General features: G+C 54.4%; 3 protein-coding genes across 7 annotated transcripts in view; all 3 read right to left on the bottom strand.

The window, feature by feature from the left end:
• Positions 1-12,872: 12,872 nt before the first annotated feature.
• On the bottom strand, positions 12,873-22,807 carry LOC149872450 (uncharacterized). The gene is given in 4 exon segments (XM_090020409.1): positions 12,873-14,234; positions 14,236-16,387; positions 21,481-21,595; positions 21,975-22,807. Coding segments are annotated over 2 exon segments (2,313 nt in total). The 5' UTR covers positions 16,290-16,387; positions 21,481-21,595; positions 21,975-22,807; the 3' UTR covers positions 12,873-13,975.
• Positions 22,808-27,032: 4,225 nt separating this feature from the next.
• On the bottom strand, positions 27,033-57,948 carry LOC149872451 (uncharacterized). 4 transcript variants are annotated; one of them, XM_090065096.1, is made up of 5 exons: positions 57,512-57,869; positions 55,095-55,267; positions 54,536-54,662; positions 52,979-53,095; positions 27,034-50,351 (listed from the first exon to the last, which is right to left on the bottom strand). In XM_090065096.1, the coding sequence occupies exons 1-5, from the start codon at positions 57,606-57,608 to the stop codon at positions 48,112-48,114; spliced, it is 2,754 nt and encodes a 917-aa protein (XP_089921222.1). In that variant the 5' UTR covers positions 57,609-57,869; the 3' UTR covers positions 27,034-48,111. The 4 variants fall into 4 exon arrangements, with proteins under 4 accessions (XP_089921142.1, XP_089921389.1, XP_089921222.1 ...); XM_090065016.1 differs by lacking the exon at positions 52,979-53,095 and having other exon boundaries at positions 27,033-50,351; positions 57,512-57,756; XM_090065176.1 differs by lacking the exon at positions 55,095-55,267 and having other exon boundaries at positions 57,512-57,948.
• Positions 57,949-66,441: 8,493 nt separating this feature from the next.
• LOC149872452 (uncharacterized) overlaps positions 66,442-69,688 on the bottom strand; it is a 9,240-nt gene continuing 5,993 nt past the window's right edge. For both annotated transcript variants that reach the window (XM_090020600.1, XM_090020517.1), the window contains exon 2: positions 66,442-69,688. This exon is cut by the window's right edge. In XM_090020600.1, the coding sequence (XP_089876726.1) occupies positions 68,577-69,641 (1,065 nt within the window). In that variant the 5' untranslated portion in view covers positions 69,642-69,688 and the 3' untranslated portion in view covers positions 66,442-68,576.

The following is a 69,688-nucleotide window of genomic DNA, read 5'->3' on the forward strand; positions in this document are numbered from 1 at the left end:
GAGTCAGATGGTGTTGGTAGACTCGCTCTGCCCCAAAGCACAAATCTGTGGGTAACTGGGGCTCCCTCCCGAACATGGGTAAGTACGGTCTGACCCGTGGCATCATTTCTAGTGGGGCTGTAGGCACGCACCACGTATGTGATATGCTGGCTCCACGCGGCCTTCTGTTCCTGCGGGAGGGTACCCAGCACGTTCAAGAGAGTGCGATTGAAGCACTCGGGTTGGGCATCCCCTTGGGGGTGGTCCTCGATTGCTGTATGCCAGGCACCGTCAGTGCTTCGCGCCACAACCGGCTCTCAACATCTCGCCCTTGATCGGAGTGGATTCTTGCGGGCAGCCCAAACACGGAGAAGTACTTTTCCCACCGTACGTTGGCAACTTCTTGCTGTTTGATCTCGCGTAGGGAAGGCCTGGGCATATCGGGTGAAGCGGTCTGTCACAACCAGCACATTCCCCTTTCGGTGCCCCCCTCTTCTGTGGCTAGGAAATCCACGCACACGAGCTCCATGGGTTTTGAGCTCTGGATGGTGTGTAGATAGGCAGTTCAAGCAGGCAGGGTCTTGCTCTGTACACACCGATCACAGTTTGAGCATTTAGTCCTTATGTCTTCAGCCATTTTGGGCCAAAAGAACCGTTCACAGGCTAGCGCCAGGGTGCGCTCCACCCCCATGTGCCCGAAGTCATCATGCACGGCCTGTAGCGCAAGGGCCTTATACTTCCAAGGGAGGACCAGCTGCCAGTATTTCCGTCCTTCTGGGTCCTGCACCTCCCGATGTAGTTTCATAGTATCATAGTTTCTAGGGTCGGAAGGGACCTGAGCAGATCATCGAGTCCGACCCCCTGCCCTGGCAGGAAAGAGTACTGGGGTCAAACGACCCCAGCAAGGTGGTCATCCAGCCTCCTCTTAAACCCCACCAGGGTAGGGGCCAGCACCACTTCTCTTGGGAGCTGGTTCCAGACCCTAGCCGCCCTGACCGTGAAGTCGCGCCTCCTGATATCTAGCCTAAACCTCCCCTCTGCCAGCTTGTGACCGTTATTCCTGGTCACTCCTGGCGGTGCTCGGAGGAACAGGGACCCCCCCAGTGCCTGCTGGTCCCCCCTGACTAGTTTGTAACAGGCCACCAGATCCCCCCTCAGCCTTCTCTTGTGGAGGCTGAGCAGGTTCAGGTCCCGTCGCCTCTCCTCGTAGGGCCTGCCCTGCAGCCCCTGACCATGCGAGTGGCCTCCTCTGGACCCTCTCCATGCTGTCCACATCCCTCCTGCAGCGCGGTGCCCAGAGCTGGACTCGGTACTCCAGCTGCGGCCTGACCAGTGCCGCACAGAGGGGGAGGATCACCTCCCTGGCCCTGCTCGAGATGCATCTGTGGATGCAGGACAAGGTGCGGGTGGCCTTCCTGACCGCGGCCCCACACTGCCGGCCCATGTTCATCTTGGAGTCAGTGATGACCCCCAGATCCCTTTCCGCCTCCGTGCTGACAAGAGGGAAGTTCCCCAGCCTGTAGGTATGGTGCCGGTTGTTCCTCCCCAGGTGCATCACCTTGCACTTGTCTGTGTTGAAGCCCATCCTATCCTCGTCCGCCCACCCTTGTAACCTGTCTAGGTCTGATTGTAGCCTGTTGCATCCTTCCAGTGTGCCCACGTCCCCCCACATCTTAGTGTCATCAGCAAATTTGAACAGGTGCTTTGTACCCCCTCGTCCAAGTCACTGATGAAGATGTTGAACAGTGCGGGCCCGAGGACTGAGCCCTGGGGGACCCCACTGCCCACATCCCTCCAGGTTGAGAAGGACACATCCACCACTGCTCTCTGGGTGCGGCCCTCCGGCCAGTTGGTGACCCATGTGACTGTGTGGGTGTCGACACCACAGCCCCCCAGTTTCTTAATGAGAACGGGGGGAGAGACAGTGTCAAAAGCCTTCCGGAAGTCCAGGAAGACGATGTCCACTGCTACCCCTGCCTCTAATGGTCTGGTGATCTGATCGTAAAAGGCCACCAGGTGGGTCTGACAGGACCTGCCACTGATGAACCCGTGCTGGTTGCCCCTAAGCATGCAGTCCCCTGCTGGCCCCCCCTGGATGTGTGCCAGCATAATTTTCTCAAACAGCTTGCCTAGGATCGAGGTGAGACTAACTGGCCTATAGTTTCCCGGGTCCTCCTTCCTGCCTTTTTTGAAGATGGGGACCACGCTGGCCCTCTTCCAGTCCTCCGGTACCTCACCAGAGCACCACGAGTGCTCGTAAAGCCGTGCCAGGGGACTTGCAATGACCTCGGCCAGTTCCTTTAGGACTCTAGGGTGGAGATCGTCCGGGCCGGCTGACTTGAATACGTCCAACCCCTCCAGAAGCTCCCTAACTAAATCCTCGCTAACCCGTGGCCCAGGTGTGCCTCCCCCGGGACCCGAGGGGGCCCAGCAGGGAGGTGGCTCTTCTGGTCCCTACTTAGGAAGACGGAGGCAAAGAAATCATTAAACATGTTAGCTTTGCCGTCTGGTGTGACGACCAAGTTCCCCATGGCGTCCTGCAAGGGCCCCACATTACCCAGGACCTTCTTTTTACCCCCTACATATTTAAAAAAGGACTTCTTGTTGTCCTTAATCTGGGAAGCTAGTCCCAGTTCCATCTCCACCTTGGCCTTCCTGACTGCCCCCCTACATCCCCGAGCACCTGCAGAATAGCCCTCCCTGGTGATGACCCCTTCTTTCCATTGGGTGTGCGCCTCCTTTTTAGCAAGGAGACATTCCCAGGTGCTTTTGGTGAGCCACAGAGGCTTGTGTGCTCTCCTGCTCCCTTTGATCCTCGTGGGGATTACCTTCCTTTGGGCTTGGAGGATCGTCTCCTTAAGGAGTGACCACTCTCCTTGGACACCCGGCTCCCCTCCCCCCCGGGACCTCAGCGCTTCTCCAACTATCCTCCTTAGCTCGTTGAAGTCTGCCCTCCTAAAATCTAGGGCCGCCGCCTTACTGCAGGCCTTTGCCACCTTGCGCTGGATGGTGAATCCCAGCGGGCGATGATCGCTGTCGCCCAGGGGGTCGAGCACCCTCAGCCCCCGCACCAGGTCATCACCCGTGGCCAGCACCAGGTCCAACAAGGCGTCCCCCGGTGGGGCTGTGCACCCCCTGGGTTAGATGGAGGTCCTGCACTCTGGCCAAGAACCGACGTGAGCGGTCAGACCTGGCTGACTGCTCCTCCCAGCAGATGTCCGGGAAGTTCAGGTCCCCCACGACTACAACATCCTTAGCCTTCACCACCTCTGTGAGTTGACCCAAGAAATCCTGGTCAAGCTCCTCTCCCTGGTTGGGAGGTCTGTAGTAGACCCCCACCGTTAAGTCCCTTTCCCCTCGACTGCCTTGTACCCTAACCCAAAGCACTTCAGAGTGCCCCTCCCCTGGCTCCTTGCCCCTTGCCCCCAGTAGCACTGCATCAAACAAGCGAAGCCTTTCCTACTCCTTCAACAGGAGGTGGCTGCTGGGGTAGCATTATGAAGGGTCGTGGGGCAGGTATTACCTGATCTCCGGGCACGCAGCACCTCTCGCACATCTGGGTCCTGTTCTTGCGCCGTCCGCCATTCTGTGGCCATGACTTGGGGCAACAAAGAGGGAGTCAGCGTGGTGTACTGAACCCAGGTCTGTGGGATCCCCTCAGGGGGCAACCCCAACACCTCAGCCATGCCACCAGTACTTCCCCTCGTCCCCACAGGGCCTTGCAGCTGCAGGTCGCAAGTGGTCTTCACTGCCTCGGGGCTCCAAACACTCCTGGGACGCTGGGGGCTGTCGAGACAGGGCATCGGCATCCACGTTCTTTCGTCCCGCTCGATCGTACAGGCTGAAGGTGTAGTTGGCTAGTGCCGCGATCCAGCGTTGGCCAGTCGCATCCAACTTAGCGCTGTGAGCACATAGGTAAGGGGATTATTGTCTGTCCACCCCTGAAAGGTAGTCCCATGCAGATAGTCCCGAATTTCTCAGTGGCGGCCCACTTGAGGGCCAGGAATTCAAGCTTATGTACAGGGTAGCACGTCTCGCTGGGTGACAGTCCCCTGCTGGCAAAAGCCACTGGTCGCCGGTGTCCCTCATGTTCCTGGTACAGTACAGCCCCCAGTCCTGACAGGCGAGCATCCGTGTGCAAAATAAAAGGGTGGTTGGGGTCAGCATGTGCCAGCACAGGTGCCGGAGTCAACCGCCGGGTCACCTCCTGGAAGGCATCTTCACACCGTGAGTCCCACCGCGGACCAAAAGGCTCTGTGGGGCTTCGTGTCACAGGAAGCCCATTTCAGCCATTGTTTCGCCCCTTCTTGCGGGGCAACCTTCCCACTTGGTGTCCGCGAGGTAGGGCATTTAAAGGTCTGGTTATTGTAGCATAGTCTTTAACAAATTGCCGATAGGAACCTGCAAATCCCAGGAACCCTTTGAATTCCCTAAAGTTCTTGGGTCGAGGCCGGGTGGTCACAGCACTTACTTTCTCTGGATCAGTGCTGACCCCTTCCTGTGATACAAGATGTCCTAGGTACTTCCCAGAGGCCTGGCAGGACTTACATTTATCAATGGCCAACTTAAGTCCAGCAGTTTCCAGCCAATCAAGTACCCGGAGTAGCCGTTCTTTGTGTTCCTCGGGGGTCTTTCCAAAAGCAATAATATCATCTAAATAAACCAGTACTTGGGTCATGTGCATATCCCCAACCACCTTCTCCATTAGTCGCTGGAAGGTGGCAGGAGCCCCGGATATCCCTTGGGGCATTCGTTCAAACTGACTGAATCCCAAGGGGAAATACAAGCAGTCTTCTCTTTGACCTCTTCCCACAGAGGTATCTGGTAGTAGCCGCTGCGGAGGTCTAGTACTGAAAACCATTTGCTCCCTACTAGACAGTCCAAAGCCTCCTGCGCCCGCGGGACAGTGTATTGATCACTGATGGTCTGGCATTCGAAGTCCGGTCATCATACACGTACAGAGTTGGCCGTTCTTCTTCCGCACAGTCACGACGGGAGAGGCATACGGGCCCTTCGACTCTGTGATGGTGCGGTGGCCCCCGAGCTCCTGCACATGATGCCTTACTTCCCCCATCCCAGGGAGGGGAATGTGCCCAGAGCTTTTGCGAAAGGGTCGTGGGTTGCTCAGACAAATGTGATGCTGCACCCCCTTAGCCTCCCCCACATCCCAGCCATGCAGGGAGAAAACACGGGCTCGAGCCCCGAGTTTGTCCCTGAGCCGAGCTGTACAGGCTTCAGGCACTGGAGAGTTCCCGGAAAAGAACCTCAAAGGCCCTCCTGCTCAGGGCTCACCACTTCAGCATCCTTTATCAAGGCCACGCTCTTGTCCTGGGTGGACCGCGCTATCTTTCAAGGTTGGGTTCATCACTATCACTGTAACCGGGTCTTCGTTGAGCCCTTTTGTCTCGATCACGCCATCGGAGACCCTCAGCGCACCAGGTCTCTCTCCCCCAGTGGGGGTCTCCACACCAGCAGCTTATTCTTTTCATCCCTCTCAGTCCAACTGCATACAGTAGGCAAAGCCCACTGGCCCTGTGCAGGGACTCGCTGGGGCTTTGCTCCAGAGAAGTGCAGGGTCCCCACAACCTCAGGGTGACCCCCCATCGCTCTATGCTCCCATCGGTCATACGCCTCTGAGCACAAGGCAAGCAGCGTTAACCGCTGTTGGTAATCTGGGCCAGCCTGGTGTTTACAGTAGCGAGCAAGAACCTGGAAAAGGCTGGAGTTGGTCCCTACCGTGAGAGCGGCCCCTTTCATCCACCCCGGACCAGGCACACTACAGCGATGGTTGACACTTCTTCCTCCACCCCAGCTATTTCAGCAGGGAATTTTAGCCTCACATTCACATAACCCCTGGAAGGATACTGTTCCTGGCTTAAGCCACAAAGTCCCAGCCCCGTAAGGGGAAGCAGAGGCCGGCGTCTCAGATGTTCCTCACAGAAGGATTCAAATAGGATGGTGACCTGGGACCCGCTGTCTAGAATGGCCCGGCACGGGGGACCATTCACCATCACGGGGACCTCTGCACGGGGTCCCACGAGCCCCTTTGGCAGTGAATTTACTGAGGGCAATGTGCGGGAGTCTGTCTGGGTCCGGAGCGGCGCCGACTCCGTTGCTCTGCCCCTTCCTCGTTTCCCGCTGCCCAGCGCCCTTTAAACCTTGCAAATACCAGTTCAGGGTTCTCAGGCCGGGTGCGCTCCCGAGCTCCCCACACCTACAGCAGAAGCCCGGGGCCCTAGACCGGGCGTGGGGCCGAGGCCCTCCCAAGGCACGAGGAAGGGGCCAGGGCTGACCCCTGGGGGGGGGCGGGGGGACTCTGGACACGGCGGCTGCTGCCACCCTTTCCCAGGTTTTTCTCCTTTACAGGAGAATTCATTTTTTAAGTTTGCTGATCCTTTTTTAAATTTTTTCCACCACCCTTTCATATATTCTTGTGACCAGGGATACCATATTTCCAGCATCAAAACAGAAGACACCGGGGGGAGGGGGGGGAGGGACATATGATTGTGGGGGGGCAGTGATATGCCCATGCCTCTGCCCCTCTCTCCTTAGCCCCTGCTCCCCCACTCCGAACCCACAGCCCCTTGCCCCCCCAGCCCTGCCAGTGCTGGTCACTCCCAATGCTCACCCCCTTGCCCTGGCTCCAGTCCTGCTGGTGCCCTGCACTCAGACCCAAAGCCCCTGGCCTCCCCCCAGTGTCCCGCACTTCCAACCCACAGACCCCCACCCCCCAGCCCTGCTGGTGCCCCTCCCTCCTGCCCCACAGACCCCTGCTCCCCAGCCCTGCTGGGGCCCTGCACTCTGGACCCGCAGGCCTCTGCCCCACCAATGCTGTCAGTGCCCCACACCCTGGACCCACAGACCCCTGCCGCAAGGCCTGCTGCCCAAACAACTCCCGTGTTGCACACTCACCCGCACGCACACACATGCATCCATGCATGCACCCAGTATATCTTTACATGGCTTGCTGGGGCCAGTGTGGGGAGCACATGACCCCTGACAGCCAATCATCTTGCCCACTGCTCCCAGCCCCAAGCAGCCAGCCTGGGAGAGCAGAGGAAGAGCAAAAATCCCAGACATTTGCTCTGTTATAAAAACCCACCTGGATGCAGCACAGGGGGCCAAGAAAGAGGACATGTCCGAGAAGACCCAGATGTATGGTAACCCCACTTTTGGGTCACAACCCGCGGGTTGAGAAACGCTGCTGTAGAGGACCGCTTCTCTGGTCCAGGTTCTGAGACCAGCCACCACCACGAGGAGCGCACGGACTTTCTTCCACACCCCTCTGGCTTATGGGTAGTCCCAGAAGAGGTGATCAGTGGTTTCTGCCTGCCAGTGTCAGGTCTGTCTCAGGCACTTTGATGGATCTCTCTGCCCTGCACTGTTTTTCCATGCTCGTATGGGGAGTCCCCGGTGATGTCAAAAGATCAAAGATGTCAAGAGTTCTCCCAGGTCGAAGAAAAGTCCAGAGATGTTGGGGTTTCTCCTGAGTGGAAAGGTCAGTGTGTAAAAGCTACTCCATAAGAATGTAAGTTAGGAGAAGATAATGGCTAAACCAATCTAGATACCTGAAGGTGCCAGATGTCCGGTACGGTGTTGAATCCAAGCAGTGGTAGAGCAAGCCCTTTTTTACATCACACCAGGTCTGTGCCCTGCACCAAGCATGCCTGATCTCAGCGCCCTCTCACACCCATGTCTGAGCCATCATTACAACCCAGGGAATTAGGCACAATTAATTACCCGCCCCCCTTTTTTTCAAATTAAACTAAATATAACAATATTTGAACCTTCTTTAGAAATATAAGCAGGCACGTGTGTGGCAGGTGTGTGTATAGAGGGATGTGTGGAGGGCTGTGAAAGTGTGTTGGGGTGTGGGGCGGGTTGTGGGGGGTGTGGGGTTTCTGGGGTGTAGGGTTTGTGGGTATGGGAGTGTGTGGAGGAGTTTGGGCTCCCCCGCCACACACTCCCCTGTGCACAGCCCCCCTGCCACAAGCCACCTCCTGCACAGTCCCTCCAGTATACCCACCACAATAAGGAAGCCTGGAGATAAGAAATTACAGGGTCTGGAGCTACACCTTGTGGCAAACAATGTAACTCTCTATGAGGACAGACCCTAAAACACATTTGCATGATAGACCTTACAAAACCAGTGGCAGAACCTGGTTCAACTACATGTGGTTCAGCTAAACTACAACCATCAAGCTTTAGTTACTTATCAGTGATCACTCAATGATTGCCCCCCAAATGAGATTTAACCCCATGCATGAGGATTGTGTTATGGGTTGTAACACATTATTGGGTTGTAAGGTTTAAGGTCTATCATAGCCCTAAATGCTGGAGGCTGCAAGGCAGAAAGGAAGAGGAGGAAAACCCTAGTCAGACCCAGGTCACTCTCTTTTTGAGGCTCCGGTCTCTGCTGCCGTGTGACCCAGGAGACTGGGGAAGATGGAGCTGGGTCTGGCCCAATAAAGCCAATTCTTAGGTTCTAACAAACTATACAGTGGGTGGTGGTACACTGGCTGGCATAACATCTGAACGAAACCTGGGGCTCACGATCAGCTGGAAGATGAAAATGAGCCAACAGTGTCACAAGATTGCCAAAAGAGCGCATAAAACTCTGGCACCGTCGTATGGCTAATAGATCCAGGGAGGTGCTCCTCCCTTTCTATTTGGCATTGGCGAGGACTTAGCTGGAGTAGTGTGCCCAGTTCTGGACACCACACTTCAAGGAGGTGGTGGATAAATTTGAGAGGGTGCAGAGAAGGGCCACCTATTTGGTCAAGGGCATGGAGGATAGGCCCTGTGAGGAGAGACTCCGGGAAGTGAGCCTCTTCAGCCTAAGGAAGAGAAGGCTGAGAGGACACTTGATAGACCCCTAAAAGGGTATCGGGGGGAGCATCAAGGACTAGGAGAGCAACTATTCAGGAGGGCACCTCAAGGGAGGACGAGGACCAATGGGTATAAACGAATAGAGGGTAAGTTCAAGTTGGATATAAGGAAAAACTTCTTCGCTGTAAGGGTCACCAGAATCTGAAACATGCTCCCAGCAGAGGTGGTGCAGTCGCCATCCTTGGAGGTGTTCAAGAGCAGGCTGGACAGGCACCTTGTCGAGCTCATCTGAGCCCAATAACTTCCTGCCCACGGCCCATGCTGGCCCACGACTAACTTCATTAGTCTTTCCTGCCAGGCCCATGCTGATGTCCTTCTGTTGGCTGCATGAGAGTTACTCCCGAATCAAACCGATAGGACTCGGAGCAGAACGGAGCCCATGGTGGTAGTGCAAGAAGTGTGGCAGGAAGGAACTGGACTGCAGACCCTAGGGCATTGGTGTTACCTCTACGGTGAATCCTGCATCCATAGAGGATGGATGACCAAAGCCGTGAGGTTGGTGGGGAAGCAGGAGACCTGGAGGAAGAGCAAGCAGGAGGGGGCGACAGGGGAGGTGTTTTCGTACTTCCTGAGAAATCAGGGCAATCGACTAGTTACCTGAGGTGCTTGAACACAAATGCACAGAGCCTGGGAAACGAGCAGGAGGAACTGGAAGTCCTCGCACAGTCCTGGAGCTATGGTGTGATTGGAATAACAGAGATGTAGTGGGGGCTCGCATAACTGGAGCACGGTCATGGATGGGTACAAACGGTTCAGGAAGGACAAGCAGGGGAGAAGAGGAGGAGAAGTTGCACCTTATGGTCAGAGCTCCAGTATGAAGCTGGAGACAGCCCTGTTGAGAGTCTCGGGGTTACGGTGAGAGGGGAGAGCAACAAGGGCAATATCACAGTGGGGGCTGCTACAGACCACCAGCCAGGAGGAAGTGGTGCGTGAGCCTTTCTTGAAGCAGCTAGCCAAAGTTTCCCAGTCGCAGGCCCTGGTTCTCATGGGGGACTTCAATCCCCATGACATCTACTGGGAGGGCAACACAGCAGTCCACAGGCACTGTTGGGGACACCTTCCTGGTGCAAGTGTTGGAGACCAACTAGAGGCCATGCTCTTCTTGACCTGCTGCTCAGACAGGGAAGAGTTGATGGGGGATGTAGTAGCGCATGGTAATTTGGGCAGCACTGACCACGAGATGATTGAATTCATCATCCTGAGGAAAGGAAGGATGGAGAGCAGCAGAGTAAGGACCCTGGACTTCAGAAAAGCAGACTTGGACTCGCTCAGGGAACTGATGGGCAGGATCCCCTGGGAAGTCAGTCTGAGGGGGAGACGAGTCCAGGAGAGCTGGGCGTACTTGAAAGACACCTTACTGAGAGTGCAGGAACGAACCATCCCGATGCACAGGAAGACTAGCAAGTACAGCAGAAGACAAGCTGGGCTTAGCAGGGAACTCTTCAGCAAGCGAAATCTCAGAAAGAAAGCTTAGAAGAATTGTGAAGGTGGACAAACAACAAGGGAGGAGTATATGAGCACGAGCATGCAGGGGTGAAGTCAGGAAGGTCAAAGCACAATCGGAGTTGCAGCTAGCCAGGGACATGAAGGGAACAAGACAGGTTTCTGCAAGCATGCCAGTAGGAAGAGGAGGATCAGGGAAAGTGTGGATGGATCCCTTCCTGAATGGGGGAGGCAACCTGGTGACAGGATGCAGAAAAGGATCCAGTGCTCAATGCCTTTTTCACCTTGGTCTTCACAGGCAAGGTCAGCTACCAGACTACTGTACTGGGCAGCCCCGTTTGGGGAGGAGGGGAGCAGCCCTCAGCGGTGAAAGAACAGGTTAGGAACTATTTAGAAAAGCAACTCCATGGCGCTGGATGGGAAGCACCCGAGGCTGCTGAGGAAGTTGCCTGGTGTGACAGCAGCGCCAGTGGCCATCGTCTTCAAAACTCGGCGATCGAGAGAGGTCCCGGTTAATTGGCAAAGGGAAAACAGTGCCTATACTTTAAGTAGGAGAATCCAAGGACCTACAGATCAGTCAGCCTCACTTCAGACCACGGAAAAACCATGGAGCAGATCCTCATGCCGGAGGATGCGGTATATCTTGATTTTAGCAATGTTTTTTATGTACTTTCCCACAACACTCTCGCAGGAAAGCTAAGGAAGTACGGGCTGGATGAATGGACTGCAAATTGTATAGAAAACTGGCCTGAGCATCAGGCTCAGATGGTAATAATCAATGGCTCGATGTCTAATATCTAAAGCTTTCCCATTTCTAGACCCCGGCTCATACATTGTTTTTGAGAAGAAAAGCAAACACAAAGCTGCCTCTGTTTAAATGACTGAGGTGCATGCAACTACTGTAGGTTTTTCTCACGTGTAAGCACCTGTACTTCATGCCGCACTTTTTCAGTCATGTAGCCACTTCCCAAGAGGCACTGTCAAGCCCATGAGCTCACAGGTCAGGATCTCACGGTTTTGATCTCTGGGGAGACGTTACAGGAAAAGACGATGCAGGGATTCAGATGGTGGCCTGGGCCCTGCCTTTGGGAGAGCACTGCACCTACTGTGGTGCTAGATGCATCCCTTTCTACCACGAGTAACTAGGCAGGATCTGGACCTGCAAGGAGCAGAGAAGGCCCATTTCACATATTCAGAGGCTCGCTGGGCTTCCACACACCAATAAAACTGGAGGTTTTGACATAGTAGAGTGGTGAGAGGGATCATCATGGGCACAAAGTCACCAATAAGCCTGACCTAGGCTGTGTGGACCGTGAAGCTGGGCACTAAATCACCACCTCCAACTTCACCTTGCTCAGCAGCACTTTGGGGTTCTGCAAACTGAACCAAAGGGAGAGGAATTAAAAGAAAAGACCTACTGGCTTCATCCCGCCCAGGGGATTGCCATCATCCCATCATCATATGGGAACTGCAGCCCTACATGGCTGTGGCCATGGGGGAAGGTGGAGGCCTGACCTCATCAGCAGGTTCCCACTGGGACTTTCCCATGCTCCCAGTCACTTGCTGGAGCAGCTGTTGGAGAATCATTTGGCCTTTCTCTTTGCAGAAAGGGAGGTTGGCCACATCCCCACATAGGGCCTGATCCAGTTTGTCTAGCAGGGGCCTTGGTGGACTTAGGTGCCTCCCTAGGCTGCTAATCAATCCTGCTCCAGACCCTGAGGACAAGCATTTATGCCTCTACACCATCCTCCTCTTAAGGTTATGTCACAAAACCTGTTGATGGCAAATAAACTACTACTATGAAAGACACGTGAGGAAGCCTTCAGGAGGCAGGCCCTGAACTCAGGCCTTGTCAAGATGCAACTGAGGCTCGCTCAAATGTCACCAGGTTATTTCCTTAAACCCTGTAATACAGGGAAAGTGGGGGGCGAGTTATACACTGGGAGGGATCAGCAGAGAGGACAATTACAAGGAAGGGAATGAAAGAGTGTGCTCAGTGATGGGTTATCCTCATGGAGCAGCCCCCACAGGCCAACCACGGAGCCAAATGGCTTTGGCACTAGCACGGGAGCATCAATATTCACAACGGGAGATTACAACGGGCTGCATTTCATGCAGAGCACGTCCTCATGCTTTCCCCACCCTGGCACAGGCTGCACCTCCTTCACCTCTGCTACCACGTTTCACCCAGAAAAGGGAGCCGACTACCCCTCACAAGGGGGTCCTTCCAAGGCCCCCAGGGCAGGGTCCTTTGCTGCACAGCAGGACATGGGAGCAATGACTCAAATAAGACCAATTCCTACTTCCCAGGCTTAACACTCCTGCATTACACTAAATCCTCAGGAAAGGGGAGGGCCCGGGAAATCATAAAGATTTGATCTGGAAAAGGGTCCTGGGCCCTGCTCTTCCCACCTCACAGCCCTGGAGAGCACAGAGACCAATGACAGGGATTGTCATGTCCAGTTCTGGGTCTTTATTAGCAGGGGTGGAATTATAGAAAATGCAATGAAGGGAAGGAGGGCAGGGGGAGTTGCAGGGTGTGGTGAGGGCCTGCAAGTTGCAGGCACCCAGCGGTGGAGAGGGGTCATGTGGTGGTGAGGACAGGTGAAGTCGGGGGAGGATTGGGAATGCTTTCCCAGCCATAAATGTCCTCCTTGCTGCACCTCAGGATCCTCACATAGAGGAACCCTGGGACCAAGAGGGAGGACAAAGCTGGGAGACAGCCAAGCACGGTCCCGGAGTGTCATTTAGAGCCAGCTGTCTTGGGGATGGCACCTTATTATGAAGTCACTTGTTTTCTCCCTGGGTGCACCGGCTTCTTTAAGAGAATGATGGGAAAGCACAGGCTCCAAGGCTGATACAAAGCTCATCTCCTCACAGGTTCCCCCAGCATCTGTGCTGCCATCTGTTTGAGGCATTTCCTCTTAGCCCCTCTGTGAGAGTTTAGCCATGCCCACAAAATAAAATCACAGGCTCTCGTTTATTATGTACCGGTTCATTGGCTTTATTTCTTGCCTGCCACGACTTTGATGGCATAAGGCATGGAAATAAACACAGTCTTGAGAGACAAAGTGTATATTGAGTCTGCGGTTCAACAAGATAACTCTCCTTCACAGTTATGTCTGTCTTAGACAGCCAACGTCTGGGATATACTTAGTCCCCTCTCTCTTTGGGAACTTTCACTTTCTTGGTTGCTTGCCCCGTTCTTCTCCGCACGGGTCCCAAGCAAATGCAATCCTGTGCCACCTTGTATTTCCTAACACTATCTAAATGTGGGGGTCACATCCTGTTCACTCATTAACTTTAGTTTCTTTCTTCTTCTAGCTCCCCAGGAGGATACCTGAAGTCCCCAGGTATCAGACTCACCAACCTGGAGTCGCCTACTCCCTTTGGCTTCCCTGTAGGTCTCTCTCTGGTACTCTTCTTCTGGTCTCTTCTTTCTGCCACTTGTTGTCTCTCTGTCTCTGTTTCATCTGAGTTTCTTTCTTCTTCTTTCACGAACTGGTTAAAAGCCCAGGTCCCCTTTAAATCCTTCCAGCTGTCTACTCCTGCATCTCTCGCAGCCTGCACTCTCTCCTCTCACCACCCCCACAACCCTTCATTTTTGTTTTCATCCAGGTCCCACTCTCCCCCATCCAGGTATCTCTGCCCCATTCTCTGCTCATCATGCCTGGGGAGGGAAGGAAAAGGTGTTCCCCATTTCCCGTCTCTCCCTATTCAGCAAACCTTGGCGGTCAGTCTCCAGGTCCTTTGGGTTCTGCACTGCCCCGCAATGGGTGCACCCTTTCTGCACTCCACCAGCATGAGGCTTCTTGCCGGAACGCAGACACTGTGGGGTTATGGATGTTCCTGGGGGTGCGTGCGCTGCTGCTGAGCCAGGGTGGAGGGGGGCCTTGAAGCTCTTCTCACACAGAGAGCACTGACTGCTTCTCCCCTGTGTGGATACGCTGGTGCTTTGCCAGGTGGACAGATTGGTTGAATCTCTTCCCACATTCAGAGCACTGATGTGGTTTCTCCTGTGTGCGCAAGCATTTGTGCCTGGCCAGGTTGGAGAAGCGTATAAAGCTTTTCCCACACACCGAGCACTGATGTGGTTTTTTCTGTGTGTGCAAGCACTTGTGACTGGCCAGGTTGGAGGAGCGTATAAACCTTTTCCCACACACAGAGCACTGATGTGGCTTCTCAGCTGTGTGCAGGCATCTGTGCCTGGCCAGGTTGGAGGAACAGATAAACATTTTCCCACACATTGGGCACTGATGTGGCTTCTCAGCTGTGTGCAAGCACCTGTGCCTGGCCAGGCTGGAGGAGCGTATGAAGCTTTTCCCACACACCGAGCACTGATGTGGCTTCTCAGCTGTGTGCAAGCACCTGTGCCTGGCCAGGTTGGAGGAGTGTATAAAGCTTTTCCCACACACAGTGCAGTGATATGGTTTCTCCCCTGAACGCAAGCACCTGTGCCTGGCCAGGCTATAGGAGTGCCTGAAGCTCTTCTTACACACAGAGCACTGATGTGTCTTCTCCCCTGAGTGCATGAGCCTGTGCCTAGCCAGGCTGGAGGAGTCCCCGAAGCTCTTCTTACACACCGAGCACTGATGTGGCATCTCTCCTGTGTGCAAACACCTGTGCCTAGCCAGGCTGGAAGAGCGGGTAAAGCTTTTCCCACACACAGAGCACTGATGTGGCTTCTCCCCTGTGTGCAAGTGCCTGTGCCTGGCCAGGTTGAAGGAGTTCTTGAAGCTCTTCCCACACACCGGGCACTGATGTGGCTTGTCCCCTGAGTGCATGAGCCTGTGCCTAGCCAGGTTGGAGGAGTGCCTAAAGTTCTTCTTACACACAGAGCACTGATGTGGCATCTCTCCTGTGTGCAAGCGTCTGTGCCTGGCCAGGTTGGAGGAGCGTGTAAAACTTTTCCCACACACAGAGCACTGATGTGGCATCTCTCCTGTGTGCAAGCGCCTGTGCCTGGCCAGGTTGAAGGAGCGTGTAAAACTTTTCCCACACACAGAGCACTGATGTGGCATCTCTCCTGTGTGCAAGCGCCTGTGCCTGTCCAGGTTGGAGGAGCGTGCAAAGCCTTTTTTACACACAGAGCACTGATGTGGCTTCTCCCCCGTGTGCAAATGCCTGTGCGTGGCCAGGAGACAGGAGCTGATAAAGCTTTTCCCACACACAGAGCACTGATGTGGCTTCGCCCCTGAGTGCACGTGACTGTGCCTGGCCAGGTCGGAGGGATGCCTGAAGCTTTTTCCACACTCGGTGCAGCGGTGTAGCTGCCGCCGGCTCTGCGCACACTGGTGCTGGGACAGGTCTTGCTGGCTGGCAAAGCTCTTCCTGCACTTGGTGCAGCGGTGCGTCCTTCTCTCCAAATGGACGTGCCGGTGCTGAGCCAGGGAGGAGAACTGGCTGAAGGTCTTACCACACGGGACACAGAGGAACTGAAGCTGCTCGCTCCGCACAGGTTGCTGCTTGACCAGTTCTGAGCTGCAGACAAGGCTCTTCCCACGCTGGGTGAAGCGGTGCGTGGGCTTGCCACAATGGACTTTACGGTGAGCGGTCAGGGCCGAGAGGCAGGGGAAGCTCTTCCAGCACTTAACACATACATGGGGCTTCTTGCCAGCCTGCCTTATAGAGCCCAAAGCCAGGAGTGAGGGGCAGGTAAAGGTTTTCCTGAACTTGTGGTAGAACTGGCCTTTCCCCTGGGACACGGCAGTGAGCTCCTGGTTCCCTGCGAGGCCCTCCCCGCTGTCTTGGTTCGGACGTGGGCTCTCTCTCCGCTGCAGCTTGCCCGTGGGGCTCTCCAGCTCGCTCAGCTCCACAAATTCGTCCTTGCACCCGGGGCTCTTCCTGGCTTCGGGCTCTTCTCCGCTCTCAGGCCCAGCTGGAGATGCTGCCTGGTCCACTGCTGCAACCTCCTTCTGCTCTTGGGCCCTCCCCTCGCTCGGGGGCCATCGGTCCTCCTCGCGTCTCAAGGCGTCCATCTCACCCCGACTCCCTGGGCAACTCTGTGGTGGCTCCAGGTTTGCAGGCCTTTAACTACGAGGCTGCTGCTCACCTCGGGAAGGCAGCCAGGCACCTCCTGCAAGGGGAAGAGAAACTCCACGTTAGTCCCTGCCTTGCTAGAATGGGGTTGTGCTCTAATGGGGGCAGGATTCATAGATTTCATAGACATTAGGGCTGGAAGGGAGATCGAGTCCAGCCCCCTGCCCAAAGGGCAGGAAGTCAGCTGGGGTCATAGGATCCCAGCAAGAGAAGCATCTAATTTACTCTTGAAGGTGTTCAATGTAGGTGCTTGAACCACCTCCTCTGGCAGACTGTTCCAGACCTTGGGGGCTCGGACAGGAAAGAAATTCTTCCTTATGTCCAGCCTGAAACGGTCTTGCAGGAGTTTGTGACCGTTCGACCTCGTCATCCCTTGGGGCGCTCTAGTGAACAGACGTTCCCCCAGATCCTGGTGGTCACCCCGATAAACTTATAGGTGGCCATCAGATCACCCCTGAGCCTGCGCTTTTCCAGGCTAAAGGGTCCCATGGCTCTCAGCCTGTCATCGTAAGATCCTTTTTCCTGACCTCTGATCCTGCGCGTGGCTCTCCTCTGGACTCTCTCAAACTTCTCCACATCCTTTTTGAATTGTGGAGCCCAAAACTGGACGCAGTACTCCAGCTGCGGCCTCACCAAGGCCGAGTACAAGGGGAGAATGACGTCCCGGGATTTGCTCGAGAAGCATCTATGGATGCACGCCAGCATTTTGGTCGCTTTACTAGCCGCAGCATCGCATTGGAGGCTCATGTTCATCTTGCGGTCAATGATGACCCCCAAGTCTCTTTCTTCTGTAGTGCTAGACAGCGTAGCACTGCCGAGCCTATAAAGGTGCTGCAGGTTTTTCCTCCCAAGGTGGAGGACCTTGCATTTTTCTGTGTTAAACACCATAAGGTTCTCGTCTGCCCATTTGCTGAGCTTGTCCAGGTCAGCCTGGATCACCCGCCTATCTTCTAGCGTGGATGCTTTGCCCCAAAGTTTGGTGTCATCGGCGAACTTGGCCAGTCCACTCCTGACTCCAATGTCCACATCGTTAATGAAGATGTTGAACAGTATGGGTCCCAGGACAGAGCCTTGAGGGACCCCACTGGTCACAGGGCACCATGATGAGTGACTGCCATCAATCACCACCCTCTGGGTCCGACCACTAAGCCGGTTTCCCAGCCAGCGGATCGTGGTGGACCCAAGCCCACAACCGGCCAGTTTGGCCAAGAGGTGATCATGGGATACCAGATCAAAAGCTTTTTTAAAGTCAAGATATATGACATCAGTCTCTTCTCCCTCGTCCAGGTGATAGGTCACCTGGTCATAGAAGGAAATGAGATTGGTCAAACAAGACCTACCCGCAACAAACCCGTGCTGGCTGTCCCTTAGGATGTTACCCTGGGCCAGTCCCTCAAGGATGGCCTCCTTAATAAACTTTTCTAGGATCTTCCCCAGGATAGAAGTCAGGCTAATGGGCCTGTAGTTAGCCGGATCCACTCTTCTCCCTTTCTTGAAGATCGGCACCACATTGGCCTTCTTCCAGTCTTCGGGCACTTCACCAGAGCGCCAGGAGCTCTCGGAGACCCGTGCCAGGGGCTGGGCTATGACGCTCGCCAGCTCCTTGAGTACCCTGGGGTGCAGGTTGTCAGGGCCGGCTGACTTGAAGGTATCCAGCTTCTCAAGGTGTTCCTTCACGAGGTCAGTCTTTATGGAGGGTAGGGGGTCCCCCTCACCCAGATCTCCCTGTTCCATAGCAGGCATGGGCATCCCATGGGACTGATGAAAGACTGATGCAAAGTACCTATTTAATAGGTTGGCTTTTTCCTGGGCGTCAGTTGTCCCATCTGGTTTAGCAGGGGTCCAGCGTTGCCCTTGCTTTTCCTCCGGCTCCCCACACACCTGAAAAAGGCCTTTTTGTTGTCCTTGATGCCTGAAGCTAGTTGGAGTTCAGTTGCAGCCTTGGCTTTCCTGGTTTGGTCCCTGCAGGACCGGACCAGCGCGGAGTAATCCTCCTTGGAGGTGAATCCCGTCCTCCATCCTTTGTAGGCTTTCCTTTTTAGCCGCAGGAGGTCCGCTAGGTCTCTGGAGAGCCAGGGGGCTGCTGTGCCTTCTTGCTGCCTTTCCTCCATGTTGGAATAGATTTAGCTTGTGCACTGAGGATCGCTCCCTTGAGAAGCAACCACTCTTCTTGAACTCCCATCTCCCTGGGGTCACGGTCCCTGAGGGCCTGAACCAACAAGCCTCTTGAGCTTGTCAAAGTCGGCTTTTCTGAAGTCGAGGACTTCTGTGTTGCTGACTGACTTGCCAGCTTTACGGCGGATGGTGAAGGTGATCAGCTCGTGGTCGCTGTCACCCAGCTTCCCATCGATCACTAGGTCGCCGATTAGGTCGTCCCCCGTAGCCAGTACCAGGTCAAGCAGCGCTTTGTCTCTCGTTGGCCCAAGACTTCTTGAGTCAGGTAGAGGTCATCCACGCACGAGAGAAAGCTTTGCGCTCGCTCAGATTTAGGTGAGTGATCTTCCCAGGAGATGTCCGGGTAATTGAAGTCACCCATGACAGCCAAGGTCCTGGAGCAAGCGGCCTCAGTCAGTTCCCGGGCGAACTCCTGGTTAAGCTCGGGACTTTGAGTGGGAGGTCTGTAGTAGACTCCCACCGTTGTGTCCCCTGTGCCGAATTCCCCACGAATTTTTACCCAGAGGGTCTCTAGCTGTCCATGCCGGTCGCCAACATCAGCTTGCAGGGACATGTAGCTTTCTTTCACATAGAGAGCTACACCCCCGCCCCTTTTGTCAATACGATCCCTCCTGTACAGGGTATAGCCCTCTATCCCCATGGTCCAGTCATGGCTGGAGTCCCACCAGGTCTCCGTCATCCCAACGACATCATATTTCTTTGCACTGAGCAGGAGGACGAGCTCGTCTTGCTTGTTGCCCAGGCTCCTGGCATTAGTGTACAGGCAGGCAAGTGTGCCCTTGGGGGCTCTTGCCTTGCCCACAGATTGTGCCAGGGCTGGGGCAGGGGTGGGCTCCCTTAAGTGCCTTGGCCCGCTGGCTTTGCAAGGGCCGTTCAGCGGGTCAGCAGGGGCAGTAGTCCCCCCATCCCCCAGCGGGCTTAGTTTAAAGCCCGGTGGAGCAGGTCAGGCAGCCTGGCTGAGAAGAGCCTCCTCCCCAGGGGAGAGAGGTGGAGGCCATCTCTTCCCAGCAGCTCGCTGCCTCTCTCCCCAAAGAGCGGGCTGTGGTCAGGGAAGCCAATGCCTTCCCGATGACACCAGCGCCGCAGGCTTTGGTTCACCGCATGGATCCTCCTCTCCCTCCTCAGCCCATAGCCCGAGACTGGGAGGATCGAGGAAAACACCACCTGAGCTCCCAGACCCCTAAGCCCCGCTCCCAACTCCCTGTAGCGCCTCATGACCTGGCTGGGGGTGCTCCGAGCCGTGTCATTGGTGCCCACATGAATAAGGAGCATGGGGTAGTGGTCTGTGGGCCGGAGGAGCTGCGGGATCCTCTCCGCAATGTCTCGGATGGGGGCCCCGGGAAGCAGCAGACTTCCCGGGCTAAGGGGTCGGGGCGGCAGATTGCCCCCTCACTGCCCCGCAGGATGGAGTCTCCCACAACAAACACCTTACGCTTTGTCCTGGGGAGAGCGGGGCCAGTAGCTGCGGTCGAGCCTGGGCTGCCTGCGGGAGCCGGCAACTGCGTGGGCTCTGCCGGGGCTGCAAGAGGTGCGAACCTGTTGCTAAGCTCCGGCGGGGCAGGGGCCTTGGTGTGGCAGGCCTTGAGGCCCTTGACCACCTTGGTCCATGCCCCTGACTGGGCAGAGCGGGAGGTCCCAGCGTCCTCCTTAGTCGTGGAGGGAGACGGATGGCGCGCAGTCTCTGGACTGTGGCCTGGAGCTCCTCCAGCTGGCGCGCCAGAGACCCCAGTAGGGAGCAGACCCCGCACGGGGAGGGGGCCATGCTCCCGGGCCCCAGAGCCTGAGAAAGGGACAGGCAGCCCCCGCAGCCAAGAGCCAGGGGCCCCGTCTGCGTGGAGCCCGGGACCATGGGCTCCGTCTGGGCGGCTGTCTCTGCGGTGCCCAGTGGAGGGGCCACAGAGCCCAAGGGGACCCTCGGGGTGCGGCACGTGCCCAGCCGTGTCATGCCTCTGGTAGGCTGGCTACAGCTGGGGCTGGCTATGGCTGGGGGGGGGGCAGGGGTGGGCTCCCTTAAGTGCCCCCTTAAATGCCTTGGCCCGCTGGCTTTGCAAGGGCCCTTCAGCGGGTCAGCAGTCCCCCCCATCCCCCAGCGGGCTTAGTTTAAAGCCCGGTGGAGCAGGTCAGCCAGCCAGACGTGCTGCAAATGCCGAAGGGCATTGGTGAGGCTGCTCTCCGGTGCTCGCCTCTGTCTCTGGCAGTGCTGAGAGCAGTATCCGGCTACAAGGGTGAACAGCCTCACGCTGGATTTGGGGGTTGTCAGCAGGCGTGGGGAGCCCGGGCTTGCACTGGCCCACCTGCTTCTGTGCTTCACGCGAGGGCTGCTTCTGCTTGATGCAAGAAGCCAACAGTTTCTCCCCTCTTTCCTCCAACAAGTGTTTTGGGAAGGGAGGACTTAGAGCTGTGTCTCTCTCTTGTCTGCTTCCAGGGAAAGGTCTGGGGCAGGGAATGAGCCATGGAGGTGTACTCTGCAGATGAGCCTTGGATGGTCTCCATGTCAATGACGTCTGCACCAAGGCAAAGGCCTTGGCATTACCTGCATGTGGACCCTGTGCAGAATATCAGGTCCTGTGATGCTCGGGGTCCCAAATTAAAAACAAGGGGGAATTTTGGTGCAAAACACAGGGGAGCCACTTCCCCCAACAAAGTAAAACCTTGGTTATGCCACCAACCCAGTGGAGCCCTTTTATCCAGCCTGAGACTAGGATTCAAGACTTCTGGTGTTTCTGGTCCATATGACCTGAAGAAACGAGGGACAGACCCAGCGTCTGCAAAGCTTGCTTGTCTGCATTTCGGGGGGTGGGAGCAACACCTGCCTGCACACATTGCAGCACGAGCTATGCGAGGTCAGCCCCGCAAGTGCAGCACCGGGCAGCTCTGCACTTTCCTACCCCTGTCACTTGGGGCAAGGAGCATTTCTGGGAGGGGACCCGGGGGGGCGAGGTAGGCCCAGCTCACCTGCAGCCAGGTCCTCCCGCCTGGAGATTTCCCCTCGCTCCTGCTCAGCGCAGCCCCAGAGCTCCCCGTCCTTGCTGGAGCCGGCAGGTGAAGTCAGGGGTGGGACCGCGGGATCCTGTTTGGGGCAGGGGTTAAAGCGGGTTTGTGACTGGGCCCCGCATGCAGAATAACCAACTGGGATTCAATCAAGTCATGGTTTCTCCTGGGGCCTGGAAGGAAAAGGGAGGGTGGACATTTCGGGTGAAAGGGAAGGCAGTGCTGGGAGAAGCCTTCGATAGTTGATGTTCCAGGACACAAAGGCAGTGGAGGGAAGGTCCTAGGAAACCAAACACCAACCACTCGGAGGTATAAAAAAACCCGAACAGTCACCAGGGACGGGGGAGAAGACGCAGGTATCTGTCCTGGACTACAAGGCAGAAAGATAAAGCTTTTACTATTTTAAAGATACCAGAATTGAGGGACACTGGATGTGCTTCTGAATGGATAACACTTACCTTATCGGAGTACTTCGAGGCAACGGAGCAGCAATGAAGTCTGTTCTCACTGAAGGTTTAACACCAGGACTTGAGGCAGTGAAAATGATCCAGGACGATGGCTGATGACGAAACCTTTTTCTGGGAGAGGGGGTAATTTGTCACCAGGGCACGGGAGACAGTGATTTTGCAATAACTGTAGTTGCAACTAAAGCAACATCTCATCCAATGGGAGCATCATCCCAGAAGGGGAGATGAGTGCACGGGCTGGCAAATACTGAAGGCTATGGAAACAATTCCTGGAAGTCAGGGACACGGACAAGAGAAGGCAGAAAGAGACACATTTCACCTGCATCTCAAAGCCAGTACTGTAGAAATGGTCTATGTGGTATTTGGCGAGTTAGAAAAAGGATCGGAGCCCTTCCCTAAGGAAATCCTTTGGGGGAAATGAAAGCATCAGTAAAGCAGATTGACCCTGGAAACACCGGACAACGGCAGGGTGAGTTGAGAGCACCGGTCCCCAAGCAAGGCCAGCGAAACCAGAGCCCGCGGGCTACGGAGATGAAGCTGTTGGGAAGGACGTGGACAGACGCGCGCAGTGACTCCCGGTGAGAAGGACCCGGGGCGCAGCCCGTGCACGTGCGAGAGGAGAGGAGAGGAGAGGAGGGGCCGTGGAAACGCACCACCCACGTGTGGGAGCAGCCGAGGCCGAGACAACTCCATCGCCTTCTGCCGGGGCACCTCCAACGGGAGAAAGGGGATGCCGACAGCACGGAGCCGAGCACGCGGGAGCGTAAATGTGATTGCACGGGACACACCAGGCGAGAGGGAGGCAATCAGCACAAATCCCAGGATTTACAGGCACAATGAATGGGAGATGAGATGAAGACACTGGGAAGGCCAAGGGAGACCGCGCGGCCCAGAAACTGCCACGAACGGGGCAGACTCGGGGGACGGCGGCTGGGTGAAGGGGGAGGAGATATCAGTGTGAAACGTGGGAGGCCGGATCCCCCACACAGCAGTGGGCAGGACGTGGGGTTCACCCCCGAGATGAGGAGGAGACGGTTGAAAAGCAGGGAGACGACAAGACACATCGGCGCTCGCAGGGCTGCCGGGAGAGGCGAGGAGCAGAGCCTTACCCAGGGAAACGAGGGCTCGGTAATTCCTCAGCATCTGGTCCCGGTAAAGCTCCTTGCCCTCATCGTCCAGCAGCTCCCACTCCTCCCGCGTGAAATGCACTGCCACGTCCACAAACGCCGCCGGGAGCTGCGGGCACAAGCGTTGCACCATCAGTGTCTCCTGGGCCTCCGGCCCCCCGGCGCCTGCAGCCCTCTGGGATGCCCCCGGCCCTGGCCTGGACGACACCGGGCCTGTCCTGCCCGGAGACCTCGGGGGTCCTGCTCTCGCATCTCCACTTCTGGCCTCACCTGTGACGGGAGCCCCCAGCCCGACCCCTGCCCCGGGGCCTGGCTCTGCCCTGCCCGGTGCCCCGACTACCCCCATCGGAGCAGCCTGGGGGTCACCCTGGTGCCTGTGCAGCCCCGACAGGCTGCAGGGACTGGGCTGGCTCCGGCCCGCAGCCCCGAGAACCGCGCTCAGGAAGGGTCCCAGCTCCCTCCCGCAGAGCCTACCTGCGGCCACCTCCCCCCCCACGGCCACGGGCTGCAGCTCTTGCCGCGGCTGCGGCTGTCGGCGTCGGGGTCCTCCCTGCAAGCCGCGGCACGGAGCCTTGAGTCCCAGCAGCGACACCGCTGCCTCCCGCCCCCGGGTCTGCGCCGAAGGGCGACCCCCGAGGGCACGGAGCACCCGGCTCGCGGCTCCGCCCTGCAGCGTCGCAGGTCCCCGGGGCGGCGGGGCCCAGCGGATCACCCAGCCCCCCCCCGGGCTCCTGGAGGCCCGGGGAGACGGCCCCCCCGCAGCTGCAGCGCTTCCCTGCACGACGCCCTCGCCCGGCGGCCGCAAGCCCAAGCCCCGCGCCCGGCTCGCCTCGCACGTGCCACGCGGGAGGCCGCCGCGTGCAAGAGGGGCCGGGGCGGCCCGTGCGAGCCTGCGCCGCGCCACGGGGGTGTCAAAGGAAGCCCCCCCCCACCCCGCGGGGCCGCGCGCTTCCCCCGCCATGCCGTGCCGCGCCGCGCCGCCCGGGAGCCCGTACGCACCGCAGGCCGCCCCGCCGCGAAATGGGTCGGCGCTGGGTCTCGCCCCCTCGCGAGACTTGGCGGCGCTGCCGGGGGGGCGGGGCGAGGCGGGCGGCGCCACGTGCTGGAGCCGCGGGGCGGGGCAGGGGCGGGGCTCCGGCCGCTCGCGGCCTGCGGCGGGGCGGGGCTTGCGCCTCAGCGCAGCCGGAGGGCGAGGGCAGGCTCAGGCCCGGGTCGCGAGCTCCGTGGACTCGGCCTCGGCCTCGGCGCCGGTCCGGGCGTGCCCTGCGCCGGGGGGCTGGCTTGGGTGCTGGGCGGCTTGCTCCGTCCCCTCCGGGCCTCCACCTGCCATGGCCCCCGCCCAGGACCGGTGGAAAACCCCAGAAAAGGCGGGGGAAGGAGGCCTGGGGGGGACGCCCCGGGGCTGGCGGTGCCGGAGGCGAGGAGGCCTGCGCGGGGGCGGCCTCTCCCACGCGCCTCCCTTTCACCCAGCCGTGGGGCTCCGGGGGGTCCCTGCTCGGCGGTTTCTGGGCCGCGCGGTCTCCCTTGGCCTTCCCAGCGTCTTCATCTCGTCTCCCATTCATTGTGCCTGTAAATCCCGGGATTTGTGCTGATTGCCTCCCTCTCGCCTGGTGTGTCCCGCGCAATCACATTTACGCTCCCGCGTGCTCGGCTCCGTGCTGTCGGCATCCCCTTTCTCCCGTTGGAGGTGCCCCGGCAGAAGGCGATGGAGTTGTCTCGGCCTCGGCTGCTCCCACACGTGGGTGGTGCGTTTCCACGGCCCCTCCTCTCCTCTCCTCTCCTCTCCTCTCGCACGTGCAGGGGCTGCGCCCCGGGTCCTTCTCACCGGGAGTCACTGCGCGCGTCTGTCCACGTCCTTCCCAACAGCTTCATCTCCGTAGCCCGTGGGCTCTGGTTTCGCTGGCCTTGCTTGGGGACCGGTGCTCTCAACTCACCCTGCCGTTGTCCGGTGTTTTCTTGTCCTTTAAAACCCCTCTGCATGTCAGATAACCATCACTAGGATAAGAAGAAGTGGGTTTGGTGTACGGCCAAAGGAAAACCCATTTTCCTTTCCAGAGAATCTCTTATACGGGGACTTGCCTTTTACGAGGGTAATTTGCTTCTCTGGTGCTTTCTTTCCCCTCCATTTCCCCCAAACAGTTTCCTTAGGGAAGGCCTCCAAAGACTTTTCCAGCTCAGCAAAGACCACACGGACCATTTCTACATGATACCGTTTCCCATACTGTGAAATGTGTCCTCGTCAGCCTTCTTGTGTCCATATCCATGACTTCCACCACTGCAATGGAAAGCAACCTGAGGGTCTCCACAGACCGTACAATGAACAGGAGCCACCACTGCGATGCTGTAGCTGGCAAAGCAAAGAAAACACTGGCACGCATCTACCGATGCAGCTCAAGCAAGACTAAGGATGCCATCCTCCCGCTCTACCCGGCCTTGGTGAGGCCACATCTGGAGTCCTGCATCCAGGTGTGAGCACTGCAGGACCGGAAGGAGGGGTGGAGAAGCTGGAGGAGAGCCACAGGGATGGTTAGAGGTCTGGCGAGCAGGTTATATGGTGAGAGGCTGAGAGACATGGGTCTGTTCAGCCTGGAGAAGAGAAGACTCAGTGGGGACTTGGTCAAGATATAAAGGACACTTACCAGAAATGGGAGAGTGTCTGTCCACCACAGCTGCCCAGGGAAAGACTAAGACTAATGGTCATAAATTGCTAGAAAGCTGCTTTAGATTAGACATAAGGAAAAACTTCTTTACAACTCGAGTGTCCAGGGTCTGCAAGAGAGTCCCCCCCTCTCCCCCCCCCCCCATGTGGTACAATCACCTACTCCAGATACCTTCAAAAACACCTGGACGCTCACCTTGCTGGGCTCATCTGTCCCCAGCTGTCCTTCCTGCACAAGCACATGGGGGGTGGAAGTGATGCTCTCAAGAGGGCCCTGCTAGCCCCTAATGTCTATGAATCTATGAACTGTCCCTCTTAGACCCCTGCCCCAAACAGGATCCCGCGGTCCCACCCCGACCTCATCTGCCGGCTCCAGCAAGGACGGGGAGCTCTGGGGCTGCGCTGAGCAGGAGCGAGGGGAAATCTCCAGGCGGGAGGACCTGGCTGCAGGTGAGCTGGGCCTACCCCGTCCCCCGGGTCCCCTCCCAGAAACGCTCCTTGCCCCGAGCGACGGGGGTTGGACAGTGCAGAGCTGCCCGGTGCTGCCCTTGCGGGGGCTGACCTCGCATAGCTCGTGCTGCGACGTGTGCGGGCAGGCGCTGCTCCCACTCCCCAAACGCAAGGCTGTGGAGAGAAGCCACTGTCCCTTTCTGCTCCCCCTTGGTGGAGCGGTTAGGGGACATGGGAGTTTGCTGTCTTGATCTTTAGGCACAGAGCTGGTTTCCCTGGGGTACCGGGACCTTCGATTGCCATTCTCATCTAGCAATATAAGAGTTGATTTCGCATTTGAAGGTCGCCGTACCTGTACACCACCCTCTCCCAGAGCATGCTGGGATTTGCAGCCCCCCGTGCAAATCCACATGGTTGGCAGAAGCTCTGTGTAGCCAGATAGGAGAGAGGCTGGGGCTATCCCTGGTTTCTCCCAGTCAGGTTGACCTAAAATGCTGGAAGTATTGAATCCTGGTCTACAGTGGTTCCCAATCTGTGGTACAGGTACCACTAGCGATTCGCAGACAGCCTGTCAGGTGTATGCGTCAACAGATTTATTATGATTAACTTTGTATGCCAAAATTTGCTGGTGGTACCAGGGGCGACGCGAAAGGCACGTGCACGCCCTACAAGAAGGCACCACTGACAGTGCTATTTCAATTGCAGGCAAAAGGGTCAGCAGCCACCCCTAGCCACCGCTGGCAGCGTCATGCTCAGGGGGTACAGCAATGTCCCCCTGCACCCGGGGAGACTCCCTCCAGACTCCCCTTCTGCAGAAAGGCTCAGAGCAGCTCGGCACAAGGGTAAAGAGCAGAGAGCAGGTGGGAACAAGTTAAAAAGCAAAGGGGAGAATAGTTACCTGGCAGGGAAATGCCATGGCCGGGATGGTGGCAGGGGAAGCTTCCTGACCAAGGTAATGCAATTAAAATGGCACCGTGTAGTCTTGTCTGCTCGGGTACATGACTCCTGACAAGAGCCTCATAGTTATCTTCCCCCGGCCGGCTTCCAGCAGGATCTCGGCTACACCCGACTTTGTGGCAATAGGAGACTCCTCCCTAGATTGGTCATATGGCCGAGGGCAAGACAAACTCGGGGGCATCCAGGCTTTGGCCTGCAAGAGGGGCAGGAGACAGCCAGGCACCCCTGGACTAGCCTATGGGATTGACACAACACCTTGTTTGATGGGTGACAGAAAGGCTTTATTTACTACGAGTTTTCAAAGTCAAGTCAAATGAGCCCAAACCAAAGCCAAGTCGAGTAATTAGCAATAAGGTGATGATTTTTCACCAGACAGATGACAAAACAGCAGGCTGTTTCTCTTCAACTTGGAGTAAGCTGGACACAGCACAGTTGGTGTCAGAGAGATTTCTCACTCGTGAAAAGTGCACCATTAGCAGTTTTCACTTCGTTCTTATACCCTTAGTCCAGCATCTTCAAAGCACTCATTTAGTTGTATAAATCAAGAAAGAGTCCCAAGCAGTAATCGAGAGGAAAATCCTGTTAATCAAACTGCTCGTTATTGGTTATCAGAAAGTTCCAGCTTGAATGAATGACCTTCCCCGGTGACGAGGGGTTATCCGGTTTGGAACATCTCAAGAAACTGATTAACAACCAAGAAAAACATGTGGTTTTGGAGAATCTCCTAGGAAAATCAAGGGAACCACTAGCCATAACAGAAGTAAATCAGGAGAAGACGTTTATCACCTATGGAGAATGACTCTTTCTGTACATAGCATGAGTTAATTGCAAAAGAAATATTTACCATACTATTTAATCAAGGATAGACATTTCACACGGTTACAAACCAGACAACTAGGAGCCTGCTTGAAATCATCATGATTATAGAAAGCTAAGCTGGAATGGATACCTCATTATTTCTTCTCAGATGGCCTGGCCATGAACTTGCATCTTCTTGCATTATGTAGTTAGCACCAGTATTTTGTATTTTAACTTTTGTGAGTAGGCCCCAGCTCAGCATGACTTTCAGAGTTATCGATCTCCCACAACCTTCTTGCAGGCAGGCTAAGGAAGCATGGGCTGGATGAATGGACTGCAAGGTGTATGGAAAACTGGCTGGAGCATCGGATTCAGAGGGTAGTAATCAATGGCTCGATGTCTAGTTTTCTAATATCTAACACTTTCCCAAGTCTAGACCCTGACTCATACGTTGTTTGAAAGTCAAAATGGGAGAAGAAAAGCACAGAGCGAAGCTGCCTCTGGTTGAATGCTTGAGGAGTACACAAATATTGTAGGTTTTTGACCTGTACTTGGTGCCACACTTTTTCAAAGTAGTGTCGCTGCTTCCCAAGAGCTGCACTCCTGCCCATGACTTAACAGGTCAGGATCTCAAGGCTTTCCTCTGCTGGGGAGAGATTACAGGAAGAGGCAGGGATTCAAATTGTGGCCTGGGCCCTGTCATTGGGAGAGCACTGCACCTATTGTGCTGGATACATCCCTTTCTACCACGAGTGGCAAGACGGGGGTCTGGATGAACTAGGACGGGGTAGAGGTGAAGGCCCATTTCAGATATTCAGAGGCTCACTGGGTTTCCATCGACCCATAAAACTGGAGGTTTTGACGCAGTGACCATCATGTGAGCAGGGTTAGCAACAAACCTGACACTGGCTTTGTGGACTGTGAAGCTGGGCGCTAAATAACCGTCTCCAACTTCACCTTGCTCAGCAGCCCGTTGGGTCTCTGGAAACTGAACCCAGGGGAGAGAAATTAAAAGGAAGATCTACTGGCTTTATCCCTCCTGGTGGGAATGCTATCTTCCATCACTGTTGTCATCAGCGGTCCCTCGGAGTTGAGGATGGCGTCCATCAGGCTTGATGGGTCCTCAGGTGACTCAGGAGCCTGATTCTGGATATGCACATTCTTCAGCGATGAGGGCATGTTGTTGCATGGGGGAGTGGGATTCACAGCCCTGGGTTGGTCTCCTCCTTCCTCCGCCGCCGCTGTTCTGCCTCAGTATTGAGTCGTTGGGCCTCGAAGTGGCGTGTGCCTTGGTGGATCAGGTGGTGCCACACCAAATGGTCAGCTGCTTCCTCCTCCCAGCCTCTGTGCTTGAGGGCGACCTTGAGTATGTCTTTGTACCGTTTCCTTTGGCCACCCTTTGGATGTTGGCCAACAGAGAGCCGGGAAAAGAGAATCTGGTGAGGGAGGCAGTTCTCGGACATCTGGACGCAGTTGGAGTTGATTTCTCAAGAGCAAGGCTTCAATGCTGGTGGATGCAGCTTCATGGAGGACGCTTGCACTGGTCTGGCAGTCCTCCCATTTGATCCACAGGATTCGACACAAGCACCGGTGGTGAAAGCTCTCGAGGGTCTTAATGTGGCATTGGTAGACGGTCCAGGTCGCACTGCAGTAGAGGAGGGTGGTCAGCACGACAGTCTTGCAAACCAGCACCTTTGTCAGCTTCCGAAGTTCTTTATTTTCAAAGACAAATTGTTGCAACTTGAAGAAGGCAGCACTGGCACAGCTGACCCGGTGCTGGATGTCTTTATCAATGGTAGCCCATTGAGAGAGGTGGCTGCCGAGATACAGAAAGTACTCCACGTACCCAGAGCCTCCCGTCTATGTAGATAGCACGAGGGATGTTCAGCTGGGGAGGGTTGGTGGAGAACCTTCATCTTCACAACGTTCAGGGACAGGCCAAGTCTCTTATACGAAGTGTTGAAGAGATCTAAGGTTGCTTGCACAACCTGGGCAGACCGAGCCATCATGCAGCAATCATCCTCAAACTGAAGATCGTGGAAGTCATTGGTGATGAGTTTCATTTTTGCCTGGAAATACCCAAGATTGAAAAGCTTCTCATCCAGTCGATACTGGATACTGATACTGGATGGTAGATCATATCGGATGAGGTGGATGATGATGGTCAGGTAGATGGTGAATAGGGTGGGGGCGATCATATAATGTAAACATAACCTTTCTGGGTCTTCCGGCGTGTGGTAATAAATTTAGTTGGGCTTCTGGCCTGCTTGACTAGAAAAACAGACAGAGACCAGAAGAGCTGATACTGCTTCTTTCAGTTACATGTGTTGAGATAAGAACTCCTGCATGTCTTATTACCCTGTGCACAGATGTCCAATTAAGTAAACTTGTTTTAGTTTCTCCAAGGTCATAGTTTTTCTCTTTATCTGTCTTAAGTATAAAAATGCTTGAAAACTTAGAGAGGGGGTGGATTCCTTTGAAACAGACAAGTGGGCGATTCCCCTTTCTGTATGCAATTCTCCCTGTGATCACAGTATAGCCCTTAATAAAGAAAAGCTGGCTCTGTCAGTTCTGATTCAACCACAACATGAAGTTTGATTTCTTCCACAATTTGGTGCCGTGACTCGGATAGAGATGCCTGGAGTGATCAGTTGGGACACAGACATCTCTTCACTGAAGCCCTGGTGCCAAACCAAGGTCAGAGACCTTTTGAAATCTCTACTGGGGCTTTTCAGTGAGAGGCTGTCTCTGTGTCTTCCTGATTCATTGCTTGAGGCTCACCCTATCCGACCTTTTTTCTGCCAAAACTGTCAGACCCACTGTGTGAGTAGTAACTGTGAGTAGAAAGAGTTAAGGTTAAGGACTTTGTGTTGCTGTTGTCAATGCAAGTATTTCCCCGTGTGAATTGAGTTCAGTTCTGTAAAGAACTAGGAGGTGTCTCTGAGGCCAGGAGTGCAGACCTTGTGCAGCCACCCCGAGGACACCCGACTTGTTCTGTGTGCTCTTTGAAAGCAAGGGTGCAAGGTGGAAACTCTTAGGGTGTGAGTGTTTTTCAAGGCTGAGACTAAAGAAATGCTCTTGAACCTCGTGCCTTAACACACAAATTCCCTTGTGTGAATTGAGAGTATGAATTGAGAAATATGAGCCACTGACCAAGTCCAAGACTAAGGTTGGCTTCAGCCGCCCCAAGGCTGTCCGGAAGGGCAGTTTTGAATGTAAGGGGCCCAACTGGAACCTCGTGACCCAGTGGACAGGTTTACCCTTTCTCCACCTTCATAAATGAGCCGTGTCTAACTGTAACTGCATTGTGTGCTGTTATTGCCATGGAGTTTTGTCTTTGGACATTAGCCACAGCATCTCTGTGGCACTAGCAAATCTCACAACCTGACAGGACACCCTGAATAAGCCATTCCTGTATGAAAGACCTGTGTGAATTAAGTTTAAAGATATGGGGAGTGGAGAGTCTAAAGACATACCGGCTCCACCAAAAGGGACTCCAGCATTGTACATGTACACACACGATGGCCATAAAAGTTGTAAGTTTCTAGACAAATGGAAGTGGTATACCAGAGGTGATTTTAGCCGGTAGTTTCCCGTGGAGGGAACATTTGATTTAAGTAAAATTGTTCATCCCCACAGAGACTTTGAGTTAAGAGGTAGTAATATACCACAGACTCAGTGGGACACATTTTTTGATTGGTATGAAGAAGCTTTCAAAAGATGTCAAGAATCTCAAGTTCAGAGTCTTAAGGACTCCCAAGAGAAACTGAAATCTTAGATAAAAGAATTCATAGATTTCATAGATTTCATAGACATTAAAACAGAAAAGTGCACCAAAAGGGGTCCCCCATCAATAGTACCATCAGCACCAACACAACTTTATCCACAAATAACTGAGAATGAATCTGCAGAAGATATAATTGATTTTCTTAATGTGCCACCCCCATATCAGCCTCAGGCACAATCTGAACCTGAAGAAGTCCAAAGTAACCAAATAGGCTCTTCTGGCAGGATTAGCCCACCTCACCAGGAAACTATCACTCAACAACCGTCACCGGGAGGCATGCCCACGTCCACTAGAGGCAAGGCGTCTGTCTCTTGAAATCTTGACCCCCTCTTGTTTAAGGTCTGGTACCCAGTATGGTTCAACCCCTTCTTTAAAATCTAAAAAGGCTCAGCTTATGCCTTTACGCCAACTTCCAGGGCAAGGTCCAAATGGGGAAACTACAATCACAGTCCCTGTCCCCTGGACCCCAGGAGATCTCCTAAACCTTGTTAAACAATTTCCCAACATCAGAGAGGAGCCCAAGAAATTTAGAGATGAATTAGAAACTGTAATCCATTGTTATGATCCAACATGGGCAGATTTGAATCAATTAAAGAGAAGTGTTCTGAGGTCTGCAACCACCTCATCGCACAGGCGACTTGGCCTACTCAAGACCCCGGAATAGGAGGTCCCGAAGATGCCTTCTTGAGGCTGTGCTTAAAATTTACCCCAGGAAAACTGACTGGGCCAAAATACATAACTGTAAACAAAGTAAAGGAGAATCCCCAGCAGACTACATGGACCGCTTGAAACTAGTATTTCAAAGACATTCTGGTATTGAAAATGCAGCTGAAACTGCCCCAGAAGCAGTTGCTTCTGCTTTTGTCCACGGACTTCTTTCTAAAGTCCAGGAACAGTTGTGCACAATTGCTATAGGTTGGCAGACTAAGCCACTTGCAGAACTAGTCACCATCGCAAATCATTGTACAACCTGCCAGGAAAAGAAAAAGGAATACACGGAAACGAAGCTAATGTCATTGCAATTACAGACTTTAGGCAGGGGCAGAAGCCGAGGTTTCCATCAAGGACAGTTCAGAGGCAGGGGATGTGGTCGTGGGATGGGACAAGGAGGATTTCAGTCCCAAAATAATGGCAGTTGTCATTACCGTGGCCAACCAGGACGCTGGAAGGCTCAATGTCCTCACCGGCCTGTCCAGCCGGGGATGATGTTTAATCTGCCACCACCTCCTCTCACTCAATTCTCAGTCCCAAATCAGGGAGCCTCCTGTTTGACCTGCCTGAGGAATAGTAGCATCATCACAACCCTGCTTCTCCCACTTAATCAAGATGATCCCTTCATTTCCTGCGTGATAAATGGCATCTCTACAAAATGTTTAGTAGACACCGGTGCAAGCTGCTCTGCTTTTTGAGCTGAAGAATTTTCCACAACTCCCCTCTCTGCTGTTGTAAACGCTGTAGGAATTTCAAATCAAATAGTTCCTCATCCTGTTTCCCAACCATTACATGTTTCTCTTGGTCCTGTTTCTGATCAACATGCCTTTCTTCTTAGTCCTTGTTCTCCTGTTAATTTATTAGGCAAAGGTTTGCTTTGTAAACTTGGCTGTACTATCTATTGCTCTAATGGTGTTTATTTAGATGTCCCCTGTGATAATGAGCCTGAGTTCCCTGATCTTTCTGTGTTGCAAGAAGAAATCATAAAAGCTGTCCCTCCATTCCTCTGGTCCCAGCATGCTAATGAAGTAGGACAAATCCATACTGCCCAGCCTGTAAAAATTAGATTAAACCCAGCTAAGCCTTTACCCAAAGTTGCTCAATACCCTTTACGTCCAGAAGCTGAAGAAGGGATATGCCCTGTTATAACTGCCCTTTTAAAGCAAAGTATCATTGTCCTGACTAAGAGCCCTTGTAATATGCCTATTCTTCCTGTAAAAAAACCTGGAAGGAATACCTATTGCTTTGTACAAGACCTTTGTGCGGTAAATTCTGCAGTTTTATGTACTTTCCCTGTTGTACCAATCCAGCTACTATCTTGTCCTATATTCCTCCTAATGCTTGTTATTTTACTGTTGTTAACTTGTATTCTACATTTTTCTCTACTCCTATACACCCTGATAGCCAGTTCCTCTTTGCATTTACCTATCAAGGACTTCAGTATACCTGGACGTGATTGCCTCAGGGCTATACTGAATCCCCTTCTCTTTTTTCTCAAATTCTGAAGAAAGATCTAGATGAAATAATATTTAAAGAAAATTCTGTGCTTGTGCAAGATGGTGATGATTTGCTCTTGGTATCTACCTCCCTTTAAGCCTGTAAAACTGATTCTTTAAATTCTCCTCACCTCTCTTGCCTTAAAAGGCCATAAGGCATCTAAATAAAAGCTACAACTTTGTCTCCCTTGTGTCCGTTATTTAGGTCATGATATTTCTGCTGGAGAACGGCTGCTTTCCTCTTCCAGAATAGAAGCTATTCTTAAAATCCCTAGACCAACTACTGTGTCCCAAATGCGTACCTTCCTAGGCATGGCTGGCTACTGCCGTCAGTGGATACTTGGCTATGCCTCTATAATCAAGCCATTGCAAAATATGACTCTTGTTAATACCTCTGAGCCTTTACCCTGGACTTCAGAGGTCGAAGCCGCTTTTGCCTCTGTTAAACAAGCTCTGTTGCAAGCTCCTGCCTTAGGCCTTCCTGATTATACTAAACCTTTTATTCTCTTTTGTCATGAAAAGGACAGATTTGCACTTGCAGTACTTACTCAGACACATGGAGACAAGCACCGTCCCATTGCTTATTATAGCTCTGCTCTTGACCCAGTTGCAGCCAGATTTCCCCCATGTCTCTGTGCTGTAGCTGCAGCTGCCGCTGTCATCACTGTTGAACTTTCCTCCACCCTTGTATTAGGTTCTCCCCTTACTGTTGCTGTCCCACATGCTGTAGCAGCCCTTTTACTAAAAACAAAAACCCAACACCTTTCAAATGCTAGATTAAGTATGAAATCTTGCTTCTGTCTGCTGGAAATGTCACCCTAACTAGGTGCCCTGTTTTAAACCCTGCTTCCCTGTTACCTACCCTTTCAGATGGTGAACGCCATGATTGCATTTTTGTTACTGCTCACCTAACAATGCCTCGCACTGATCTAAAGGACAACCCCTTGCAAAACCCAGATCTAGTATTCTATGTTGATGGATCGTGTCAAAGAAACTCAAAAGGTTCCCTTGTTGCAGGATATGCAGTATGTTCCCAATATGATATTATAGAAAAGCCATCACTTACCTAATGTGTATTCAGCTCAAGTTGCCGAGTTTGTGGCCCTCACCAGGGCTCGCACCCTAGCCTCTGGTGCCTCTGTTAATATTTATACTGATTCTCGCTATGCTTTTAGTTTGTACACAATTATGGTCAACTTTGGAAACAAAGAGGCTTCCTCATTTCAGGAGGTGCCGAGATTAGTAATCGTCCATATGTAAATGCCTTGTTGAATGCTTTACAATTACCTTCTGCTGTTGCTATTATTCAATGCCAAGCTCACCAGAAACTTTACGATGATGTTACATGTGGAAATGCTCTGGCAGATTCCACTGCCAAAGCTGCGGCTATTTCCACTCCTCAGGCCACGCCTATGTTTTTGTCTATTCCAACTGACCAGTCTCCACTGGCAAGTCTTCATGACGTTGCCCTCCTCCAAGATCAGGCTTCAGAACCAGAGAAACATACATGGAGACTGGCTGGGTGTTTGTTACACCCTGACCATTTGTAGCGCTCCCCAGATGGCCGCCTGGTAGCCCCAATGGTCCTTCTGCTTCATCTTATAGTTTCATAGTTTCTAGGGTCAGAAGGGACCTGAGCAGATCGAGTCCGACCCCCTGCCATGGCAGGAAAGAGTACTGGGGTCAAACGACCCCAGCAAGGTGTTCATCCAGCCTCCTCTTAAAGACCCCCAGGGCAGGAGCCAGCACCACTTCACTTGGAAGTTGGTTCTTGCTTGCATACACCATGGCATGGCACATGTGAGCAAAGTGGGGGATGATAGAAGCTGTTAAGCTTGATTGGTTTGCTCCAACTTTTCCATCTGTGGCTCAACAGTACTGCCACACCTGTCTTATTTGCCAAGCCCATAATGTGGAAAAGCCTGTAAAAACAAAAAAAGGCAGCACATCCCCCACCTTGGGGACCGTTTGTAAATTGACAATTAGATTTTGTTCAAATGCAGAAATGTTGTTCTTAGGAATATGTTCTTGTTATTGTATGTATGTTTTCTGGATGGGTAGAAGCCTACCCATGTGCAAAAGCTGACACCATCACTGTAAGCAAAAAGTTGCTCAGAGACTTTATTCCAAGGTTTGGTATTCCTTTATCCCTAAACTCTGATAGAGGAACTCTATCAGAAAAATGCAAGGTTCTCCACCTTGGGAGGAAAAACCTGCAGCATCCTTATAGGCTCAGCAGTGCTACGTTGGATAGCACTACAGAAGAAAGAGACTTGGGGGTCATCATTGACCACAAGATGAACATGAGCCTGCAATGCGATGCTGCGGCTAGTAAAGCGACCAAAATGCTGGCTTGCATCCATAGATGCTTCTCGAGCAAATCCCGGGACGTCATTCTCCCCTTGTGCTCGGCCTTGGTGAGGCCGCAGCTGGAGTACTGCGTCCAATTTTGGGCTCCACAATTTAAAAAGGATGTGGAGAAGCTTGAGAGAGTCCAGAGGAGAGCCACGCGCATGATCAGAGGTCAGGAAAACAGATCTTACGATGACAGGCTGAGAGCCACGGGACTCTTTAGTTTGGAAAAGCGCAGGCTCAGGGGTGATCTGATGGCCACCTGTAAGTTTATCAGGGGTGACCACCAGGATCTGGGGGAACGCCTGTTCACCAGAGCGCCCCAAGGGATGACGAGGTCGAACAGTCACAAACTCCTGCAAGACCGTTTCAGGCTGGACATAAGGAAGAATTTCTTTACTGTCCAAGCCCCCAAGGTCTGGAACAGTCTGCCAGCGGAGGTGGTTCAAGCACCTACACTGAACACCTTCAAGAGTAAATTGGATGCTTATCTTGCTGGGATCCTATGACCCCAGCTGACTTCCTGCCCTTTGGGCAGGGGGCTGGACTCGATGATCTCCCGAGGTCCCTTCCAGCCCTAATATCTATGAAATCTATGAAACTCATTTTACTGGACAGATAATGAAAGAAATCTGTAAAGTCCTGCAGATCCAACAGAACTTTCATTGCCCATACCATCCGCAGGCCTCGGGCCAAGTGGAACGCCAAAATGGCATTCTAAAAAATAAACTGGCCAAAATTTGTGCTGAGACACCTAAAATGGCCGGATGCACTTCCTGTAGCCCTTATGAGTATGAGATCTACTGCCAACCGAAAGACTGGGCTTAGCCCACATGGAATTCTAATGGGAAGACCCATGAGGTTCCCCGCCTCACCACCTGTTGCCTCCCACTTTTGCGATATACATTCACTTGATGATACCATTCTAGACTATTGTAAGGTACTAATGAAGTGTGTTAAGGCTTTTCATTCACAGGTACAGGCAGCTCTCCCCAAAGTACCAGGTGAGCCGTGCCATTCTATCCTGCCTGGAGATTGGGTCCATATAAAAGTCCATCAATGAAAGTCATCGCTGGAACCTCGCTGGAAAGGCCCATTCCAGGTACTCCTGACCACCAACACTGCAATAAAGTGTCAGGGACTCCAGACATGGATCCATGCTTCACGCAGTAGGAAAATATCAGCCCCGTTAGACCCAGAGTCTCCTGCATATCAATCTTGTAATCAGCCTCCACAGACTGGTAGTGAGCCTAGCACCTGCCAGCAGGAGAGCTCAAGATCCACAGCCAAGCGCCTACTGGCAAAGAGGATTTGCCACTACAGAGCGAAGAGGATGTGCCCCAACAAAACCACTATGCCCTTCGGGACAGGAAAAAGACCTCTACCTAGTTCCTCGTTCCCAAGGTGGAGTTGGTTAGTTGTGATTTGGGTAGTTCTCAGTATTTCTTTTTGGGCCATCTTATATGAACTTGACTCAGTGGTTATAAGAAACTCTGTAAACCAAACTACACTTCCAAACCGACAAAGATCATTTCATGAAAATATGTTCTTGTCTTTAGTTAATCAAATTGGGATAGATTTAAATGTCTCTCGTTGGATATGTAGTCATGTCCCTATCTATTCTACCAGAGGAATACCCATGATACCAGTACCCTTGAATGCAACTCGGATGTTAGCCCTTTACTATTCATTTTTTCATGGAAACGAAACTTGGCAGAATGTAAGTTGCAACTGGTCTATGTACAATTAGCATATGCCACCCCGAAAAGTCCTGTTAGACCTGTAATGGATCTTGTGTTGCAGTAGGAGTCAGTAAGTGTGAGGTAGAATTTAAGATAAATGGTGCTTGGTTTTCTAATGGTTCCTAGATATCTAACTACTCCCCTGCAGGTCAATTTTCAGGCTATTCACAATGGATGATGTCCCCATGCTGTAATACAGGTGGATATACTGCACTAGCTGGTCACTATTTTGTGTGTAGAGATAAGGCCTATAAAAATCTTCCCTCCAGTTGGAGAGGAACGTTCTATGTCTCCGCAGAGTACCCTGCCTTTTTTATTAAATCTCACTTACCTAAAGGAAGAATTTGCAATGTTCGTGAAATTACAGAAAATCAAAGGTTTTGGGGTATAATGTTCCCCAGCTATGGTGCAGGCTTAGCTATGTCTGAGATAAAGAAAGTTGCAGCATCTCTGGAAAAGATTGCTAATGCTACTGCTGATAGTTTTGATAAAATAAATACAGAAATGAAGGAAATAAGGCAAATGACATTGCAAAACCGACTTGTGTTAGATTATATACTAGCCAGCAAAGGACAAGTCTGTGCTTCAATAAGTAAAGAATGTTGTACTTATCTTCCCGATAATTCAGAAGAAATCCAGGATTTAAGCAAACATATTCGAAAAGAAGCAGCTAAATTGCATGAGTCAGATAGTTGGAATTTGAATTCTTGGTTTAGCTCTATTTTCAGTTCCTTAGGCTCTGCCTTCATTCATAGTTTGTTGATATTGTTTGTTGTTTTTATTGGAGTATGCCTAGTGTTTATGATAATACAATGTTGCTTAAGCTGTACTGCCAAGCAAATGAGGAATAGCCCATCAACCAGAAACAAAGTATATAATTTGTATGTTGAAATAGCAGAAAGTAAAGAGAAAGAAAAACTAGAAGTGAAAGGCTAATGGCTATAGATATCTAACTTGTTGGAAAAAAAGAACAAAAAAACCCCAGGGAATGTGGTAATAAATTTAGTCGGCTTCTGGCCTACTTGACTAGAAAAACAAAGACCAGAAGAGCTGATACAGCTTATTTCAGTTATGTTTTGAGATAAGAAAGCCTGCATGTCTTATTACCCTGTGCACAGATGTCCAATTAAGTAAACTTGTTTTAGTTTCTCCAAGGTCGTATTTTTTTTCTCTTTCTCTGTCTTAGGTATAAAAATGCTTCAAAACTTAGGGAAGAGGAGGATTCCTTTGAAACAGACAAGTGGGTGATTCCCCTTGCTGTATGAAATCCTCCCTGTGATCACAGTATAGCCCTAAATAAAGAAAAGCTGGCTGTCAGTTCTGATTCAACCACAACGTGAAGTTTGATTTCTTCCACAGGTGTCTTGGCGCCAAGTGGATGTATGACCCGTCTGGATGTGGAAGGCGTGGGTTTCAGATCTTCCACTCAGGACAGTGGTGGTCGTATCATCATGCAGGAGCCTCAGCATGGTGACAAACTTCAGTGGGCAGCTGAGGTGTTGGAGGATGGTCCACAGAGATTCACAAATTTAAGGAATCGAATGCCTTGGTCTGGTCAATGAAGGCGAGGAACAGTTCTTGATTTTGCTCCCAACATTTTTCTTGGATTTGCTTGGCAATGAGAACCACGTCCGCAGTGCCCCAGGAGGGTTGGAAGCTGCACTGGGTTTCTGGAAGTATCTCCTCAGTGACGGGACAAAGGCAGTTCAGGAGGATGTGGGCCAGGATCTTACCTGCAATGGACAGGAGGGAAATCCCCCTGTAGTTTCCACGGTCAGATTTGTCCCCCTTCCTGTAAATGGTCACAATGGTCATGTTCTTGTGATCCCCAGGGATGTCCTCTTCATCCCAAAGGTGGAAGATAAACTGGTGGGGTCATGATGTGAGCTGGAAGCCGTCAGCATGGTAGACCTTTGCAGGTATACCATCTGGCCCACAGGCTTTGTTGGTTTTCATCTGTTGGACAGCCCGCTTCAGCTTTCTGATGGTTGGTGGATCACCAAGGGGCAGCTTGGAGGGTCTGCTCTGATACAGTGGACTCCCGATTAAGGAGGATTTCAAAATGCACCTTCCAATGCAGACGGATGGCGTCATTGTCCTTGAGGACCCAGGAGCCGTCCTGTGATTGGAGGGGGTTTTGTCCAACGGACCGGGGTCTGTAGGTTGCCTTGGTAGCCTGGAAGAAGTTATACATATCATGCTGATCAGCATAGCCCTGGATCACGTGCACCTTCTCCACCCACCAGTTGTTCTTCATGTCACAGATGTGTTGCTGGACCTGAGCCTTCAGCTGGCACTGCCGTCTTTCACCGAGTTTGTGGATGGCTTTGCCAGGCGATGAAGGCTGCACGCTTCTGTCAAGGAAATTTTTTTGTTTGTTTGAATTTGTGCTGCCAATGCAGGGAGTGGAGGCTGCCATGCGCAGGAGAGTCCTGACTGGAAGGTTCCACGGCATGCCCGGCACATGCCCCCTGGGTGACCTCAGGAGCTGTCAATCAGCCCTGACCTACTTTCCAGTCTTGCGCAGGCTCTTGCTTTACAGGGCTTGTCCTGACGCATGCCTAGTGAGTGACAGAATGAGGTAATCACTCTAGAACATTCTTATAACTAAGCGCCCTGATTGGCCAAAGGGTGGCTATAAAAAGAACCCAGGAGCCCCCACCTGGTGTGGGTGGTGGGAGAGGAGCGTGTGGGTTGCTTCCGAGTACAGGTGTCAGTTGGATTTGTTAGCGGTGTGTCGTTGGTGGGGGAGTCTGAGGAGACTGTGCTCCTTCTGTGAGCAGAGGCTGCTTAAGGCAGGGACTGCAAGGCAGACTGAGAACTGGGATTCGATCCCCCGGTTTTTCTCATACCCCATATAGCGACTCACTTTGTTGTTCCGATTGTTTTTGTCGATTCCTCTGGTTACTGGACTGGTTACAAGTTTTCAACTTGACTACGGTTTTGGATCATCCTCGCTACATCGACTTCACTTACCTGGTTCCTGACCTCGGTTCCCTGTTTCGACCATCCCGTTGTCCATCGGACTGGCGTCACGACTCTGACATTGTTTTCACCGAGTTACAGTTCCTGTTTGTCGTTTGTGGTTCCTTACATGAGCTGTTGACCAGCCCTGGGACTTAAGGAGTGGGTAGCCGCCCCTATCCCTTGCAGGGTAGATAGCAAGGGCTCACTCCGGAACCCCGTGGGCCAACAGACCCCTCTGTGGTTCGTTATTTTACTGTAACTGAAGAACATCGTTGCCTACGCATCCAAAGCGTAAGTTAATAAATCATCTTTGTTTAAGAAACCATGCGCTTCCATGCCACTCAGACTCTGCCACCATAAATCCCACCTGTTCGTGTTCCAATTGCCACCCCGGCCCACCGTGACCTTGGGGCCCGATTCATTTGGCGACCCCGACAGCTTCTGCTCAAGGAGATCATGGATCTGAGCATCATTTGTGTCGAACTAGTCCTGGTTCCATCATGATGCAAACCCAATAGTCTGGGCACAGGCGTTTTGGACAGCGGACTTGAGTTGTTCCCAGCGTGCCTGGATGGAGATGTCATCAGCAGTAGGGACTTGCTCCAGTGCACAATACAACTTGGGCCTGGAACCCCTCCTGCTGTCCAGGGTTCTTCAGAGCTGAGACATCGAGCTGTCTCCAGGGTGCCTTTTGGGACTTCCAGTGTCTTGGCGCCAAGCAGATGTTCATCACTGAGCACATAAGTTGGTGGTCTGTCCAGCAGTCTTTAAATCCCTTCATGCCCTTGTGACAAGCACATCCCTCAGGTCTCTACCTCAGATGGTGCCAGTACTCTGACCTTGGATGCCTCCATGTGGTCTTGAGCTGGTTTTTCTGGTGGAGAATGGTGTTCATCACGATCAGGCTGTGTTGGGTGCATTTATTGGCCTCCCTCCCCTACACCATTCTTCCCGACAGTTCCACTCCACATTTCGTGGTCACATCCAAGCCGGGCATTGAAGTCCCCCAGGAGAATAACTTTGTCATCCCTGGGGATGCAGGCAAAGACATTGTTGAGATCAGAGTAGAACCATTCCTTGACTTCCTCATCGGAGTCCAGAGTTGGAGTGTGTGCACTGATAACAGTGGCGTGATGGTTTTGGCTGAGGTGCAGGTCATCAGCCTTTCACTGACACCCAAAGGGAGTTCAGGGAGCACATCAGCAATCTTGTTCTTGATGGCAAAACCAACTCCGTGGATATGGGGGTCACGGTCTGCTTTCCCTTTCCAGAAGAAGGTGTACCCTCCGTTGATCTTCCTCAGCTGTCCTTCCCCAGTGAGCCGGGTTTCGCTGATAGATAGATGGATCTATTCTAATATAACAAAGGGCTTAGTCTATGTGTCTGTCTATCCCTAATGCTTTTAATCAAGTGTGTATGCACCACTGAGAGGGCCAGCAGTGATTGGCTGGGCAGGCTCCGTCTCCTCAGGCAGGGAGATGGAGGTGGAGGGAGCTGTTAGGGTTTATTTACTTGCTCCTGGATGCCTGTCAAAGCTGACAGGAGACGGGGCAGTAGGACCCAGGGGGAGCCCACCCTCCCAGCCATTCCCTGCTGGACTGAGCCCAGCGGCCCCCCCACCCAGCCATTCCCTGCCTTCTGCCCCTGCTCTGCTCTGGCACCAGATGGCTCCCAGTTGCATTGCTGGACTGGGAAGTGGAGAGCTGCACTGGTACGTATGTGTGTGTGCGCACTTGCATGTAGGCAGGGACGAGTGTGCGGGGGGGTGCCTGTGCAGGCATGGGCAGAATATATATGTGTGTGTGTGTGTGTGCGCGCGCGCGCAGGTGCAGACCTGCATGAGGACATGTGTATGCAATCACACACACGTATGCACAGACGTGGTAAAATACAGATCACAGTAATACAAGAAACCCACGGACCAACCTACCTATCTGCACAAAACCATCAATCACCCTAAACACACCAAGAAACCTATGATATACAGCCAAGGCCTCAGATACCACCGAATTTGCACTGGGGAGAACACCCGGGATTGCCGCCTCATAAATCTCAAAAAGGCTTTCACCCAACAAGGACACTCCTCCAGAGAGAGAGATCGCACTTTTGAGAGAGCCACTTGGACACTACGTGAAGAATGCTGCAGTACAGAAACAATACCCCAGGAATCGCACACCACTGGTTATGATGCATCACCCCTCCCTGGAACCTATCTGGAAAATCCTCAACTGATTGCAACCCATACTAGAAGAAGACCCAGTTTATAGAGATCTTCCCAGACCCACCCATCCTAACCTTCAAACAAGCACTGAATCTCGCTAACCTCATCCCCAGAAGCAAACTTCCTGCAGCCCAAAACACACCGAATGGATCCAAACCGTGCTACAAGAAAGGTAAAACCTGCCAACATATCTCCACCTCCCCTGCTGCACTTAGAAACCACATTTTTAAACCTAGTGCTCTAAGTGACACAACAGTGTCACAACGGTTGATGAATAGCAGAAAGGCTTGCTTTGATAACTACTACTGAGCTACAAAACTAAATGACAGAAACAGACTCTTTCCCAATATAAAATGAGCCCGTTTATTATCTTAGCTGCAAGGAGAACTTTACCCAATGAAGGCAGGAAGCGGTTCCCATACAGCCTCCCAGTGGGGTCCTTCGCTTGTTGGCTGGGTGGCAGGACGGCTTCTTGGTCTTCCCAGGACCGCACACACCTTGCTGGCAGCTCTGTCTTGCTTTATACTGTTTAATTGTATAGTTTCAAAACATTTCTCGTTGATTGTTGGCTGATTAAAGGCCAAGCAAAATAGGGAGGAAAAGGGTGACCATGGCTTTACAATTGTTAAACTGCCTGCCTCCTGTTTTTGGATCAGCCCAGGCGTGAAGACTTGTGTTTCTTTGCAGCATTTGCAGTTACAGGTGATGCGTCTGAGAGGTTAACAGGATGCTTAGAGGTGTTACCTGTCTTTGGGGATTTATCAATGGGGCAAATTTGGTTGAGACATAGACACTGGATGCCTGTTTTGAGAAATGTGAGCATGTCACGTACAGGACATCTTTCCTGTATTGAATGCATCTTTTACAGGTTTTGTCTGAAATGTATATTTAGTCCTTTGTTTTCTTTAGTAGCTAGTTCAATTGAAATGCATATGTAATTACCTTGCCTTCACAGGCTCAGCCCTTCCTTTGGCTTTCTTAGCTCAGAAAGACCTGTGTGATGACCAATGTCAGGTCTCTGTTAACTACTTTAACCATCATTTTAATTATTTTATGGCATGGCTTGGAATTGGGTACCGCAAGCACTCCGCTGTCTCGACACATAATCAGTTGCAAGCCATTAGCGGAGTTTGATTTTCTTGTGGCAGTCTTGTTACCACGACCCAGTCTTGCCCCAGCCACTGACTTCCATTTCTGTGCAAGAGACAGTTTCCAAGCTTGCACGGGATTCATATGCAGCACCCCCACAATTACTACCTCCCACAACAGAACCAGCACCATTCCTGGATCTTACAGCTGCACCTCCAGAAATCTGATACATCTCATCCAATGCACCAAATGCCCTGATGGATAATACATAGGAGAGACCAAACAACAACTGCGCACCAGAGTGAACACACACCGGAAATCTACCAAAGACAAGAATACCCAATGTGGGGGCACATTTCTCACAAGAAAACCACTCTCTCTCCAATCTCTTGGTTCTAATCCTCAAAGAGAATTTACAAAACACCCTTCATGGATGAGCCTACGAACTTCACCAATCTACGGGATACAACAAAGCATGGACTAAATTTAGACATTGGACTTATGACACATTATAAGCTGCCTGACATCTAACTCCCCAGTACCTCTCTGCTATGTACCAGCTACATTCATCCCCCCACTCCCCTCCCCTGCTAACCTGTCTCTCACCCACCGACTCCTCAACTTACATCTTCACTGACTTTCTCGCATGCAGACCAACCTCTGGCTTCTTTACTATTCACTCTATCCAGGAAGAGAACACACCAACTGCAGATGCTTCCTCAGCCTGATGAAGGGTATTTATACCCAAAAGATTGCGAAGAAGAATTTTTCCAACTATCTGAGTTGGTCTTGTGATTTTTGGCATGGTCGGGTTGGCAATAATAAAAGTGCAACTTTCTCTACAAGGCTTAACCATAACAGGGCAGCCTGGCCAGAGATTTCCCTGCCACGACCCCAAATGCACACCAGTCTCTCAGTTGCTGGGTCCAAAGCATGACTACCTACAGTTACTGGAGAAGCTGGTTGCTTTGAGAAGGCCCTGACAGGCTGGGAGCCAGGGGAGGAGCAGCCTTCCCACGATGCTGCCTCCTCTGCTCCAACAGAGCTGGGGGACAGTCCGCCGCGTGGAAATACATAGGTCCGGATCCCATTGAAAGTGAGGGGCGCAAGGTACCGCAGTACCTTGAAAGCTTTGCATTCAGACCTCGCCCAGGCAGGTCTATATGGCCACAGGCCCCTCGTGCCGAGGGAATCTCCATCAGAGCACAGTGCAGCTGTCCAGACTTGCAACTCCCCTTCGCCATGGCAGGGGTTTGCACCCACCTGGGCTGGGCTGCCTTTTACCGCTGCGGAGGTCAAGCCGAGATCCCGAGGTGATGGGGCCCATCTAGAAGGAGAGAGGAGCAAGGGGCCAGGTGGTGCATTGACAGCGCGGTGCAGAGCCAATAACCGTCTGAGCAGGGCATGGGAACTGGGTTCGCCAAGGCACAGCAGGGCTGAAGGAGCATCTCGGGCGGCTGGGCAGTGTGTCCTGCACTCAGCAAGGGGAGGAAGACCCCCTGCCCAGGCAAGATCTAGCACAGGATCATGCCGGGGGCTTCCTATCTGGAGCACGAGTCTGGAGGGTGGGCATTAAGGAGGAGCTCCCCCTTGCTCCATAAAACCCAGGGCTCTTCTGTAATCTGCAGCCAGTCCTGCGAGACCTTCCTAGGGATGCGGGGGGTTCGGGTCTGTTTGTCCTGGTGCCACCAGGGCAGACCTCAGTGGCCCAAATGAAGCTGGAAGTGGAGCGGAAAAGCCTCCTGTCCCTGTGAGCTGCCCTCAGAGCCCGCTCCGTCACCACCCTCTCCCCCTCCGTGGTTGGGGGGTCGAAAAGGGCCCAATTTGCCCCCCACATTGGTATTAGCTGATCACACCAAGCAGCTCAACATGCCTTCGGGGGAGGGAAAAGGCTCCTGCGGGGCTGGGGACATCACACAGAAATGCTCAGATCCTGACCCAAAGCTGCAGAGAGGGCTGGGGGTGGCATTCATTTATTAAGGTATTTATCGAAATATTGTGCCTTGGGCCAAATTGGCCACATCAGTTCCAAATACTTTTGACGGAGCAGAGTTCAGCTATTCCAGTCTGGGCAGTGCTGCCACCAGCAAGTCTCCTCCCTCTCACACATTTCAGCCTCGGGCTTCATGAACTCCCAAATGCATGGCAGGCACCTTACATGCAAGCCCCCAGCCTGGAGGGCATGGGGTCCAGATGCCCCAAAGTCTCGCTTGCCCTTAGCCAAAAGGTGGAAGGTGCAAGCTAGAGAGAAATCACCCATCTGCATGAAATAAGGTCTGGGACCCAGAGCCTCCCATCTGGAGGCTGTAGTAGCCTGTGGTGGGGGGGCCTGCCCAGTGGGCAAAGGACAGGTCTCCCCTCTCAACCCTCCTGAACATCTATTCCTCCTCCGGGCCTCTGCTCCCCATATTTGCAGACTGTTTTTCTCCACCATTAGTTTCAGCTGCCTGCAGGTTTTGTCTATGCCGCTTCTCCCCCAGCTGCTTATCTGCCACCGGCAGAAGACAGTTGAAATCTCCCCAAAATGCACTGGGTTTGCACGCTGGGGAGGTCAGGGCAAGCTTACTCAATGCCCCATAGCAGGCTTCCCTTTCTGATGGCTCCAGTACATTTGTTACCAAAAGCTGTCCCCGTAAAATCCTCCTGCTCACCATCTCCACGGCCTTTCAAATTTTGATCGATGGCTCCCATGCCAGAACCACCGCCCCAGATGCCAGTAGCGAGAGGGACAAAGTTAGCAATAAACCCGACACAGGCCACGTGGGACGTGAAACACGGCTCTGAATAACCACCTCCAACTTCACTTGCTCAGCAGCCCTTTGGGTCTCTGGAAAGAGATCCAAAGGGAGAGGAATTACAAGCAAAGATCTACTGGATTTAGGCCTCCTGGTGGGATACCATCATCCAATAGCGATTTCAGACCAATAGGGCTGGGGTCATGGGGGAAATTGGAGGCTTGACCTCATCAGCAGCTTCCCAGCTGGACTTTCCCACGCTCCCAGTTTCTTGCTGGAGCTGCAGTGGGAGAGAAGCAGCCATTTGGCCTTTCTTTTGGCAGAAAGGGAGGCTGACCACATCCCTACGCAGCGCCTGATCCTCATTTTGGCTAGCAGGGAGGGGCCTTGGTGGACTTCAGTGCTTTCCTGTGCTCCTGTTCAACCCTGCTCAGGGCTCTGACCACAAGCGTTTATGCCTCTAGTAGCCAACTGCCCATCAGGAAGCGAGGGGGGCATGTGGAGACGGAGCCCCATGCCACCCCCTCCCCCCATCCAGGCCCGCTCCCCCTTTACCTCCTGCTGCTTGGGATCCAGGGCTGCCCCCACATCCCTGTCGCAGTGGCGGGGGGAGGGGAGGGGTGGGCCCAGACCTGATGTGGGGGGAGGACCGGGACCAAGGGTGGGGAGAAGCCGGCCCGCTGTGGTGGGGGGAGCAGAGGGCCTGAGCCGACTCGGTGCTGGCTGGGGAACGAGAGAAGCGGGCTCGGAGCCTGCATGGGCGGGGAAGGCACGGGCTCCAAGGCTGACACAAAGATCATGTCCTCACAAGTTCCCCCAGCATCTGTGCTGGCGTCTGCTGGAGGTGTGTCCTCTTAGCCCCAAGCCATCAAGCTAACATTGCGGGGCAGTCTCTGGGTCCTTGGGGTTCTGTATCTACAAGGACGGAGGCTGGGTTACCTCTTTCCGCACTCCCCCATGAGCCTTCTCTCAACACAGCCACTGCGGGGTACTGAGTAGGTAGAAATCCCCAAGCCCTTCCTGCATTGCTGGCAGGATTATGGATGTTCCTGGGTGTGGATGTGCTGGTGCCGCTCCAGGCTGGAGGAGTGCCTGAAGCTCTTCCCACACACAGAGCACGGATGTGGCTTCTCCCCTGTGTGGACACGCTGGTGCTGGGTCCAGTTGGAGGAGTAGGTGAAACTCTTCCCACACTCAGAACATTTGTATGGCTTGTCTCTCATGTGGACACGTTGGTGCTGGGCCATAGAGTTGGATCTGGTGAAGTTCTTGCCACACACAGAGCACTGATATGGCTTCTCCCCCAGGTTGATACACTGGTGGCGGGCTAGATAGGAAGAGCGAGTAAAGCTCTTCCCACATACCGAGCACTGATGTGGCTTCTCCCCTGTGTGGACACGCTGGTGCTGGGCCAAATTGGAGGAGCAGGTGAACCTCTTCCCACACTCAGAACATTGATATGGCTTCTCTCCTGTGTGGACACGTTGGTGCTCGGCCATGGAGTTGGATCTGGTGAATCTCTTCCCACACACAGAGCACTGATGAGGCTTCTCCCCTGTGTGGACATGCTGGTGCTGGGCCAGATTGGAGGAGCAAGTGAATCTCTTCCCACACACTGAGCACTGATGTGGCTTCTCCCCTGTGTGGACGCGCTGGTGCTGAGCCATGTAGCTGGATGTGGTGAATCTCTTCCCACACACACAGCACTGATGTGGCTTCTCCCCTGTGTGGACACGCTGGTGTTGAGCCATGCAACTGGATCTGGTGAAGCTCTTCCCACACACAGAGCACTGATGTGGCTTCTCCCCTGTGTGGATACGCCGGTGCTGGGCCATGTAGCTGGATGTGGTGAATCTCTTCCCGCACACAGGGCACTGATGCGGCTTCTCCCCTGTGTGGACATTTCGGTGCTGGACCACAGAACTGGATCTGGTGAAGCGCTTCCCACACACCAAGCACTGATGTGGCTTCTCCCCTGTGTGGACATGCCGGTGCTGGGCCATGGAGCTGGATCTGGTGAAACTCTTCCCACACTCAGAGCACTGATGTGGCTTCTCCCCTGTGTGGACAAGCTGGTGCCGGGCTGCAGAACTGGATGTGGTGAAGCTCTTTCCACACAAAGAGCACTGATGTGGCTGCTCCCCTATATGGATGCGCTGGTGGTGAGCCAAGGTGGAGGAGTAGATGAACCTTTTCCCACACTCAGAGCATTGATGAGGGTTCTCCCGTGTGTGGACACACTGGTGCTGGGCCATTGAGCCACATCTGGTGAATCTCTTCCCACACACACAGCATTTATATGGAGACTCCCGTATGTGCGAGTGCCTGTGCCTGGCCAGGTTGGAGGAGGAGGTAAAGCTCTTCCCACACATCGAGCACTGATGTGGCTTTTCCCCTGTGTGCATGCACCTGTGCCTGGCCAGGTCAGAGGGATGCCTGAAACTCTTTCCACACTCAGTGCAGCAGTGTGGCTGCTGCCTGCTCAGCCCACACTGGTGCTGGGACAGGTCTTGCTGCCTGGCAAAGCTCTGCTGACACTTGTTGCAGCGGTGTGTCTTCCTCCCCAAATGAATGAGCCGGTGCTGAGCCAGGGAGGAAAAATGGGTGAAGGTCTTACCACAGGGGACACAGCAGCACTGACATTTCTTCTTGTGCATAGGTTGGTGCTTGGCCAGGCCCGAGCTGCACATAAAGCCCTTCCCACTTTTGCTGAAGCAGTGCGGGGGCTCTCCACAATGGACCTTGCGGTGAGCAGTCAGGGCTGAGAGGGAGGTAAATCTCTTCCCGCACTCAGTGCATATATGGAGCTGATCCCCAGCCTGTCCTATCTTGTGCAAAGCAAGGAGTGAAGAGCAATTAAAGGTTTTCCTGTTCTTGGGGCAGGGCTGGGCTCTCATCTGACACTTGGTAGGGAGCTCCTGTTTCCCTCTGAGGCCCTCCCCACTGCCTTTGTTCAGACATGGGCTCTCTCTCCATTGCAACTTTGCCTTACGGCTCTTCGGCGCTCTCAGCTCCACAAAGTCTTCTTTGCACCCAGGACTCTTTCTGGCTTCTGGCCCTTCTCCACTCTCGTGCCCAACTGGAGATGCTACCTGCCCCACTGCTACAATCTCCTTCTGCTTTTGGGCCCTCCCCTCACTCTGGTGCCACTGGTCCTCCTCAGGTCTCAGGGCGTCCATCTCACCACAACTGTGTGGGCGAGTCCATGGCGACTCCAGGTTTACAGGCCCTTCCTCTGGCAGCTGCTGCTTACCTGTGTGAGGCAGCCAGGCACCTCCTGCAGGGAGAACAGAAACTCCACATTAGTCCCTGCCTTGCTGGAAAGGCCGCAGGCTCTAACAGGCTGAGAACATTGTTGATTCCAAGATGAACATGAGTCGTCAATGTGACAAAATGATCAGTAAACCCAACCGCACTTTATCGTGCATTAATAGGTTCAAGGAGGTCATACTTCCCCTCTATGTGGCATTGGTCAGGCCACAGCTGGAGTACTGTACTTCAAGAGGGATGTGGATCCAGAGGAGGCCACCCGTATGGTTAATGGCCTGCAGGCCAGGCCCTATGAGGAGAGATTGAGGGACCTGGATCCCTTCAGCCTCTGCAAGAAAAGGCAGAGATGGGATCTTGTGGCCGTCTACAAATCCATTGAGGGGGGAGCAAGGAATTGGAGATGCTCTGTTTACTAGGGCACCCCTTAGAGTAACCAGGAACAACGGCCACAAACTGGGGGAGAACAGATGCATGTTCAGGAAGAAAACTTTTTCACAGTAAGGGTTGCCAGAATCTGGAACGGGGTCCAAGGGAGGTGGTGCTCACCCCTACCTTGGGGGTCTTTAAGAACAGGCTAGACATTAGGACTGTGTGAAACTTCAGCAGCTGTTTCATTTCGGCCCATTTTGGTGCCCGAAACACTGAATCCAAATCGGAATGAGAGACCGAGAAAAAGTTCCGAAACAAAATGAAAGCATCTGAAATGTTTTGGAAAATTTTGTAGTTTCGGAGCTGGGCTTGCAGGGAAACAGGAAGTAAGGAGAGGGAGGGGGAAGAGGAGGGGAAGGACTGTTCTGATTGACATCTGTAGCTGGCCTGTGTCCGCAATCTGTCCCTGAGGTTCCTTCCACTCCCCATACTCTGAGGGAGGGGCGGCAGCCTGCTGTCATCCTGTATGCAGACCCGGGGGTTTGCGCCCCGGGGAGGAGGCTGGCCCAGCCCCACAGCCATCCCAGGGGGCAAGGGCCCCCGGATCTGAGTGCCGGATGACAGCATGGTGCCACTGCCAGCAAGCAATACAAGTTTTGCTTTGAACAGTTTGAGGAGCAGTTTTACACAAAACCCTGCACCCACCTCCTTGAAACATGGCAGGCTAGGTGCCCTCAAAAGGGGCTACCATCCCCACACTTTTCATCTGAACCAGCCAAAAAATGACAAAGTTATAGGTATTTTATCGATTCCCCATTACAGTCTGTGGCCGAATCTCCGAAACAGTGTTGAAATTCCAAAACAGTTTTGGCCGAATCGAATCGGGACTGTAATCCAAAACACTGAATTGAATCACTGTCCCTTCGAAACAGCCAAATCCGAATCAGAACAGAGCAGTTTCGCACAGCCCTACTTGTGCACCCGGCAGGGGTTATGGGACCCCAGCGCTCTTACCAGCCTAGGGCAGGGGGTCGGACTCGATGATCTACCAGATCCCTCCCGACCCCACCACCTATGAATCCATGAACAAGACCAGAGGCATCTGCTCAGAGGAAGAAAGAGGGTCCCCAAGGGCTGCTCTGCCCCACAGCACTGGTGGGTCCGGGGGGAGATGATGCCGAGCCCTCCACCTGCCTGCGCGGACATGCTGCAGATGCCGAAGGGCATCGGTGAGGCTGCTCTCCGGTGCTCGCCTCCGTCTCTGGCAGTGCTGAGAGCAGTATCTGGCTACAAGGGTGAACAGCCTCACGCTGGATTTGGGGGTTGTCAGCAGGCGTGGGGAGCCCGGCCTTACATTTTCCTGGCTCTTTCTGTGCTTGACACAAGACCTGCTTCTGCTTGGTATTAAAAGCCAACAGGTTTCACCCTTTACCCCTCCAAGAAATGGTCTGGGAGGGGAAGACTTAGAACGGGGCTCTCTCTTGGGAAAGCAGCAGGGCTGTGCTTTGTGCCTACTTCCAGGGAAAGGTCTGGGCAGGGAATGAGACCACGGAGGCATCACCTGCACGTGGACTCTGTGCTGAGTCTCAGGCCCAGTGATGCTCAGGGCCCCAGAAGTGAAACAGAAAGGGGGAGAGCCTGGTGCAAACCACGAGAGATTAATTTCCCCCCACAATATGAAATCTTGGGAATCCCACCTACCCCGTGGAGCCATTTCATGTAGCCTGAGACCAGGATTCAACACTGTCAGTGTTCCCAGGCAGTCTGACAAAGAAAGACCAGGGCCAGCCCCAGCCTCTTCCCTACGTGGCAATAACAGCTGCACAGAGCCTCTGCCAACCATGTGGATTTCCATAGGGGGACTGCAAATCCCAGCATGCCATGGGAGACAGTGATGTACAGCTATGGCTACCTTTGGCTGAGAAATCACCTCTTATAGTGCTGAATGAGGGTATTGCTGGATGAATATTGAAGGTCATAGCATCCCAAGGAAACCAGATCGCAGCTGTGCCTCAAGATCAAAGCAGGAAACTCACACGTCCCCTCACAGCTCTACAAGGGGGAGCACAAAGGAAAAACACTCTCCATAGCTTTCACTTTCGGGGGGTGGGAACACCACCTGCCTTCACACGCCGCAGCATGAGCTATGCGAGGCCAGCCCCCGCAAGGGCAGCACCAGGCAGCTCTGCACTTTCCTACCCCCGTCGCTCGGGACAAGGAGCATTTCTGGGAGGGGACCTGGGGGACGGGGTAGGCCCAGCTCACCTGCAGCCAGGTCCTCCTGCCTGGAGATTTCCCCTCGCTCCTGCTCAGCGCAGACCCAGAGCTCCCCCCATCCTTGCTGGAGCCGGCAGATTACGTCAGGGGTGGGACCGCAGTATCCTGTTGGGGCAGGGGTTAAAAAGGGCTAGTGAGTGGGCACTGCCTGCAGAATAACCAACCGGGATGCAATCAAGTCATGGCTTGCCCTGGAGCCTGGAAGGAAAAGGCAAAGGGAGGCTGGTTATATAGGGTGAAAGGGAGATGCCTTCAGTACATGGTGGTCCATGTCACCCGCGTAGCGGAGGGATGATCACAGGAAAAAACACCAACCACACCGAGGTACAAAAAAGTATGAGACTCCGTCACCAGGGACAGGGGTGGAGATGCAGTGGTCTGTGCTGTAGTACAAGGCAGAAAGATCAACCTTTTACTGTCTTCAAGGTACCAAAATTGAGATACGGTGGGCACCCTTGTGGAGACATGACACTTCTCTTAGTGTAAATCCCAGGAAAGGAGTAGCAATGAGTTTCTTCTCACTGAAGGTTTAACAGCAGGACTCGGGGCAGTGAAAACAATTCAGGATGATGGCCGATGATGAAATCTTACTTCTGGCAGAGAGGTTATTCATCATCACCACGGCACAGGAAAGGATGATTTTACAATAACTGTACTTCAAGTAAAGAAACACCCATCCAACGGGGGCTTCATCCCAGCACGGGAGACGAGTGCACAGGTTGGAAAATACTGCAGGTTTAAAGCAAAGTTCCTGGACGTCAGGGATGTGGACTAAAGAAGGCAGGAGGAGATGCATTTCACATCATGTAGAAATGGGCTATATTGTCTTTGCTGAGCTAGTGAAAGCACTGGAGCCCTTGCGAAAGGAAATCCTTTCAGGGAAAAGGAGGGGAAAGAAAGCACCAAAAAAGCAAATTGCCCTTGTAAAAGGAAGGTCCGTGTATTAGAGATTCCCTGGAAAGGAAAAAGGGTTTTCCCTTCACCCTACACCTAGCCCACTCCTTCATATCACATCGGATAGGCAGAGGGATTTTAAATGGAGGACACAGAAACATCAGACAATATCAGAGTGAGCTTGAGAGCAGCAGTCTCCAAAGAAATCCAGTGAAGCCAGAGTCCAAGGTCTGTAGAGACGAGGATGTTAGGAAGGACGTGGGCAGATGCTTGCGCAGGACACACTAGGCGAGAGGGAGGAAATCAGCACCGTTCCCAGGAACAGCTGGTCGTGGACTTATAGGCACAATGAATTGGAGATGACATGAAGACGCTGGGAAGGCCAAGGGAGACCGCACTGCCAAGAAACTGCTGAGCAGGGACGCCCCCGGAGTGACGCGAATGGGGAAGGCTCGGGGGACGGCGGCTGGGTGAAAGGGAGGAGGAAATATGAGTGTGAAATGTGGGAGAGGCCTGATCCTCCACAGAGCAGTGGGCAAGACTTGGGTGTCAACCCCCGGACATGAGGAGGAGACGGTTGACAAACAGGGAGACGACAAGACACATCGGAGCTCACAAGGCTGCCGGGAGAGGCGAGGAGCAGAGCCTTACCCAGGGAAACGAGGGCTCGGTAATTCCTCAGCATCTGGTCCCGGTAAAGCTCCTTGCCCTCATCGTCCAGCAGCTCCCACTCCTCCCGCGTGAAATACACCGCCACGTCCTCAAACACCTCCTGGAGCTGCGGGCACAAGCGTTGCACCATCAGTATCTCCTGGGCCAGCTGCCCCCAGCCCCGTCTGCACTCACTCTGCACTACAGCTGTCTCCCAGCTTGGCCCTGATGGACAGGGAGCAAAACTCCCCATCACTCATGTGTCTGCCCTGGCCCAGCTCATCCCCTGCCATTTCCTTGCTCCGTGGAGGCAGCCCAGGCAGCCTGGTTCGAGACAGGGACCCTGCCCCATGGACTCTGCCCAGGCCTTCCCGTGCCAGCACCCCTGGACATGGGCGCTGGGCAGCGAGCTCCGGCTCGTGCCAGCTTGGTTCGTCTGCAGCTCCGTCACCAGAGGCTTGTCGCTCTCCACGTCGCCCCGCTCCCCAAACTCTTCCCTGCGCCCCTGGCTCTGCCCCAGCTGCGCTCCCACCCCCGCTGCACCTGGGGCCCTGCTCACCTCCAGGCTCTCCCTCGCCTGCCACGGGCTGCCCTGCCCCTTCTGCCCTGGGCCCGGCTCCGGGGGCAGGGAGCCCCTCTCTCCCAGGCTGCCCGCGCAAGTCCTCTGCAGCTCCAGGCGCGCGGGCCCATCCTCACCAGGCTGCTGCTCGGCTCTGCTCAGCGTCCCAGCACCTGCGCGGGGGAAGAGCGGGCGCAGGTGAGCCCTGGCTTCATAGTTTCATAGTAGCTAGAGTCGGAAGGGACCTAGGAAGATCATCTAGTCCGACCCCCTGCCTTGGCAGGAAAGAGCACCGGGGTCAGATGACCCCGGCAAGGTGCTCATCTAACTTCCTTTTAAAAATCCCCAGGCTAGGAGCCTGCACCACTTCCCCTGGAAGCCGGTTCCAGGCCCTAGCCGCCCTGACTGTGAAGTAGCGCCTCCTAATATCTAATCTAAACTTACCCTCCGCCAGCTTGTGACCGTTATTCCTGGTCACTCCTGGCAGCGCACGGGGGAACAGGGACTCCCCCAATACCTGCTGATCCCCCCTGACCAGTTTGTAGCAGGCCACAAGGTCCCCCCTTAACCTTCTCTTGTGGAGGCTAAACAGGTTCAGGTCCTGTAGCCTCTCCTCATAAGGCCTGCCCTGCTGACCCCTGATCATACGAGTGGCCTCCTCTGGACTCTTTCCATATCGTCCACGTCCCTCTTGAAGTGCGGCGCCCAGAACTGGACGCAGTCCTCCAGCTGCGGCCTGACCAGTGCCGCACAGAGGGGGAGGATCACCTCCTTGGACCTGCTCGAGATGCATCTGTGGATGCATGACAGGGTACGGTTGGCCTTCTTGACTGCCTCCCCACACTGCCGGCCCATGTTCATCGTGGAGTCAATGACGACTCCAAGATCCTTTTCCGTCTCCGTGCTGGCAAGAGGGGAGTTCCCCAACCTGCAAGTGTGGTGCCAGTTCTTCCTCCCCATGTGCAACACCTTGCACTTATCAGTGTTAAACCCCATCCTATTCTCGTCCGCCCACCGTTGCAACCTGTCAAGGTCAGCTTGTAGCCTATTGCACCCTTCTAGTGCACCCACATCCCCCCACATCTTAGTGTCATCAGCAAACTTGAACAGGGTGCTTTCTACCCCCTCATCCAAGTCACTGATGAAGATGTTGAACAGTGCGGGCCCGAGGACCGAGCCCTGGGGGACCCCACTGCCCACGTCCTTCCAGGTCGAGAAGAACCCATCCACTACCACCCTCTGGGTGCGGCCCTCCAACCAGTTGGCGACCCATTTGACCGTGTGGGCATCGACACCACAGTCTCTCAGCTTTTTGATGAGGACAGGGTGAGAGACAGTGTCGAAAGCCTTCCGGAAGTCCAGAAAGACTACATCCACAGCAACCCCTGCGTCTAATGATTCGGTGACCTGATCGTAAAAGGCCACCAGGTTGGTCTGACAGGACCTGCCACTGATGAACCCATGTTGGTTGCCCCTGAGCATGCATTCCCCCGCAAGGCCCTCCTGGATGTGTGCCAGGATAATTTTTTCAAAGAGCTTACCCGGGACTGAGGTAAGACTAACTGGCCTGTAATTTCCCGGGTCCTCTTTTTTTCCCTTTTTGAAGATAGGGACCACATTGGCCCTCTTCCAGTCCTCCGGCACCTCGCCAGAGCACCACGAGTGCTCATAGAGCCGCGCCAGGGGTCCCGCAATGACCTCGGCCAGTTCCTGGAGAACCCTAGGGTGAAGATCGTCCGGACCAGCGGACTTGAACACGTCCAGCCTCTCCAGAAGTACCCTAACTAACTCCTCGCTAACCCCTGGCCCAGGCGTGTCTCTCCCGGGGCCCGAGGGGGGCCCAGCAGGGAGGTGGCTGAACTGGTCCCTGGCCTGGCACCACGGCAGCCGGAGGCCTCAGCGCAGGGCACGCGGGCGAGAAGGACGACTCCGAGCCCCACGCCTCCTGCTAACGGACCCCCACAGCCCCCGTGACTCAGCCCCAGCACGGGGTGGGATCGCGGCGCCGCGGCAGGGCCATCGCTCCCTGGGAGACGAGCTGCAGGGACCTTGGTGCTGCGTCACGTCCCTCTTGTACGCGCAGGGCACGGGAAACGCGAGGCCTGTGGCATGGACAGGGCGGCCAGGGGTACGGGGAGGCCAGGAACAGCCGATCTCCTGCGGCTCGGACCCCACCGAAGGTGCTGGCAGAGACCCCTCCGCGGACGCACGGTGCCCGCTCCTGCTGCGAGGGGCCGAGCCGGGGAAGGGCCTGGTCCGGGGCACCGGCCCGAGGAGCTTTCGCCTGCTGACGGCTCCCAGGCCTCTGCTCCGGGCAGTCGGCAGGAGGACGGAGGCCTGGCGGGAGCCGCTGCCCCGCACGCACCGCAGCCCCCGAGACCCCCGGTCCCCGCTCTGGCCTGCGGCCGGCCCCGTACCTGACTGCTGCTCGGGCGGGGGCTCCTCGTCGGGGACACGAGGCGGCTTGTCCCGAGCCCCCGGGGCGTCCCTCCGCCCTCCCTCCTCCACGGCCATGTCCGCGCCACGGGCCCGCGGGGCTGCACCTCGTGTGAGCGCGTCGCCTGCGCCGGCACCTGCCTGGACCCGGGGAGCACACCCACGTGTGGCGGGGGCGGGGGGGGCGCCGGGCCCGCTGCCCCCCCGCGCGTGGAGATGCCCGGCGGGGGCTCGTCGCCGCCCCGCCCCGCCCCGCGAGGCCACGCTTCCCCCCCGGGGCAAGCTGCCAAACCGCCCCCGGCCCTTGGCGGCCCCCGCCGGCGCCCCGCGCTCCCCCCCAGCCCGCACTCACGGCGCGCAAGTCTCGCGAGAAAAAAGACCGCGGGTCTGCCTTGGAAGACACGCCCGACCCGTTTCACGGCGCGGGGGAAGAGCGCAGCCGGGGCGGTGTCTGCGGGGGGGGTCTGCAGGAGGTCGGCCAATCACCGCGGGGGGGGGTGCGGGAGCGCGCGCGGGGCAGGTGGGTGCACTGGGGGTCGGCCCGGGGGGGGCTGTGCCCCTCGTGGGGGCTCTGGGCAGGGCTGCAGGGGAAGGGGCTCGGCCCCTGGGTGGGGCGGGGGTCCTCCCGGGCGTGAGGCTGGCAGGGGGCAGGCGTGGGGGCTTGTGGTCCCTGCCGGCGCGCGGGGCTGGGGCGGCGAGGGCACCCCGGGGCTGCTCGGAGCAGGCGGGCGGGGGCAGGGGACGCGGTGCGGGGTCTCCCAGCACAGGGCAGCGGGGGCCGGAGAGCGGAGACGGGCCCGAAGCCGGGAAGAGCCCCGGGTGCCAGGACGAAGTTGCGGAGCCGAGCGAGCTGGAGAGCCCCACGGGCAAGCTGCAGCGGAGAGAGCCCGCGTCTGAACCAAGGCGGCGGGGAGGGCCTCGCAGGGAACCAGGAGCTCACTGCCGCGTCCCAGGGGAAAGCCCAGCCCTGCCCCAAGTGCAGGAAAACCCTTCCTGCCCCTCACTCCTGGCTTTGCACAAGACGAGGCGGTCTGGGGAGAAGCCCCACGTGTGCGCAGGGTGCGGGAAGAGCTTCCCCTGCCTCTCGGCCCTGACCGCTCACCGCAAGCTCCGCTGCGGCGAGCCCGCGCACTTGTTACCGGCACCTTACAGACTTCACAGAAAACACAAGGCTGCTCTTGTAACCCTCCGTGGAAGTCTGTAACCCTTCCCGAGGACCCTAGCGTCAAGGGACCTTGTGCCTTCACGCAGCCTTTCCAGCGGAGAGAGGACTTCCTCGCTCTCTAGCTTCCTAGTGCACACACAAGAGGAAGTTCTTGCTTAATCCCAGCTGGATGACCGCCCCACCAGAGAGCCGGAGCCAGAGCTCGTGCTGCCGGGGGGCGAGGGGCCGCAGGAGGTTGGCACGTCCGCAGGAGCTGTGCCTGCGCTGGCTGGGACCCCGAGCCCAGGAGGGAGCAGGTCCTGGAGCCGGCGGTGTCTTCTACAGAGGAAGGCTCCCCATCCTCCTGCCGCATGTCTGATCCTGATAGTTACAGTGATAAACGTTATCTGTCCAGCTGTTTATCCCGTCACCGCTTCATGAATAAAATGAAGTGTGTGGCCACGATCCTCCCACCTGGGGCTGTAGTAGGCTCACAGGGGAGCCTGCCCGTTGGGCAAAGAACAGGCTTCACCCCTCAGGAACGTCCCTTCCTCCTCTGGGCCTCTCCCCGTGTTTGCAGACTGTTTTCCTTCACAATCTGTCTCAACAGTCTGGAGGTTTTGTCTGTTCCCTCCGCTTCTTCCCCCGTTTCTTATCTCCCTGTATAAGACAGCTGAAATCTCCCCAAAACCTCCTGGGTTTGGATCCCGGGGAGCTCGCTGCAAGCTTACTCAATGCCCCATAGTGGCTTCCCTTTCTGACAGGTCCTATATGTTTGTTACCAAAATCTCCCTGTAAAATCCTCCTGCTCACCATCTCCACCACCTTTCCAGTTCTAATCTCTGGCTCCCGTGCCAGGACTGCGGCCCCAGACGCTCTATGTGCATTAGCGCTAGGGTACTGTGAGGGCCCCCCCAGCACACCACATCATGCAAGCATGGATTTCCCTCTGCTAAAGCCCGTCTAGCCAGGCCAGGCCTCCCTTGGTCTGCTATCCGGTACCGAGTAAACCAGCACGGCCTGCTCCATGGTTAGGCTGTCGGTGACTAAACTGCTACCCCGACCTGGGCTAACCTGGGCGAGGAGGGTGTGTGAACACGCAACAGAACTGAAGACAAGACCTGGCAGAGGGTGGATGACCTCCCTACAAGGCAATGGCCATCAGTAGCTGGAGAGGAGCGGGGTGCCACCAGGCCGCTACGCCCCGAGAATCACCAGTGGTGCGCGGGCTGTAACGCCCCGTCGGTTGCAGCAGCCCGAGGACCGCTCGACTCTGCCCACTTACCTGTGCCTACAGTGCCCTTGCCACTGACCCCCGCAAGGACCAATGGGACCATTAGCGGCTGTTTTGCAAAGGGCCTCTTCATCGTTTTCCCTTGCTCTTTATTTTTTTTCCTTTTCCCTCCCCTGAGGGCTCTGTCATGTCACCGTCTTGCACCCTTGGCCTGAACTTTGTGCTTGGGGACCCTCTGCAGAGGAGGGCTCCCCATCCTCCTGCCCCATCTCTGATCCTCCAGTTCTCTGCCTTTCCCTACTTTTCCACTCCTCCCTGAGCCTTCCTGTGTTTTTAGTCCTCCGTTTTGCTTTTGCGCACTTTCAGCGAGCTGCTCTATCTCCTCCTCTCTTCCTTCTTCCAAGATGCCCCACCTCTCTCCCCGCTCTTGGGAGTACTAGTTTCTCCTTGCCCTTCTTCCTCTCTCTCCTCCTCTTCCTCCAACATCCCTACCAAGAAGAATCCCTCAAAAATGTCTTCCTGGCTTTGCTGTAGGATCCAACTTCACCCATTTTTTCCTGCCACGGCACTTCCTATTTTCCTCGTGTTTGCCCTCCTCTTCCCTTTCCAGTGGTGCATCCTTTGCGTCAGCTTGTCTCCTCCTCAAGTTGACTGCAATGGTTTTGGGGCAAGATCAGAATATGTCACCCCTCTCTCCATCCAGGGGACGCACTCACTCTTGGCAATGGTGTTTCTCCACTTGTCCCTTCTCTCTACACAGGCAACACAAAGTCCGTATGCAAGTTGTGGCAAGACACCCACACTTCAGACGAAGTTTGGGCTCTCCCTGGTACCAGATCACCCCCCTATGTGACCCTGAGGCTATGCCAGGGGGAGGTGCCTCATACCCCCATCGCCCATGGGCCCACATCTTGCACCTTCTCAATATAACACTTTTTCCCAGCAGCTCTCCAGCCACCTTCTCACATTCTCCTCCATAACGGGGTCTGTGAACATTTTTACTATTACCACCTGCTTCCAGGAACTCGCAGCTCTTCCAAAATCGAAAACCTGGAAGATTTGAGTCCTCTCCAAGCTCTCGGTACAGGTCCCAAAAATCAGTGCAGGGACGATGGTCTCAAAAGCTCACGTCCCAGTCTAAGCCCATCAGCTCAGCTATTGAGGAAGTCATCTTCTATCTACAGACGTTCCTGAAGACTTGTCCAGTTAAACTCCAGCCTCGACATCTCAAGCTCTTCCAGCCTGTTGTGAAAAAGAGCATGAGTTTCCACGCACACCATGAACCACTTCCTCTGATGTCCATCCCCGTCCTGGCTGCTCCTGCCCCTCTGCCTTCCTTCGTGAGCTGTAGCCTGGGAGGCCTGAGCTGGTCCCTGTGCTCTGAGCCTTACAGGAGGGCGAGATGCAGGAGGGGGGGATCCATGATGGGCAAAGAAAGGGCTTTGACCAGTTGTTGTGTGTGGAGTTGTTATAGGTGAATGGAGGTGGGCATCCGCCAGACTAGCATGCGGGAATTGTATCACAGAGCGGAGGAGATCAGAGAATCATAGAAAATGAGGGTTGGACCTCAGGAGGTCACGTTTAGTCCAGCCCCCTGCACAAAGTAGGACTGGCCCCAACTACATCATCCCAGCCAAGGCTTTGTCCTCCTGGGTTTTGAAAACCTCCAAGGATGGAGACAGCACCACCTCTCTGGGTAATCCATTCTAGTGAGAAAGTTCATCCTAATATCTAACCTAAACTTCCCTTGCTGCCACTTGAGGCTGTTGGGCCTTGTCCTGTCACCTGTCACCACTAAGAACAGTCCAGCTCCAGCCTCATTCAGACTCCTCGTCAGGCAGTTGAAGGCTGCTATTAAATAGCGTCACAGTCTTCTCTTTTCTAGATTAAATAAGCCCAGTTCCTTCAGTCTTTCCTCATTAGTCCTGTCCCTCAATCCCCTCACCATTTATCTTGCTCTCTGCAGGACTCTCTCCAATCTGTCCACATGCTTTCTGGAGTAGGGGGCTCAAAGCTGGACACAGGACTCCAGATGTGGCCTCCCCAGCACTGAATAGAGGGGGAGAATCACTTTCCATGACTTACTGGCAACACTCCTACCCATGCAGCCCAGTGTCATCTGCAAACTTGCTGAGGGTCCACTCTACCATCTTCCAGGTCGCTGATGAAGACATTGAACAAAACTGGCCTGGACTGACACCTGGGGCGCTCCACTTGATACCCGCCGCCAACTAGACATCAAACCATTGATTACTACTCTGAGCCCGATGCTCCAGCCAGTTTTCTATCCACCTTACAGGCCTATAGTGGACTCCCAACGTCAGGTCCCCTTCTCCTGAGGCCCCTTGTATCTTGACCAGAAGGTCTCAAGGGACTTACCCCTGCCATCAGATGTAACCTGCGAGGAGGAGTAACGTTCCTTGGCATAGAGGGCCAGCCCTCCACCCTCCTGTCCTTCCTATAGAGCCTGTAGCCCTCAATACCCACCGCCCAGTCATATGTATTGCCCCACCAAGTCTCTGGCACTCCAGTGAGGCCAAAATCCTTGTCTGCCAGAAGGAGTGTCAGTTTGTCCTGTTCGTTGCCCATGCTTCTCGCATTCCCATAAAGATAGCTAAGCTCACCCCAAGTCGTCTCAGGTTTTCTCTCTCTGTGTCTCTGGGCATTGGCAGTTATCTGGGTGTCCCCTATGTGAATGTCCACCTCTGAGTCCTCTTGGTCAGCAGATCTATCCCCAGCGGTGGATTTGTGCTCAGCAGCAGAATCTTCCCCCACTACCCCCGGGATTGTCTTATTTAAAGCCCTCCTCAGCAAGTCTGCGATCCTTGTGGAGAAGAGTTTCTTCCCTCTGCCTGTGAGGTGGATACCAGCTCTTGTATGCAGACCAGTGCCAGCGAACTGCGTACCAAGGTCAAAGAATCCAAAGCCAGCACGGTAACACCATCTCCAAAGCCTTCGGTTGACTTCTTTGGTTATGTGGTTGCTACCGGTGTATAATTATTATCATAGATTCATAGAAAATGAGGCGTGGAAGGGATCTCAGGAGGTCATGTAGTCCAACCCCCTGCTCAAGCAGGACTGTCCCCAGCTAGATCACCCGTAGAAATTTCATAGTTTTGACAACCCAGCTAGGCAAAGCCTTGGCTGGGAGGATGTAGTTGGGGCTGGTCCTGCTTGGAGCAGGGGGTTGGACTAGACGTGACCTCCTGAGGTCCGTTCAATCCTCATTGCAGGACCTCATGCCAAAAATAGGAGACAAATTTGGACCCAAGGTTGAATGTTGTTCTGCTTGGAAGATTGTGGATGTGAACTCTATAGTCCAACCATAATTGGGCAGTTTCCTTGCCTAAGGACTGACATACCCATAGGATGAAGACCAACCCCAACTACAGGGCTCCTCACATGAGCACAGTTAGCAATAAACCCAACATAGGCTTTGAGGAATGTGAAGCTGGGCACTAAATAACCACCTCCAACTTTACCTTGCTCAGCAGCACTTCGGGTTTCTGGAATCTGAACAAAGGGGAGAGAAATGAAAAGGAAAGGTTGAAAGGTTTTAATCCCTCCTGGTGGAAATGCCCTCATTCAAGAGGAATTGCAGTCCTACATGGCTGTGGCCATGGGTGAAAGGGGTGGCCTGACCTTATCTGGATTTTCCCGTGTCCCCAGTCACTTGCTGGAGCTGCTGTGGGAGAGAAGCAGTCATTTGGGCTTTCTTTTTGCAGAAAGGAAAGCTGGCCACATCCCCACACAAAGAGTGTGCTCAGGGAGGGGGTGTTAACTTGGAGTAGCCCCCACAGCGCAATCCTTCAGCCAAATGGCTTTGGCACTAGCAGGGAAGCATCAAAATTCACAATGGGAGATTACAACATGCTGCATTTCATGCAGAGGATGTCCTCATACTTATCCCACCCTGCCACAGGCTGCAGCTCCTTCACCCCCGCTACCACATTTCATCCAGAAAAAGGGCTCGACTGCCCCTCACCAGGGCTTCCTTCAAAAACCCCCAGCGCAGGGTCCTTTGCTGCACAGCAGGACATGGGAGCAGTGCCTCAAGTGTGACCAACTCCTGCTCCCCAGTTTTAGCAACAACCCCTGCATTATACTAAATCCCCTGGAAAGGGCAGGGCCTGGGAAATCAAAGTAATCTGACCTGGAAAAGGTCCTGGGCCCTGCTCTGTTCCCATCTCACAGCCCCGGAGAGCACACAGAGACCGACCACAGGGAAACTATGTTCAGTTCTGGGTCTTTATTAGAAGAGATTGCATTATAGAGAATACAATGCAGGGAAGGAGGGGAGGGGAGCTGCAGGCACCCAGCAGTGCAGGGGGGTCAGTGGTGGTGTGGGCAGGTGAAGTCAGGGCGGAGGGCTGGCAATGAATTCCCAGTCATAGATGTCCTCCTTGCTGCACCTCAATAGCCTCCAATTCATGTACCAACACCAAAAGGGAGGACGAGGCGGGGAGACAGCCAAGGACAGTCTCTGGGTGTCATCTGTAGCCAGGTGCCTTGGGGAGGGCACCCTATTGCGACAAGGAGCACTGGCTGCTTTTAGGGAATGAGGGGGAAGGCACAGGCTCCAAGCCTGACACAAAAACCATCTCATTACAGGTTCCTCCAGCATCTGTGCTGGCGCCTGCTTGAGATGTTTCCTGTGAGCCCCTTCCCAGCAAGCAAACCTTGGGGGCAGCCTCTGGGTCCTTGGGGTCCTGCACTGCCCTACAAGGGCCGAACCCTGGGTGACCGCTTTCTACAATACAGCACCCCGTGTCTGCTTGCCTGAATGCAGCCACTGGAGAGGACCAAGCAGGTAGGCACCCACAAGCCCTTGCTGTATTGCTGGGAGAATTATGGATGTTCCTGCGTGTGAATGCGCTGGTGCCGGGCCAGGCTGGAGGAGTGCCTGAAGCTCCTTCCACTCTCAGAGCAGTGATGTGGCTTCTCCCCGGTGTGGATGTACTTGGGCCTGGCCAGGTCGGAGGGCTGCCTGAAGCTATTTCCACCCTTGCTGCACTGGTGTTACTGCTGCCCGCTCTGCGCACACTGGTGCTGGGACAGGGCTTGCTGGCTGGCAAATCCCCTCCTACACTTCATGCAGCGGTGCGACTTCCTCCCCAGTGCATGTGCCAGTGCTGTGCCAGGTAGGAGAAATGGGTAAAGGTCTTAGCACATTGGACACAGGGGTACTGATGCTTCTTCCTCTGGACAGTTTGGTGCTTGACCAGGCCCGAGCTGCACACGAGGCTCTCCGCACGCTTGCCGGAGCGGCGAGGGGTGTTTCCACAACGGACCTTGCGGTGAGCGGTCAGGGCCGAGAGGCAGGGGAAGCTCTTCCCGCACTCTGCGCACACGTGGGGCTTCTCCCCAGACTGCCTCATCTTGTGCAAAGCCAGGAGTGAGGGGCAGGTAAAGGTTTTCCTGCACTTGGGGCAGGGCTGGGCTTTCCCCTGGGACGCGGCAGTGAGCTCCTGGTTCCCTGCGAGGCCCTCCCCGCCGCCTTGGTTCAGACGCGGGCTCTCTCTCCGCTGCAGCTTGCCCGTGGGGCTCTCCAGCTCGCTCAGCTCCACAAATTCGTCCTTGCACCCGGGGCTTTTTTTGGCTTCAGAGCCACCAGGCATGGGGGGAGCCTGGGAGAGTGATGGGGGGTCCTGCATGGGGGAGACGCCCTTGTTTCATTTCAGCACCTTCAGAAAACAGGTTTCATGATCCCAGCTGCTATAGGACCCTTGTCAATAATATTAACTGAGGGGCACGTATTCATGATTATGTTCCCCTCCAGATTTTAACTCTTCTGTTGTCCCCCATATGAGATCTGAGGCTGGTGCATAACCAGCTGCCTGGTGGGGCTGAGCACGTAGCCTCTGCTTGCTGCTGCGGCTGCTCCAGGTTTGAGTCCCTGTGGCATTAACAGGGTAGAGCCATGGCTCTATCCCCCTGCAGCTCCCCGAGCTGAACCCTGCTTGGGCTTAACTCCCCTGATGCCACCCAAATGAGCCCCCAGCATGGCTCTGTGCCTGGAAGGAGAAGCACACATGCATTTTCTCACCTGCTTGGGACATGCAGTCCACATCCTCCCCCTGTGCATAGCCCTCCTGCCATATCCCCCCCAGCATACCCACCACAGCAAGGGAGCACAAAGATAAGAAATTACAGGCTCAGGAGCTACACCTTGTAGACAAACTAACCCTCAAGGATGACAGAACCTAAATCCCATTTGCATGACGGATGTTACAAAACCAGTTGCAGAACCTGGTTCAACTGCATCTGGTTCAGTTAACCTACATCCATCAAGCTTTAGTTACCATGCAATAATTGGGCTCCTCAATGAGATTCAACCCGATGCACATGCATCATGTTAGGGGTTGTAACACATTATCGGGTTGTAAAGTGTAATGTCTCTCATGGCTCTATTGCTGGAGGCTGCAGGGGAGAGGAAGAGGGGAAAACCCTAGTCAGACCCAGGTCACTCTGTCTTGGAGGCTCTGGTCTCTGCTGCCGCGTGACACAGGAGACTGGGAAAGATGGACCTGGGTCTGGCCCAATAAAGGCAAACTATACAGTGGGAGGAGGGGAGGGGGTCTACTGGCTGGCACAACAGCTGAATGAGACCTGGGAGTCATGATCTAGATGAATATGAGCAAACGGTGTGATGAGGCGACCAAAAGAGTGAATTAAATTCTCTCGTGCATCAGCCGATCCAGGGAGGTGCCCCTCCCTCTCTATTCGGCGTTGGTGAGGCCTCAGCTGGAGTAGTGTGCCCAGTTCTGGACACCACACTTCAAGGAGGTGGATAAACTCAAGAGGGTGCAGAGAAGGGCCACCCATTTAGTCAAGGAGAGCCTCCGGGAAGTGGGGCATGAGAGTTACTCCCAAATCAAACCGATAGGACTCGGAGCAGAACGGAGCCCATGGTGGTAGTGCAAGAAGTGTGGCAGGAAGGAACTGGACAGCAGACTCTAGGGCATTGGTGTTACCGCTATGGTGAATCCTGCATCCATAGAGGATGGATGACCAAAGCCGTGAGGTTGGTGGGGAAGCAGGAGACCTGGAGGAAGGGGCAAGAGGAGAGGCCTGACCTCACCAGCAGGTCCCCACTGGAGTTTCCCATGCTCCCAGGCCCTTGCTGGAGGTTCTGTGGGACAGAAGAAGTCATTTGGCCTTTCTCTTTGCAGAAAGGGAGGCTGGTCGTATACCTACCATTTTAGCTAGCAGTGGTCTTTGCAGGCTTAGATGCTTCCCTGTGCTGCTATTCAACCCTGCTCAGGGCCCTGAACACAAGCATTTACACATCAATGTTTGTAACACATCCTCCTCCTCTCTATACGGTTATGTCACATAAAACAGTGTGAACGGCTTTGGGAAGCAGGCTCTCAGCTCAGGCCTTGTGAAGACACAACTGAGGCTCACTCAAAACTCACCAGGTTATTTCCTTAAACCCTGGAATACAGGGAAAGTGGGGGTGGATTAATACACTGGGAGGGATCAGCAGAGGACAATTACGGGGCAGAAGAATGAGTGAGTGTGCTCAGTGATACCTTAACCTTTTAGAGCAGCCCCCACAGGCCAACCACGGAGCCAAATGGCTTTGGCACTAGCACGGGAGCATCAATATTCACAACGGGAGGTTACAACGAGCTGCATTTCACGCAGAGCACGTCCTCGTGCTTTCCCCACCCTGGCACAGGCTGCACCTCCTTCACCCCTGCTACCACAATTCACCCAGAAAAGGGACTTGACTGCCCCTCACCAGGGGTCCCTTCAAAAGCCCCAAGGGCAGGGTCCTTTGCTGCACAGCAGGACACGGGAGCAATACCTCGAGTGCGACCAACTCCTGGAGCGTGAGCAACTCCCGCTCCCCACGGTTATCAGCAGCCCCTGCAGTATGGGGAATCCTCTGGACAGGGAAGGGGCTGGGAAATCACAGAGAGATCTGCCCTGGAAAAGGGTCCTGGGCCCTGCTCTGTTCCCACCTCACAGCCCTGGAGAGCACACAGAGACCAACCATGTCATGTCCTGTTCTGGGTCTTTATTAGCACAGGCTGAATTATAGAAAATGCAATGAAGGGAATGAGGGCAGGGGGAGTTGCAGCCACCCAGAGCTGGAGACAGATCATATGGTGAGGAAAGGTGAAGTCGGGGGAGGATTGGGAATGCTTTCCCAGCCATAAATGTCCTCCTTGCTGCACCTCAAGGGCCTCACACAGAGGATCCCTAGGACCAGGAGGGAGGACAAAGCTGGGAGACAGCCAAGCACGGTCCCATGGTGTCATTTGGAGCCAGGTGTCTTGGGGAGGGCACCCTGTTATGAAGGCACTTCTTTTCTCCCTGGGAGCACTGGCTCCTTTCAGAGAATAATGGGAATACACAGGCTCCAAGGCTGACACAAAGCTCGTCTCCTCGCAGCCTCCCCCAGCATCTCTGCTGGCATCTGCAGGAGGAGTTACCAGCAAACCTCGGGGGCCGGTCTCCGGGCCCTTTGGGTGCTGCAATGGGTGCCCACTTCCTGCACTCCACCAGCACGAGCCTGCTTGCTTCCATGCAAGCACGGGGCAGTGCTGAGCAGGACGGTATCCGCAAGCCCTTGCTGCCTTGCTGGCTGCATTATGCGTGTTGCTGTGCGTGGATGCGCTGGTGCCGGGCCAGGATGGAGGAGTGCCTGAAGCTCTTCTCACACAGAGAGCACTGATGGCTTCTCCCCTGTGTGGACACACTGGTGCTTGGCCAGGTGGACCGCTTGGTTGAATCTCTTCCCACATTCAGAGCACTGATGTAGCTTCGCCCCCACGTGCAAGCACCTGTGCCTGGCCAGGTGACAGGAGCGGGAAAAGCTTTTCCCACACACAGAGCACCGATGTGGCTTCTCCCCTGTGTGCACGCGCTTGTGCCTGGCCAGGTCACAGGAGCGGGTAAAGCTCCTTCCACACACCGGGCACTGATATGGCTTCTCCCCCGTGTGAATGCGCTGATGCCTGGCCAGGTCGGAGGGATGCCTGAAGCTCTTCCCGCACTCGGTGCAGCGGTGTAGCTGCCGTCGGCTCTGCGCACACTGGTGCTGGGACAGGTCTTGCTGGCTGGCAAAGCTCTTCCTGCACTTGGTGCAGCGGTGCATCATCCTCCTCAAGTGGATGTTCCCGTGCTGAGCCAGGGAGGAGAAATGGGTGAAGATCTTACCGCACGGGACACAGAGGTACCAAAGCTGCTCGCTCCGCACAGGTTGCTGCTTGACCAGGCCCGAGCTGCACACGAGGCTCTCCGCACGCTTGCCGGAGCGGCGAGGGGTGTTTCCACAACGGACCTTGCGGTGAGCGGTCAGGGCCGAGAGGCAGGGGAAGCTCTTCCCGCACTCTGCGCACACGTGGGGCTTCTCCCCAGACTGCCTCATCTTGTGCAAAGCCAGGAGTGAGGGGCAGGTAAAGGTTTTCCTGCACTTGGGGCAGGGCTGGGCTTTCCCCTGGGACGCGGCAGTGAGCTCCTGGTTCCCTGCGAGGCCCTCCCCGCTGTCTTGGTTCGGACGTGGGCTCTCTCTCGGCTGCAGCTTGGCCGTGTGGCTCTCCAGCTCACTCAGCTCCACAACTTCGTCCTTGCACCCGGGGCTCTTCCTGGCTTCTGGCTCTTCTCCGCTCTCAGGCCCAGCTGGAGATGCTGCCTGGTCCACTGCTGCAACCTCCTTCTGCTCTTGGGCCCTCCCCTCGCTCGGGGGCCATCGGTCCTCCTCGCGTCTCAAGGCGTCCATCTCACCCCGACTCCCTGGGCAACTCTGTGGTGGCTCCAGGTTTGCAG

The sequence above is a fragment of the Crocodylus siamensis genome, chromosome 1 (assembly GCF_052110815.1).
Source record: "Crocodylus siamensis isolate JL-2025a chromosome 1, ASM5211081v1, whole genome shotgun sequence".
NCBI lineage: Eukaryota > Metazoa > Chordata > Crocodylia > Crocodylidae > Crocodylus > Crocodylus siamensis.

Excerpts from the sequence above, each read along its gene's own strand:
- LOC149872451 (XM_090065096.1), bottom strand. The coding sequence starts at position 57,608 with ATGGCCGTGGAGGAGGGAGGGCGGAGGGACGCCCCGGGGGCTCGGGAC. Across the intron at positions 55,268-57,511 it reads CCCGCCCGAGCAGCAGTCAG|GTGCTGGGACGCTGAGCAGA; the intron begins GTACGGGGCCGG and ends TCCCCCGCGCAG. Across the intron at positions 50,352-52,978 it reads GCAGGAGGACCTGGCTGCAG|GAGGTGCCTGGCTGCCTCAC; the intron begins GTGAGCTGGGCC and ends TTCTCCCTGCAG.